This window comes from Eucalyptus grandis, chromosome 8 (genome assembly GCF_016545825.1).
Source record: "Eucalyptus grandis isolate ANBG69807.140 chromosome 8, ASM1654582v1, whole genome shotgun sequence".
NCBI classification, from domain to species: Eukaryota; Viridiplantae; Streptophyta; class Magnoliopsida; order Myrtales; family Myrtaceae; genus Eucalyptus; species Eucalyptus grandis.
In genome coordinates, this window is record NC_052619.1 from 3,697,613 (window position 1) to 3,766,038 (window position 68,426).

At 40.0% G+C, this 68,426-nt stretch overlaps 9 protein-coding genes across 12 annotated transcripts; 4 read left to right on the plus strand and 5 right to left on the minus strand.

Moving 5' to 3' along the window:
* The first annotated feature begins 5,349 nt into the window (after positions 1–5,349).
* LOC104456274 (39S ribosomal protein L22, mitochondrial) lies at positions 5,350–11,311 on the plus strand. Its single transcript, XM_018862049.2, has 7 exons — positions 5,350–5,618; positions 5,711–5,870; positions 6,026–6,108; positions 8,010–8,171; positions 9,671–9,781; positions 10,542–10,608; positions 10,690–11,311. The coding sequence occupies exons 2-7, from the start codon at positions 5,753–5,755 to the stop codon at positions 10,968–10,970; spliced, it is 822 nt and encodes a 273-aa protein (XP_018717594.2). The 5' UTR covers positions 5,350–5,618; positions 5,711–5,752; the 3' UTR covers positions 10,971–11,311.
* A 1,140-nt stretch (positions 11,312–12,451) lies between these two features.
* Positions 12,452–13,972, plus strand: LOC104416193 (stemmadenine O-acetyltransferase). Its single transcript, XM_010027618.3, has 2 exons — positions 12,452–13,176; positions 13,333–13,972. Exons 1-2 carry the CDS (start codon positions 12,452–12,454, stop codon positions 13,970–13,972), a joined length of 1,365 nt encoding a protein of 454 aa, XP_010025920.2.
* A 159-nt stretch (positions 13,973–14,131) lies between these two features.
* Positions 14,132–21,476, minus strand: LOC104456276 (uncharacterized protein At3g49140). 2 transcript variants are annotated; one of them, XM_010071035.3, is made up of 12 exons: positions 21,238–21,476; positions 20,779–20,899; positions 18,981–19,185; positions 18,791–18,893; positions 18,640–18,704; positions 17,740–17,853; positions 17,535–17,633; positions 16,537–16,690; positions 16,191–16,297; positions 15,820–15,987; positions 14,963–15,058; positions 14,132–14,597 (listed from the first exon to the last, which is right to left on the minus strand). In XM_010071035.3, the coding sequence occupies exons 1-12, from the start codon at positions 21,269–21,271 to the stop codon at positions 14,484–14,486; spliced, it is 1,380 nt and encodes a 459-aa protein (XP_010069337.1). In that variant the 5' UTR covers positions 21,272–21,476; the 3' UTR covers positions 14,132–14,483. The 2 variants fall into 2 exon arrangements, with proteins under 2 accessions (XP_010069337.1, XP_010069338.1); XM_010071036.3 differs by having other exon boundaries at positions 15,838–15,987; positions 21,238–21,474.
* Positions 21,477–25,111: 3,635 nt separating this feature from the next.
* Positions 25,112–26,326, minus strand: LOC104456277 (non-specific lipid transfer protein GPI-anchored 13). Its single transcript, XM_010071039.3, has 3 exons — positions 25,973–26,326; positions 25,694–25,777; positions 25,112–25,531 (listed from the first exon to the last, which is right to left on the minus strand). The coding sequence occupies exons 1-3, from the start codon at positions 26,301–26,303 to the stop codon at positions 25,428–25,430; spliced, it is 519 nt and encodes a 172-aa protein (XP_010069341.3). The 5' UTR covers positions 26,304–26,326; the 3' UTR covers positions 25,112–25,427.
* Positions 26,327–30,069: 3,743 nt separating this feature from the next.
* On the plus strand, positions 30,070–33,441 carry LOC104456278 (protein WHAT'S THIS FACTOR 9, mitochondrial). 2 transcript variants are annotated; one of them, XR_727317.3, is made up of 3 exons: positions 30,070–30,527; positions 31,378–32,903; positions 32,986–33,441. XR_727317.3 is itself a non-coding variant. In XM_018862075.2 (2 exons), exon 2 carries the CDS (start codon positions 31,487–31,489, stop codon positions 32,783–32,785), a length of 1,299 nt encoding a protein of 432 aa, XP_018717620.2. In that variant the 5' UTR covers positions 30,070–30,527; positions 31,378–31,486; the 3' UTR covers positions 32,786–33,441. The 2 variants fall into 2 exon arrangements, 1 of the variants encoding a protein (XP_018717620.2); XM_018862075.2 differs by having other exon boundaries at positions 31,378–33,441.
* A 2,776-nt stretch (positions 33,442–36,217) lies between these two features.
* Positions 36,218–43,076, plus strand: LOC104456279 (2,3-dimethylmalate lyase). The gene is made up of 8 exons (XM_010071041.3): positions 36,218–36,666; positions 37,399–37,610; positions 39,048–39,329; positions 40,078–40,200; positions 41,416–41,569; positions 41,979–42,187; positions 42,457–42,493; positions 42,592–43,076. Exons 1-8 carry the CDS (start codon positions 36,261–36,263, stop codon positions 42,708–42,710), a joined length of 1,542 nt encoding a protein of 513 aa, XP_010069343.2. The 5' UTR covers positions 36,218–36,260; the 3' UTR covers positions 42,711–43,076.
* A 909-nt stretch (positions 43,077–43,985) lies between these two features.
* Positions 43,986–51,745, minus strand: LOC104456280 (clathrin interactor EPSIN 2). 2 transcript variants are annotated; one of them, XM_010071042.3, is made up of 14 exons: positions 51,545–51,745; positions 50,583–50,735; positions 50,336–50,387; positions 49,976–50,055; positions 49,809–49,887; positions 49,540–49,623; positions 49,244–49,389; positions 48,253–48,609; positions 47,901–47,942; positions 47,695–47,790; positions 47,438–47,604; positions 46,679–46,878; positions 45,074–45,929; positions 43,986–44,973 (listed from the first exon to the last, which is right to left on the minus strand). In XM_010071042.3, exons 2-14 carry the CDS (start codon positions 50,615–50,617, stop codon positions 44,465–44,467), a joined length of 2,703 nt encoding a protein of 900 aa, XP_010069344.2. In that variant the 5' UTR covers positions 50,618–50,735; positions 51,545–51,745; the 3' UTR covers positions 43,986–44,464. The 2 variants fall into 2 exon arrangements, with proteins under 2 accessions (XP_010069344.2, XP_010069345.2); XM_010071043.3 differs by lacking the exon at positions 51,545–51,745 and adding an exon at positions 50,970–51,481.
* Positions 51,746–55,428: 3,683 nt separating this feature from the next.
* On the minus strand, positions 55,429–58,070 carry LOC104456281 (mitochondrial import inner membrane translocase subunit PAM16 like 2). Its single transcript, XM_010071044.3, has 4 exons — positions 57,728–58,070; positions 57,546–57,633; positions 55,932–56,065; positions 55,429–55,839 (listed from the first exon to the last, which is right to left on the minus strand). Exons 1-4 carry the CDS (start codon positions 57,728–57,730, stop codon positions 55,714–55,716), a joined length of 351 nt encoding a protein of 116 aa, XP_010069346.1. The 5' UTR covers positions 57,731–58,070; the 3' UTR covers positions 55,429–55,713.
* Positions 58,071–61,037: 2,967 nt separating this feature from the next.
* Positions 61,038–65,679, minus strand: LOC104456282 (extensin-2-like). The gene is made up of 4 exons (XM_039298901.1): positions 65,652–65,679; positions 64,552–65,583; positions 61,605–63,700; positions 61,038–61,506 (listed from the first exon to the last, which is right to left on the minus strand). Exons 1-3 carry the CDS (start codon positions 65,677–65,679, stop codon positions 61,641–61,643), a joined length of 3,120 nt encoding a protein of 1,039 aa, XP_039154835.1. The 3' UTR covers positions 61,038–61,506; positions 61,605–61,640.
* Positions 65,680–68,426: the final 2,747 nt, after the last annotated feature.

Sequence of the window (68,426 nt, forward strand, 5' to 3'; positions counted from 1 at the left end):
AGAAAAGCAAGAGTGCAAAAAAGAGCGAAATCCATGATCATGCAAAAGATCATTTGTTGAAAAACAAAAGAAATGTCTTGCAAGAGAAAACATGTATTGCAAGCAATATCATTAGAACAAAGAGCGAAGCTCTCATGTCTCAAGACAAATTACCCAAAGGACTCTCGAGATAGGTTAAATTTCAAGAGTCGAATTTTTGAGAAGTCATGTGATGGTAATGATGCCAAGATAATCACTCACTTTTTAACCTTTTGATATCTGAAAATTTTTCAAGCATTTCTAAGCCTTACCCGAACCAACATTACAACCCTTATCCGAAGTCTCTTCCGATTGGGATGGTTCAAGTTGAAATGAGAATATCACATTGGAGCTACCACTAGAAGGAGTGGAAGCAATCCTATCTTATCTTATCTTGAAGGTTCTTGACTTGTAAACCTGATGAAGATATTGATTGAATATTCATTTCTTGGCCTCAAAATACATACCCTTTGTGTAAGCCCATGACCAAGCTATCATTACGGGCCATTTAAAAGACCTTTTGATCAATGGATTGTATTCACTTTGAACGTTTCTGAAAGCCATAGACATAGGTTGAGTGAGACTTCTCTAGTGAGGATTAAACAGTTTTCTCATATCAATGGTTGGGAACAAAAGCCCTTTTTGAGAGTCAGTGTGAAAGACCTTTTTTGATTAGGATATTTCCACTTGGCATATTTGACTTAACTTTTAGATGGTTAATCAAATCTCATTTTGTTAAAATCTCCTCTGAAAGGATTTGATAATTGGCATTATTTTGCAAGATTGGCTCTCAAGTAATCTTGAAACTCTTTTTCAAAATATTTGTTTCTTAGTGAACCGGTTCTTGGTCATCCTAAACCATATCATTGTCTCTTAAGTTCTAGGTTATCTTAAAACCTTGTCCCCAAGTTCTAGGTCAACTTAAAACCTTGTCCCTAAGTTCTAGGTCATCTTAAAACCTTATCCCCAAGTTCTAGGTCAACTTAAAACCTTGTCCTCAAGTTCTAGGTCATCTTAAAACCTTGTCCCCAAGTTCTAGGTGATCTTAAAACCTTGTCTTCTAGGTTCGTGGGTCCATCCTTAAACCACACTAGGTTCGTGGGTCCATCCTTAAATCACTAGGTTCGTGGGTGCATCCTTAAACCACTAGGTTCGTGGGTCCATCCTTAAACCACACTAGGTTCGTGGGTCCATCCTTAAACCACTAGGTTCGTGGGTTCATCCTTAAACCACTAGGTTCGTGGGTCCATCCTTAAACCACTAGATTCGTGGGTCCATCCTTAAACCACTAGGTTCGTGGGTCCATCCTTAAACCACTAGGTTCGTGGGTTCAACCTTAAACCACTAGGTTCGTGGGTTCAACCTTAAACCACTAGGTTCGTGGGTCCATCCTTAAACCACACTAGGTTCGTGGGTCCATCCTTAAACCACACTAGGTTCGTGGGTTTATCCTTAAACCACTAGGTTCGTGGGTCCATCCTTAAACCACACTAGGTTCGTGGGTCCATCCTTAAACCACTAAGTTCCAAGTCATCCTTAAACCACACGGTGAGACCTTTCTCCCAGTCGAAACCCGTTTTTACATGGTGAGACCTTTCTCTCAGTCGAAACCCGTTTTTACACGGTGAGACCTTTCTCCCAGTCGAAACCCGTTTTTACACGGTGAGACATTTTCTCCCAATCGAAACCCATTTTTACACGGTGAGACTATCGCACCCAGTCGAAACCCGTTTTTACACGGTGAGACTATCGTACCCAGTCGAAACCCGTTTTTACACGGTGAGACTATCGCATCCAGTCGAAACCCGTTTTTACACGGTGAGACATTTCTCCCAGCTTAAACCACACTAGGTTCGTGGGTCTATCCTTAAACCACTAAGTTCCAAGTCATCCTTAAACCACACGGTGAGACCTTTCTCCCAGTTGAAACCCGTTTTTACACGGTTAGACATTTCTCCCAATCGAAACCCGTTTTTACACGGTGAGACTTTTCTCCCAATCTAAACCATACGGTTTGTAGGTTATCCTTAAGCCATTCCTTTTCCATTTAGTGATTTTATTGTCTTCATTCCATTCCACGAGAGAGAGAAACAAAGATAGAGCGAATAAACCCCGACAAGAGTTCAGATACCTTGATGAGAAAAGGTAAGTATCAGGTACGTCCCTAACCAACCATCATTGCTTTTGTCATTTTCTATTTTTCAAAGCCGAGTCGACTAAAAATTTCAGGTATCAATTTTGTCTTTGAGTGGAACCTCTTCGAGATCCCACCCAAAGAGGGGCAGCTGTTGACACCGAAATTTTCGTCGACATTTTAATCATCCATTTTGCAAAAATATAGAAAAATAAAGAGCCAAAAAAAAAGAAAAAAAAAGAAGAAGACAAAAAGAAAAAAAACAAAACAAAACAAAACAAGAAGAAAAAAAAATGAAGTGAAATGAAAAGAAAAAAAAAGAGAGAGAAAGAAATAAGGAAAACGAAAAAGGAAAAAAAAAAAGGAGAGAAAAGAAAAATAAAACGAGAGAAAAAAATAGAAAAGAGAAAAAGGAGGCCATTCACGGGGTTTTGGGGGTTTTCTTTTTTCGGGCTCTCTCTCTCCTCTTTGGGGGGCTCTCGCTGGCGCGGATTCTCTCTCTCTCGGAGACGCTCTCTCGCTCCCGCTCTCTCTTCATCACGATCTCTCTCTCTCGCTAAAAAAAAAGGAAACCGTTCGCGCGGATGCTCTCGAAGGGATTCTCTGGCTGAGGGGATTATCGCTCTCTCGACTCTCTCGACATCTCGGAGAGCGATCTAGGGTTTGACGGCTGGATCGATTCAAGGTGGAAATCGGTCTCTCTATTTAGCTTGAGGATCTCGACTTCCTCATCTGCACCTTCTCGAGCTCCGAAGCCGATTGGCAATGGTGGTAACGACGGCAGCGAGATCGGGTCGCGACACTCTTGTAAACTTCACTATAAGGTATTATAGTGTTAAACCAATACACTGAGGTTCACAAAATAAGATCAAATACAATTTCTAGCTCAAGAGACAATATTTGAGGTTTTCGTATATCTCAATCCTTAGCTTTCTCTTCACATTATCATTGCTCCTTTTATACTGAGGTCTTTGATAGAGCGGTAGGAGACCTTCAAGAACAAACATCTAGCTACTTGAGAGACCATGGCAATCATCAAGATTGTTCCCATAGTCGTTTCACTAATCATAGCAGATAACCCCGATTTATCGACTACCGTCTTGTCTCTGAGAGTCGTCAATTGTTTTTCTACCTTCTCACTCGGTTTTTCGACTATGGAATCCAAATTGCCATTACTATCGACTCGATATATTAATACCAATTTATCGCACATTATCATTAGTGTATATTGTAAGTGATGGGTTGACTATCTTCAATGATGATATTAATTATAGACACGTGATATTAGGATTGGTCATTATCAATACTATCTTGACCGGTCCTTCCAAATTACCATTACTATTACTTGTTCTACTACAAGTTAGAGACTAGTATCTCATCTTTACTGATACAAATGATCATCAATAATGATAACTTGTTTCACTATTTGTATTAATCATTGTAGCTATTAGTAAGAAGGATAGTTTGATGATCATCAAAATCTCATAGGAATGTTTTCCAACATGTCCCCCCTACACTGGAGTTGTTACTTGGCATTTTATCTAGATATTTTTGGGTTTATCGAATTTGAGAATGTCACCAAACACTAGGGGTGAGCGGTTTCAAGTTTCTTATAGGCTTTGCTTAGAATCTAGAACCTACTCTTAAATACAGGTTCCTCATTTTTTGGAACCTGTAACTTGGAACCTGGAACCTATCCTGTAGGTTCCAAGGTCTAACAACGCAATAATAATAAACAAACTTGTCATTCATCAAAGAAACTATAAAATGAACAAAATTATCAACAAAAGAAAATGAATTGTTAGCAAGGAATTCAATTAAATAAAAGTAAGGGTGAACGGTTCAAAGTTCCGTACAGGTTCCATCTGAAACTTGGAACCTACCTGTTGGAATAAGTTTCTTATTTTTTTTGGAACCTGAAACTTACCTTGCATACCCTAGAACTTGGAACCCATCCTATCATAGGTTCCAAGGTCTACCCAGGTCCCACTTATATTATTATTTGAATGATTATAATTCACTAATCATAACTTATATTTAAATATATGAAAAATATGAACATTAATAAAGTAAAAATCTTAGCCATAAAATAGAAACTCGGATTAGTATTTTTGGATTATACACTCATTATCGAACATCATGGAATATTGGAAAATTGCATGGAGACGTGGATCAAGAAAAATATTAAAACTTGTTCCCGGTTCTAGATTATAGGTTCTAGGTTCTAAGTTCCTCCAACTAAGAACCGAAACTTACTTATTAAAACAAGGTTCTCATTTTTTGGAACTTGAAACTTACCCTAAATATCTTGGAACTTGGAACCTACAGGTTCTTACCGGTCATGTTCTCGGGTCCCAAGGTGCCCTGGAACCATGCTCACCCCTACCAAATACCAAATCACCAAATGCAACTTAGGTGCAAAAAACTTGATCCGGCTTGAGAGAGTTCTAGTATTCAATTTTAGCACATTCTTTTTGCCAATAGAAAAAACTAATGGATCTCTACTCAAGTTGATATGAAAAACTTGTTGGTAATATTGGGCCTAATTCCTTAAAAATCCTTTAATTTCAAGTCAAGTCTCAATTTTGACTAGAATTTTTTTTTATTTAATGAAATCACCACCTTTCACTCTAACTCCAAATCGGCCCCTCTAAGCTTTCCATCCAAAATTATCATTAGTCAATCCGATCTAGGTTTTCCATGTTGCTTATTGACATGGATATTCATCACTATTCATTGACATTGTTCATTGTTGCCACCTCCAATGCCTTTCCTTGCAAAATCTTGAGTAGTGCCACCACGACAAGGCCACTTGCTCGGTCAGTCGCCACCTCCACCAAGTGATTACTTTCCCACAACCTTTTGACGACCTTCGGAGACAAATTTGAGGAATCGAACTCTCCACCTCCCCTTTTCCATGTGGGAAGTTCCATCTATTAGAATTCCAACGAGAGATCTATCGATCAAGCTTCAAGACTTATCTAATAATTTGGAGAAAAAAAATACCAGCAAAACAATGTAATCGATAGTTACATTTGATAAAATATAACGACATTTGTTTGCTGTAAATTCTATTATTAAAGTAAGTACTAACAATAAAAACTAAGTATTAACAAAAATAATTGAACTAAGTATTAACATCAGATAAAAAAAGAAGAAGAAAAAAGCATTGACAAAAAAGAAATTGTAAAAATACAATTCTAACCTCAGCCTCCCCACGTCTCACGCTCTCTTCTTCTCTCCCTCGGTCGCACATCCGCAGTCGCGCTCCTCGCCGCAGCAACCCTCGCCGCCATCGCCGGACCTCCCTCTGCGTCTCCGGAACCCGCTCGCCGCCCCGCCAGCAACCCAGCTCCGCCTCTCTCGCTCTTCTGCAGCTCGCCGGCTCCGATTCTGCCGCCGATCCTTGCCGCCGCCGCCGCCGCCGCCGCGGCGCGTAGCTCGCAGATTCGCCGTCGAAACCGAGGTGAGTACGGCGATGTCTGTCGCCTCCGTCGACGTCGCTCTTCCCGTACGATCTCGAACCGGCGACGCTTGCCTTACGTTTGATGTCTCCAGGATAAGAGTTTGTTTCGACTGCCGAATACGAAGCTTGGAGGGATGGCTTGGCGGACGCAGTTACGAACCTTGCTGTGCCGTGCCGGGAAAAGGCTGGAGATTGATGGCAATGCGGCCGCCGGCGTCTCTGGTTCCCGTCTGCTGTCTTCTTCCGCGTCTGGTTAGTCCATTTTCAGTCTTTCTCTGCTTGAATCTTGCTGCTAAAACCTTCGTGATGACCGTCGAAAGCTCGAAAGCTCCCGTAATATTGGGTTTTCTTGATGTCTAGTGAGTGGAATGCAAAAAAATTTGATAACTTTGGAGTTCTTTTGGCAGGTGGCGCCCCCAATTTGCGGAGACTCTGGGAATCTCCTTCTGCAAACGTCCTGAGGCCGCTATACCAATATCTTCAACTGTCGGTAATGCTGATTTTCTCCCATCGTCTGATGGTTTTTGGTCATTAGTTAGACGTACTGCTGCCTGGTCTCGTAAAGCCGAAGGCAGGGGCCGCAATGGGATGGTTCTGGGCTGACATTGTATGAGGGCCTGCTCTTGCACTGTGATTAGTTGTCATGACTTTGATGACCGTGAGATTGGTGACTGGTTATTAACACCAGCATTGCCTGGCTTCAGCGACTAGCATTCGACTTGAACCTTCCTCTGACCTAGATTTAAAATGTCTATGTGAGTCATGTGTAGCTGATAGATAGAGTAGAGGTGAGGGGAATATGTCTTGGGCATGACATTTTAAATTATTCAAGCCAGAGCTTTCGTAGGTGCAGACTAGTAGTCGCAATTCTAGGAATGGTTAATATATGGTCAAGACTTACATTGTTTGTAAGTTTAGTTATAGAAGGAATTGAAAGGGAAATTAGAAAAAGGAACCCAGAGAAAGAAAGAAGAATTTTTTGTGACTTTCCCCAATTTTTGTTTGCTTAATCTTGGTGGGGTAAAAGCTGTGGAGGGGAAAGTAGTAAATAGTAGTCTGAAGTGTCACTTGTCATATTTGTGGTTAGAAACAAAAGTAAACCTGAAATATGACTCGTCTTATTGACAGTGAGAAATAAAAGGCTACTTCAGGAATTACATGTTTCAACTTACGAGCCATTTGGATCTCCATCTGCTTCAATTAATTCTTCATGAGAGTTTTTTTTTTTTCTTTTTAAGGCTCAAAGGCTTTTACTTTTTCCTTATTTCCCCTTTTACCATGTTATCTTTCTTTCACTGCTTCCCAGACAATGGAAATATTTCTTATGTTTATTTTTCCTATCACTTTATCTTCTCCCCAACCAAATTAAGCATTAAAAACTAAGGTGATTATGCTGATGAGTTTGGCTCAAGTGGTTCGAAAGTTTGATTTGGAGCTTAAGCTTATTACTTACGATAATTTTAGTATATTTTATGTGTATTATAGGATTAGCAATAAGTTTGTACATGTATTATGGGACAACCTACAATATAGCAATTCGACACACTTGTTGCATTTCTGAAAGGTATAACTAAGCTGAACTGAATTAAGATCTAAATCTTTCAGATCTAAACGGTTGTGTTTTCTCCATCCTCCCAAGTTGAATGAGTACCCTTCCAAGAACTTGGTGGGCGTACAATCATTCTCACTATTATCGCTCTTCGAACTTACTGGAAGAATTTTTTTTTTTTGGCACAGTTATGGATGTAATGATGTATTTGTGCATCTGTTTAAGGAAGTTCACTGGCATTTGAGTGAAGCAATGGAGATTTTTACTTTGACAAAATGATGTTGGTTTTTTTTTTTTTTTGCTATAGACATTGGTAATTCATGCTAAGGTTAAGTCTACATTTTGTTTTTGAAGTATCGTTTGTTCCATTTGGTGATCTTGACTTTGTTTTTTTATGAAATCAAGCTCCACATGTAGGATTTGTGCAACAGGTCCTTCCTTCACTGACATTGTCAATGTGCTGACGTACATGCTGACATTGCAATTTTATTTTTAGTGGAAATTTATCAAATAAGAACCTAAGTATAAGAAGAAACAAAATGGCCAAAAAATAAAATAAAATGAGTAAGTTTGTGAAGAGGGAAGAAATTATTTAAGCAAAAGGTAACTAGTTGATATCTACCATGTAGTTTAAAACTGGGAGTAGAGGGTGCATTCCTGTGTGTAAGGTTGTTTGGTCACCGGTGTTGAGTATTCTGATGTAGGGGGCTACCCTTGACTTTGTTATCGGTTGATGGTACGAAGTATTAACTGTCATAAACAGCCAGCTTGATTCATAGCTTTTCTTTTCTGAAACATGATAATTTGGTGACTTTAATCAGGTTATCTCTTTTCTTTTGCAGGGGATTTCTAGTTCAAGAAAGCTCCTGGCTGATTCATCTGATGCAGCTCCTATTTCTTCTCCATTAACACCTACGTTGCAACTAAGCAGTGGAACGGTTGAAAGTCAGAAAGTGGTTTCTAAGCCTTCAAAAGTCCAAGCAGTATTGAAAGGCATAAAGCAGGTAACGTTGTAAGATTGTGTTCATTTTTATCTATGGTGTAGAAATTTGGGTTCTATCCATACTTGATCAAAAGTTTCTCTAATCTAGTCATCCAATAAGATTGATTGAGATCACATAAATGTGAAGATCCATATGGTGATCTTGAGTTTTCGTACGAAGGTTTGCTTTATTGAGTACTAGGACTACTAAGACTGGTTTAAAAGTTTGATGTACTAAGGGTTTGTTTGATAATCATTCTGTTTCCGAGAATAAATTTTACTTAGAAATAGTTTTTTCCAATTCTATCCCCTAGATGAGTTTCTTAGCATTTGAAAGTGTTCGGTAATTATACAAAATTTCTATTCTCGGAATAGAAAAAGAACATAATTACGTTTAATATGACCTTCAAATTTTTTTGTACCGTAGAATATTTTTTAATTTTTTAAATAATTTTATGAGATTTATTTCTTTTCTTTTCTTTCTTTCTTTTTTCCTTCTCTTCTTCTTCTTCCTCTAACCAGTTGCGAGCCTTGGCGATGGCCAGTGACTGGCTAGACGAGAGCCGATGACCTCGCCAACCTTGGGGGTGCCTTGCTGGTCCCTTGACCTTGCCCAGCCATGTCGAGGCTGAGCTCACCCAGCAGACCTTGTTTGGCCGGTCGCCAGCCATCTCTAAGGCCAGTAATCGGGTAGAGGAGGAGGAAGAAGAAAAGAAAAGAGAAAAAAAATTGGCTTGATTTTAGAATTGTTCCTAGAAATAAAGAAGTAACATTTCTTTTTTCATTTTTTGATTTAGTTCCAAATCTATTCTCGGAAACAAATTCTTTCCCAGGAGTAGAAAAATTAGTTGGCATTATCAAACAGAATTTTGTTCTTTTTTTGTTTCGGGGAACAAAAGAACAGAATTAGCCAATTACCAAATAGGCCCTAGGTGAAATAGTAGATTCTTGTTATTCGTTTAAATATGACCAATATGTCCATTGGTAGTCTGTCAGATTGTTTAACATATCAATTGGTAAATTGGTCTCACTATATCCAGCATTGCTCAAATCCTTTTATAAGGCAAATTGATAAGTTTTATGAGAAATCTGAGTACCCATTTTTAGTGTCTTGCAAGGCTACTAATTATAGCAGTTGATATTGTTTATGTACTTTCGTATATCTTTTCCTTGAAATAATTTGCTTAAGAAAAAGGACTTGTGCCATTGACTTGTTTGCTGCTTAAGTTTGGGTCTGCAAACACAGGATCTGGTGGGATGCTTCTTTTCTCTGGATAATCTGTGGTGCTGTGATAGAGCATCGGTGATGCATTTCTCAGTACCCGTAGTAATACTCATGTTTTACTCTCTTATCTCTTGAAAGTGCATGTTATGGTTTGATTGATTGATGAAAGCTCTTGCGCTATGATTTTTTAATTTGACAGTATGTCTTGCTACTATTTGGTACCTTTTGTGTTTATTGTTCCCTTGAATCAGACTCTCATGCTTACACTGTAATTTTAGCTTCTCTTCTGGTTTTAGAGTCCTAAGAAGGTCAATTTGGTTGCTGCTTTGGTTCGTGGAATGCGTGTTGAAGATGCACTGTTGCAATTGCAAGTGACCGTAAAGAGAGCTGCGAAAACCGTCTACCAGGTGATACAACTCTAGATGATGTGGCTTTTCATTTATCCTTTGAAAAATTTGAGAATCATTCTCGCCTTGCCGTTTGCAGAACTACTTTACATCTTTTACTTTCAAAGTCATTGCATTGCACCCTCAGGTTTATCATTAGCCTATTGGACATGTGACCAAATTCTCTCCCTCCTTTCTCCCTGAAAACACCTCCCTTGCTCGAAATAAATAAAAAAGCCCTAACTCTAGCAAAGCTTCTGCCACCGCTACCCAGTTTATTGTTTCTCTTCCTCCAATGTTGGTACTGCCCATTGCTACCACGATGGAGCTCTCTCTCTCTCTCTCTCTCTCTCTCTCTCTCTCTCTATATATATATATATATATATATATATGGAGGTGAAGCTGGCTGATAGTGACAAATTTGTCCAGCATAAGCTCGTGTTGCAACACTTTCAAAGTGATGTGCAATGATGCTAGAAATTGCGGCCAGACACGGCAACGGCGGTAGAAAGATTATAGTTTTGGTGATTTGAGAACTGACTCTCTCTCTTTTCTTTTTCTTTTTTTTTTCCCCATTAGGAAGGGTAATTAGGTCTTTTTGGCTTATGAAGTTTTGTCCTAAATGCAAAGTAGGGTTCTAGAAATAGGCGATACTGAGTGATACTCGTAGAAAAAGAGAGGATGGTTTTTGGCACATATATTTTTCCATTATTTCTTGTTATTTTTTTTGACTTACTTTTCATTTATTTATGCACTAATCTTGTTAATCCAAATTTTTCAGGTTATTCACTCTGCCAGAGCAAATGCGACACACAACCATGGATTAGATCCTGAAAAGCTTCTTCTTGGTAAATTATCGAATGAGAAATGCTTCAATCTGTTTAATTCTAACTTGGATTAGTTTTGACTTTCCTTTTTATCGGATGCAGCTGAAGCATTTGTAGGAAAGGGGTTTTACCAGAAGAGGATTAGCTACCATTCAAAAGGAAGGTGTGGAATCAAAGTGAGACCTGAGTGCCGCCTGACAATAGTAGTCAGGGAGATAACCGCCGAGGAAGAGGCTGAGATAGCAAAGCTGAGAGTAAGCAATTTCAAAAAGCTTACAAAGCGGGAAAGGCGGCTTGTTCCCCATAAGCTCATCGAGTCCACTCCAATCTGGAACCGTAAAGGCAAAGCTGGCAGGAATGAAGAGAGGGCAATGGCTGCATGATCCATTTTATCCTGGATCACTGCTCTTGTATGGTTACTTCTGATGAAGTTTTGAAACGTCCCTTTGTTAAGAATGTAGCCAGGTGCGAGCACGAAAACCTAGCAGTAGTTCCTAGTACATTTAGAGGTAAATCTAAATGAAGGTAAATCAACTGGTGACATTAATTGCCGTTGGAGGAAGGTAGGTTTTTTTTAATGTAAACACTAAATCTTAGATCTCACTTTTGATGGACCCGTTTTACCTATGGTTCTCTAAAACATAAATGGAGTCGAAGACTGATGGCCTGCTGAAAGTCATTAGCAGATTTTTCATTGAATTTGTTGCTATGAGCTAAGGGGTAACATCTTTGGATTCATTCTTCTCGGTCTAGAGTTAGTAATTGGCTGCGGGCTTGCATGATCCGGAACTTACCATCTTTCTGAGTCGTCATGCTGTATCATTCCCTACTCAATTGCTCGAGAGAAATTCAAGGTTTTCTGCATTTGCTGATAAACCTGTGCAAAATACGGTGGCCTGTGAGAACTAAAAATCATGTCTTCCACAGGTTTCTGGGCGCACGAGCCAATATATTACCTATTTCAAATGCTATGGCACCTCCACTTTAACTAGCATCCTGGTTTACGGTGGTCCCGACGCATTCACAAGTCCTCAGAATTGCTATTTCATTGGTACGGATAATTACGGTGAAGTCATGAAACTTGTTAACTTCCCGAAACTTGCAATTTGGATGCGCTTCAAGTCAAAGGTCGGTTCATAACCATAGTCGGATTCATTGACAAGACTCTGCATCTTGAACTTAACTCAATTTTGTGTCTTCATCTCCAAGAATCTCACTACGGAAGCAAAAGCATTTTGGTTGGTTCAGTGATCAATTTTTGTCTCCATCTCCGAGGATCTCACCACTGAAGCAAAAGCATCTTAAAATTAAACTAATCGGAAAGTCTAAAAGTCCACCTAGCCTAGGTTGTACCGACATCGGACACGGATATGCGACACATCATTTCTCAAAAATAAAAAATTTCGACACGTTGGGATACGTTGTATATTAATTACATATTTTATTTTTAATTAATTTGATTCAAATTTATAAATTAAAAAAGAACCTACAATAAATTTACACTAATCACTCAATGTACATACAATACTTTTATTTTTTGAAATTACTTTTTAATTTCATTTAATAATTTTTTCGATTAAATAAAAACCCCATCCCCAATTTTTTCACTTTCTTTTCCCTCCACCCGTGACGTCACTTCCCCCTCCCTTTTCTATTCTTCTATTTTCCTTCTCAAAACCCTAACCTAGCAGCGCCTCCTCCTCCTCCTCCTCCTCCTCCTTTGCCGACAAAAGTGGTCGACATGCGGTCAACGCGTGTCGGACAGGACACGACATGGAAGCACGCGTGACGTGTCCATGCAACATAGCCTAGCTATAAAAAGATTGCTGATCTTGCCACACGCATCAGTGCAGCAGCAGCAGCAATGGAGATGCGAGTTGAAGTGACCAGCAGAGAGACGATAAAGCCTTCATCACCAACGCCTCACCGCCTGAAGACCTTCAACTTGTGCCTCCTTGACCAAATGACCCGCATGTACTATGCCTCAGTTGTTTTCTTCTACCCAAGTGACCCAACTCGTGATCTCCCCGTGAAAATTGACCACATCTCTTGTACTCTCAAGAAGTCTCTCGCCGAGGCCCTGACCCGGTTTTACCCGCTCTCCGGGCGGCTCAGCAAGAACAACCTCTACATCGACTGCAACGATGCCGGGGTGCTGTATGTCGAGGCCCGCGTGGACTGTTCGCTCTCGGAGTTCGCCAAGAAACCCGAGATTAGGCTGCTAGACAAGTTCCTCCCGTTGCATGGGGTTTCCACCGGACCGGAAGAGGAAGCCTTTCTGTTCGGGATACAAGTGAACGTGCTTTCGTGTGGAGGGATCGTTATCGGGACTTCCAGCTCGCACAAGATCATGGACGCGACCACATTTATAGCTTTTTTCAGGACATGGACCGCCATAGCCACGGGACGTCCTGATCAAGCGATGCAGGCGGACTGCATGGCCGCATCAACCCTATTCCCGAGCAGCGACACGATGCCTAGCAATGCTGGACTGTGGCATGGGAACCCCTTTACCAAACCGGGAAAGAGCAGTCTGAGGAGATTCGTGTTCGACTCCGCTGCCCTATCGAGGTTAAAACTCGATGCTAGGTGAGTTCATTAACAGTCTGATTTAGCCTTTCGACCAAATCGAAAATCCTTGACATCTAGGGAGTCAGTTGACTAACCATTTCTTATTGCAGTTCGCTATGATTTTACTTTTATAGTTTAGTTTATTACATTTCACCAACTTCGCAAGCTTGCCAGGAGTGAATTCGTTCCAAACCCAACTCGAATCGAAGCGCTGACTGGATTCATCTGGAAACATGCAATAAGAGCTTCTAGGATGCTGTCCGGCATGCAGCCCCCATCGGCAGTGGTCCAATCGATGAACCTCCGCCACCGTGTGGAACCGCCTCTGCCCGAACAGTCGATCGGGAATATCGCTTGGAGGGCATTCGCGACCTACGAAAACACGAGGCCGGAAGTTGAACTGCGTGACTTGGTCGAGTCGGTGAGGAAATCGCTTGCTGAGATAAACGTCGACCACGTGAAGAAAATTCGAGGGGATGGTGCTTTTGAGGGAATCTCCAAGTGGCTAGAAGAGGCGGGCCGGATCTATACAAAGATGAGGCAAGAGTGTTACACTTTTGTGAGTTGGTACAGGATGGGATTCTACGACGTCGATTTCGGGTGGGGGAGGCCCGTATGGGTAAGTGTCCAGAACTTCGGGGACGACGCGTTCAAGAACGTGGTCATCATGATGGACACACCGTCCGGCAATGGAATAGAAGCATTGATCGCGTTGGAGGAGCAAGAGATGTCTATACTGGAGCAGGATCAGGAGTTCCTTGCATCCGCCAAGCCCCAACTCAGTATGGTTCTCCAGGGCCGCAGTAAACTCTGACCCTTTTCTGGCCATTACGTAATGACAGATTCACTTCATCAAACAAGGTAGAACTACTTGAGAAAACTTATGGAACGTGCACGCATGTTCGGAAAATAGGTGCACCATCATAATTGTCCCTCTTCTTTACCTCATAAAGGAGTACCCTAAGCATAGGAATAAGGCACAACCATCATCCGCCGATCTATATATGTACAAAAGTGAACAAAGCTCACATCACGCGCAGCCATCAATTTGATTTGAGATGACCGCTTTAACAAATCTCCGGCAGTTCCCTTATTTTGTATCTCTTAGTAGAAGATAGAAGATGACTACCAGGACTACTCAAATCTTCTCCTACATTCTCCCTATACGTTATTGAAAACTATTGCACAAAAATTAAACAAAGAAAGAACATTACCCATCGCCGAAAATATCAATAACAAAATTAAAAAAAGCCACGCTTATGGCTCACTTATTCCTAATAATTAATCCGAATATTCAAATCCCATTACAGAGAAAATCACTAGAGCTAGTAAGGATCGGGGTTCCTGTATCCATCGCCATGAGTTCTCAACTTCTTCCTCCGTGACCTCGGGAACAATAGTTGCTGGATCTGCTTTTCTGCTGCAGCTTCCGATGTGGCCTGAATGGAAATATGGTCTCTGAGCATCTCAAACAACCCGAGAAGGAGAGTGCAAAAGATAAAGAAGAGGATGAAAAAGAGTGCAACAGTTTCTTCATGAACTATCTCCTGGAATAATCCTGTCAATCTTGATGAAGCGAAGGAAAATTGGACCTTCGTTCATTAGTTAATGACATATGAGGCTTTTGCATCTCTCTCCCCTGCGCCTTGGCGCATTTGAGGATGCTCCTAGCTGCTCTATAAATTTTTTTAAACAGGGAAAACCCAAATGATTCTGACAGATAAAAAATGCCACTTTCCTTTACGGTAGAAAGAAAAGACAAATCAGAAGTCTTCGTTTTTAAAATGCATCAACCACTGCTCACCTGAATTTTGAAGGGAAAACGGTGTGTTCGTACTTCGGTTCCAGAATAAATTCTGACATCCATGCCCAGACTGTCAACTCCAATTATATTAGCTCCCTATATGAGCAGATATTTAATCAGAAAGTAAAGAGCCTGTAAATGAACAACAGTAATTGAAGTGCCAAAAGAACACAAGTTTGCAAGGCGCAATCGAAGCATACAAAACGGAATAAATAAGAACAGAGAACAACTTACAAAATCTACGAGAAGAAAACAATAAACGAATACCATATTGAGCTATTTTTTGCATGACGAATGCTAAATGCTTCTTCTGACTTAATACATTGGGGTAGAGAACACAACAAAATTTTTCTTTTGTTTTCCTGATGGATCCAAGGAAAGACAAGCATGAAATACTGGGGAGATGACATCACATAAAGTGATACTGAGTGTGGGATAGGAAAAAATCCAGTGGGAGATGACGCGTCAAACCAGGAAGCTCATAGTATCACCAAACATGCCTATACTATGAAAAAAATCTGCAGAAAATGTCAGAGGACAAAATAAATAATCTAGGGTGGCTATATCTTAATGGGTTGCTTCAAGGACATTACTGAGAGTTTGGTCTTCTACAGAACAAATGGGAACCACAATCTATAAATACTGATCATTCTAATATAGATATTATCAACTTGGGTGAAAAAGAAAAAGGTAAAATGAGTTACCAGGAAAGGCAAAAGGAAAAATGTGATGATGACATTACAGTTACTAAAGCAAAATATATAGAAAGCAAGATGCATGCGGTGTTCTGTTCCACAAGAAACTAACATGTGAAGGCAAATCCTAGCATAGGGAAGCTTCAAAGAGATTCAAATTACCGAGGCTGTCTCCTTTACCTCCACATGAAGCCCCTTCCTTTTGCAGAGAGCTTTCAGGGCAACATTGCACCTAATTCCTTTCTCGCTAAAGCGGTCTAGAATTGCTGATGTGGAGTGTACAAGGATATCCGGCTCAGCATCTAGAAAATCTTGCAAATGAATTTCACACTGAAAACAAGAAACTGCAGAGTTACTGGAAGGTTCAACACCTTTTATGTGACCTATTTGATTGTGTCATGTCAGAAGATGACATAACAATCTACGCTGCATAGATATACATGGAACTAGACAGCACACCAATCCCAAATCAACTGGAATCGTCTTGATGCAATGCAACAAAGAAAGATGGCCACCAAGAGAGTAAAACGTACCTGAGAACCATACACCGAGAACAGCTCTATTCTTATAATCTCTAACCTATATATTATTGAGTTACAGCCTTTCCTGTCGCTTGAAGCCAAGGTAACGACATCAGCATCTAAACAAGAAGACAAGTTTTAGTAGAAGGAACATCCCATTGAAGTACTAACAACTACTATGCACAAGATTTTCTTAAGCAATGTAAAAGTAATCCTAAAAGTAAATTATAGACTCCTCAATCCTCATACTTTTAACTCAGGGAAGAACCAATGGCAATAACTTATTCAATTGAGGACATGCAATCACATAGAAAATAGTGGGTTGGTCTATAACATTGATTCAGTTGTTTAACTACACCTTTCCAGTCCAAGTTGTGGTTATCGGCATCCTCACTTTGAAAGAGCTTTCTCAGATAAGATTCTTCATCAGAAAAAGCAGGTCTGAGACATCCCAAAATGGACAAGCCATTTGATGGAGTGTCCATCTTTTTGTCATACTCCGCATTGACCGCCTATAAAATGAAGTCAGAAAATTTTCTTTTAAAACAATAAAAAAATCACTTCTAGCAAATATCCAGACACCAAGCTACATATACACACTCTTCTGAGTGGAAAGAAGGGGTGGCTGGATTGAGCAAGCATTAAACAAAAACAGGACTGAATGTGAGAAAAGAAGGAACAGAGCAAGCAAGCACTCTAAGTCAAATCCTTGAGGCTTATTATTGATAGTCTCAGTTGCAAAACTGATTTAATAGGGACAAGTGAGCATTTCAATACAAACTTCCCAACTGATCTGGAAAGTTCCTGCAAGCTAAGGCATCATCCTCGACAGAGACTGCATCTTAGACCTTTACATATAAAACTCCTTGTACACCATCAAAATGCCATCTGATGCTGAAACGTACAGCAGTTCTTAATTTTCATCTGAGGGGTGTTTCTACCAATATCCTCATTGCAATACTTTTAGTCAACACTAAATATCTACACTTTCTAGTACTAATAAACGATAGAGATTATGGAACAAATGAGAGAAGTACGAAAGGTCATTGTGGAAATGCATGTTCCTTTGGTGTCATCTTTTTAAACAAGTACTTGACATAATTATAACAAGTAGTCTCTCAAATTAAAGCTACCATAAACCAGAGCTGAAAAATTCATGCTGTTAATGGAGCTGCAGAGAAGAGTCGAGCACAGAGGTGGATGCATTTCATGCATTAAGTTTTAAGAGGTTGCAGTTTTAACATTAATAATAAGTAGGAGTGAAGCTTCTCTTCAACATAGATTTTCTAAGTTAAAGTAATCTGCAACTATAGATAATTACATCCCCTAATTTACTGAAGAGAGAGTAGTAATCACCTTCGTCAAGCACTTGGCAAAATAAACCGGATGGACCAAGATAGATGGATCTGGCATCCCCCAATCTACTGCATTATCGAACACTTCAGTTTCCATTACCTGTTTTACCCAAAAATGCATGTGACTGGAGAATCATAGCATAGTTAAATCTAAAAGATATTTGACTCTTGCTTTCTCCATGTTAAGTAAGCACATTGCACTCCACCTCGAGATAATCGTCTTCATAGGATATCTCAGTCATACCAATATCTGACATATCGTACTCATCAGCCATCTTCTTGTTATCATACACTGGTATATCCATTCCAATGAATACATTCTGAAAAAAAAAATTTACCAACCAAAGATCAATTTAAGTTTGTGCAATAAATTGAAGGGAAAACTAGTAATCATAAAGATCACAAATATGCAATGAAGATAGAAATCTAATGTGGCAATTAAGTGAACGATTGGATCTACCATAAATGATACAGGACTCCCAGACTAACTGTCCATCAACTACCTCCAAAAGCATTTTAAGAGGAGGTGAGTACGGCCCTGCTCATCTCAAATAAGGTGAAGATTTTGGACATCCACCAATAGTAAATGATAAAACATGCTCCAACGTATCAAAAGTCATTAAGACCATTCCATACACAAGTAGAAATGACATTTTCAAGATGATTCTGAAGCCACTTCCCGCTTGTGCCTTATTTCTCTCCAATTAAAATGCGGAACTCATTGCCTTTTATAGACAATGAGCCCCTAGAACTCTTCAAGGCAATCATCCAGAAATTTCTCTTGCTTAACCTGGAACTATTGGCTGAAAAGGGATAAAATTTGTTGAGGGATAAGAACACTCCTGCAAGCTGAATACATCAATTAAGTCTGTTATGGTTTCAATTTTGCTGCCTAATATAGTACTTCTACAAACTTGCCACATACCCAAACTGTTGAAATTGTGAACACTTCTAAAACTTTGCCATTACAGGACAACGCTGGCATAACTTGCAAAGCAAAAGGAGAAACAATAGAACCCTAGATATGAAAATCCCTAACTGAGGCTTTTGAGTTGAAGACTTCCTAAATGCGATTGAAGCATTTCAGAAAGGAAGGAGAAACTCACCACAGGGCTAGTTGCACCACGATCTTCTAGGATGTTCTCGTCATCAAAAATTTCAAAAAATATATCTGGAGAGAACAGATTTTCCGTGAGACCATATTTACAACCAATTTGAAATTGGTAAAACAACAATCTAATGGTGAAAGAAGGGAACCTCCATAATCATCCACAACATACTGGAACTCTGCCCATGATATTTGTTCATGAGGCTCACGGTGTACAGGCCCGGGGAAAACTAGCAAAGCGTTACTGCAGGCCTGAAGAGGAAATATGTCAACATGTTAAATTGCTAATGAAAACCAGAATGGTTCTGGAATCTTGCACCACTCTATTATTATATTTACCTCAACAGTTGTCCTTGCAATTTCGGCTGAAGTAAGTTTAGTTTCGCGGGTTCTCTTGCAAGGTTTAACCTCTTCAAGAGGATGGTAACCCTGGTCGCTTGTGTAATTAGATGAATCAGGAAGAGAATCAGAGTAATCAGCAGCAACGGAAACCCTTGAAAGGCAGAGCTCATTCCCTATTGGCAGCCATTGGAAGGGTAGTGATCTGAAAAAAGAATAGTTGCATCTGAAAGTCAACATGAAATTCTCATGAAATAGTATAAGGATATTGACATAAAGGAACTATTTCCCTTCTAGTTCTGTGTACATGTACAGGTACATGTGAGAGAAGGTGAGAGAAAGAGAGAGAGCACCAAAGCATAAAAAAAGGCATGTCAACAACGAAAATTAGGGAACTAATATACACCATGACATTCTTATAAAAAATTCACATTAAGTACAATATATCTCACTTTCTTTAAGTCAATTTCGCCAAACAAAGTGGTAAATACATTCTGATAATGGTAATTGATAAGAAATGTGATCGTGAAAATAAGGATGTCTACTTTCATGGCCATGGTGACAATATTAAGTCCATGTGACACCAGGCCAAATAACTATTGCGTATCCTAAAAGATTAAGAGTACAATTTCTTGAATCCGGTCTCGGAGTTCAAGGCTCCATCATCCTTTTTACTAATTTATTAGCCTTATTATCAGCTCCATGAAATTTGATCAGCAAAAAACCCTGCCTTTTAGCTTTGGGCCACATTAAAGTAGATCAAAGAAGAGGAATAGCCCAATTCTGTTTGTAGCTTATGAAAGATGATCTTAATAACCATTTGCTAGCATTCTTTTGCCAGGACTTGAAGGGTTGGAAAGTAGAACTGAAAAGGTGGAATAAGGAGAAATCAGCAAAAAAATTGATGGAACTAAAGCACGAGTTAAGGGATGGAATGAAAATATCAGACTTGCTGGAGTTTCTCTTGCTCATGAGTAAAGGTGTATGATAATCTAAACTCCTAGAGCCGAACCATCTTTTGGAATTCAAGTCATTTACATGCATATGCAAGTTTCCACTATCCCAACACATGATTTTTCTTTCATATCCTTCTGGTTTAAGAGTACTTCAAATCTTAAAGGAACTTTTGGTACTACAATCCCATGGAAAATGTTCTAAAGAAGTACCTCATGCGACACAGTATAAAAAAAAGTTTAACCTAATTGATATTGACTGAAGTATACAAGAGAAGCAAGAACTTCCCAATTATTCTTGAAAGTAAACCAACCTCCCTGAGAAAAGAACATAACAACAATAACTCTGAAAAATCCTGCATTTCAGGTGAAAATGCCACAGGCTTTCACCGTTTTCTTGGTCATAGACCTCTAACTAGCCCTCGCAAAATTTTAAAGATGACTCCAATCAGCACAAATGGAGCTCTAAGCTCAAACTTAAAGGCTCCATAAATGATAGATTACGGGTGTACGATCAGCTTTATTATCAGCAGAATATTGAGCCAAACACGTTAACTATCCCAAGGATACCTCCCAAGGCTGCATCAATTCAAGGAAAAGAAAAGAAAACACCAATCCAAGAGCAGAATATTGAGTCAAACTACCAATTTTGCTCACCCTAGATCCTTTACAATTACCTCAACCTGAGAAGGCCTTACGTGTACGCCAAACTTAATTCTAAGCCAACAAACCAAAGGATTGCCACATGCAAATATCAAACTGGACGAACCATATACTCGTGCTCGAACAAATCTACACATGGGTCCTCCTACATAATCCACGAAATCCAAAGTCAAGCCACACACCTCATAGAAGGAAAATCCACAGCCCTTCGCCCGTCGAGGGAATGTTTCATCCAGCTGCCCATGCCCGCGATTCCACAAGATGTCGAGCATTCCGAATGGCACAGATTGTAGCGTGACGAACCTGATCACACGACCGCAAACAACAACAACAGAAAATCAGCAGAACGGCCACCAACCACCAAACCAAGCCACGGCACAAGCACAAAATCCTAAACCCTTCGAAACCCATTAGCCACCAAACGCGTCTAACCAACTCGGACAAGACACCGAGTCCTAGGTTCACCCTCCCCGCCAAGCTAAAAATGCAATCTTTCTCTCCCAATGAGCCTCCCCAAGAACGTGCAGACTCAAAAATCGATGCTTGATCTATCGAATGGACACAGGTGCATGCAAATTATCCAAAATTTTCCATTTTTACGGTTTATATCGAAGAAAAGCCAGGTGGGTCGTCGTAGTTACCGAAGGTGAGGGAGGAGGCAGCTGCAATCGACATGAGAGAAGCAGAGAACAACGAGGCCGAGATCAGCTTGACGAAGACGAAAGGAGGGAGGAAAGGGTCGTCGTGCGCGCGACTTGTCGCCTTGCGAGATGTGGCTGAAGACGGTCGTGCCGCAATCTGATTCGCTCCGCAAGTTAACGCCTGCGCTTGTGTTAGGTGTCAGACACGCACAGAGAGAGACAGAGAGAGAGTCTTGTGTGTTTTTCTGGACAAAAGTGAAAATCTGGTATAAATGAACAGCACAGATGGGTTCCCAAGTTGTCCTTTTTCTCAGAGAATCACAGCATATGCCTTTTCTTTTCCTTTTTTCTTTCAATTTTTTCACTCAAGTTATGACACAAAATTGCTGATTTCCTTGCCATTTGATATCATCTTGTATTGTAGTCCTCAATTTCATAATAATATGGCAATTTTCTTTTCCATATTTGCAAGTTATTTTGTATTTTCTCGACATTTTGATCCATGTTCAATGTCATTAGCGGCAACACAGCCTGGATGGATACATGATATCAATTTGAGGAAACATAAATCTAGAGCGGTATATATAAATTGGAGAACTAAATTAATGACGCTAAAAAAGGGAATGACCCTTTTTTGGATTAGGCCATTCATGTCTATCATAAACGTTCGGGCATGGATTTACTTTGCCGTAATTAGCTGGATGGTTATTGAACACGAAAACGACGTCGGGAGAGGGGGTCACACGCAATTTGAATTTGGGATTATGAAATGTTAAAGTATAATTAATACATCGATTGTTTTGTAAATAAGAAGGGAATTGCTAGGCTTACTAAGTTGGTTCTACAAAGTTGATTTGCCAAAGGTCACTCCAGCCTAACACGTTATTTAGCAAACTGATTTTGTAAATCACTCTTAATTAAAAGAATGAAAGCAATAGGAGTTGCTTTGGCAAATATCTTAACAATTGCAGCACCTTCAAAACTAAAACTATTTATGGCAATATTTTTTTGGGTCAAATATAGCAGTATTTAAGAAGCTATCCATTTTGAGGTTCCACATGTTGATGTTTAGAGTAGGAGAGAAAATAACAACAAAGTGTCTAAGGTGACTAAATCCAATCAGGATTATATCATATGTATTTATAGGAATGACTAATTATAGTAAGGGTACAAATAGATATTATTACATAAAGACCTCATAATACATCTTAATTATACATTAATACTCCCCTTGAGGTGTGACAATTGAGAGATTGGATCTTTTTTGCTTTTTTAAGGTCAAGAAAAGTTGGATCTCAACAGTGCATGGCGTGAACTAGGTAAGCTTTTGGTGAAAATGTTCGCCAACTAATTCGCCGTAGGCACATGGCGAACACATAGATAGCTGGAAATGACCTACTCTCGAACATAGTGAGAATCCAACTCAATATATTTGGTAAGAGCTGGGAACACAGGGTTGGGAGTAAGATATATGACATATGTCATTGCAATGAGAGGATTAAAAAGGGGCACTGTGAGCACATGAAGTAAATAACAAATTCAAATAATATTAGCAACACAATAAGCAACACAATGATATTAAGCCTTTGTACTAGAACAAAATATAGTAGGTTGCTTCTTGGCGCCCCATGAAACAAGATTGGCGCCTTAAAAAACACAAAAGCCCGAGGTGGACGTCGAGTATAGAAACACCAAGCCAATCTGCATTTGCATAAGCAATCAATGAAGTAGGAGAACACCATTTGGTGAGCTTCTATGGGTGGCTAAAAATTAGTATATACATTTGACAGCTTGGAGACAAGGAACTTTGGGTTAATGCATGGATCAGCTAACCAAGTTCACAACAAAATGAATATCAAGTCTAGTCATGAACACATATTGCAGAGCACCAACCATCTATTGATACAATGTTGGAGAAATGAGAAGCGCACCATCGTTAGTAGACAACATAATCATCAAGATCAAGGGAGTAGATACAGGCTTGACCTTGACAAGGTCAAATTTACGCAAAAGGCCCCCTAACTTGAGATAAAACATATCATTAGAGCGGAGATGAACCTCAATGCCAAGGAAATAGTGAAGCCATCCAAAATCCTTCATAACAAATTCTTGTGAGAATCGAGTAATCAAAGAATATAATAAATTAGTCGCATTATCTGTGATAAGTTTATCATCAACATATAATAGAACATGTAGACAACCCTGAGAAGAAACATGGATGAATAATAACGGATTGACATTACTCACCATGAAACCCAAAGATAATAAAAAAAACTGTTGAAGCAAAGAAACCATGCATGTGGAGCTTGCTTCAAACCATAAATGGCATTTTGGAAATTGCACATGTGATTGGGAACTTAGCATAAGAGAAACCAGAAGGTTGATGCATGTTAACTTCCTCACAAAAGTTGTCGTGCAAAAAGCATTATCAAGTTGACGTATAGCCCATATTGATGAAATTGCGATAGATAGAACAACCTGAATTGTAGTGCGTTTAACAATTGAGTTAATAGTCTTGTTATAGTTTAGTCTAGCCCATTGTTCAAATTCTTGTGCAACCAAGCGAGTCTTAGAGCGTTTGATAGTCTCATAGGATCTTTCCTTACCCTTAAAAACCCATTTACAACCGACTAAATTTTAAAAGGATTAGGTGGTACAAGATCTCAAATGTGATTAGTGAATAAGGCATTAAATTCATCTGCCATGGCCACTTTCCAATGTGGGTCAAGAATGTTCTTAAAGTAGAAGTCAGTGTCTCTTTGTGAATAGAGTGAGAGAGATTAAAAAATATTCCAAGTTTAAAAATTCTAGATATGGCACTAGTCTTCATGGGATGAGTAGGAAGAGAAGAAATGGAAGTGAAGGAGTTGGATAGAGATGTAGAGAGGATTTATGGGTCTAATGTGGGAGTAATTGGTTGGGAAAGGAGTCAAGTTGGAATGCAGTTAATGGGTTGAGAGAGGGACCGGTGGAGAAAAAAAAAAATTAAAAGTAGGTTGGGTAGGCCGAGAAGAGGAGATAGGCGAGTTAGGAGGTTGGGCTAGAGAAGTGGAGAAAGGCGAATGATAAGCTAGAGGGCCAAAGGAGGTAGAAGGAAGAATAGATTGATTGGAAGAAACAAAAATCAAAGGGTCGAATTGGAATGGTGAGTTATGGGACTAAGAATTGAAGGATTTTGTGAAAAGGGTAAAAAAAAATTAATCAAACCAAACAAGGCGATTGATAAAACCACGATTACTTGTCCTATTAAGGCAACGATAGCCTTTTTGATTTGACACATACCAAATAAATACATATGGCACAGAATGAGCTGCTCACTATGGGAGATGAGATGGAAGAAGAGAATAACAAATACACCTAAAAACTCGAAAGAACAAATAATCAAATTGGAACCCAAATAAACAGTGGAAAGAAGAAATAGTAGATAGGACAAAAGTAGGAAGTTGATTAATAACAAAATAGCAGTGAGAAGAGCATCAATCCAATATGATGAAGGCACATGAACATGGATTAATAAGGTTTGAGATATTTCGACTAAGTGTTGATTTTGTATTCTGATGTACCATTTTGAGATGGGTGTCTAGATAAGAAAAGTGTTTAATAATATGAATTTTGCTTTGGTATGTTGGGAATGAATTATCGGTATATTCGGAATGAATTACTGGTATATTCTCCTCCCCCATTAGTTTGTAAAAAATTGATTTTGGCATTGCACATATTTACGCTAAAACGATGGAAGCGATGAAAATGTGCAGGCACTCTAGATTTATTTTTTCATAGGAAAAAACCAAGTAAATTCAAATTATTCATTAATATTGATATTTAGAGTTGTAGAGAATATAACGATAAAGTGTTTATGGTGGCTCAATCACAGTTAGGATTGTATGATATGCATTTATTGGAGTGACTAACTACAGTAAGGATACAACTAGAAACATAATTACAGGAAAGGTCCCGTAATACATATAAATTATACATTGATACTAGAGCGTTAAAACGCGTATTATTTAAACATATAACTTTAGGGCACTCCATGGCGCAACACGGGTCCCTTCACAGCCTACGCACATGAAAAATAAGTAGCCACAAATTATTGATATATTGCTTCTAAGCTCAGTACTACCAACTCCATACCATGTCCATGATCATTTTACAAAGAAAGAGGGGAAGCTATGGCAAGTAAATACATCTCAGACCATGTCAACAAGAGTATTTAACAGGAGCCACAAGGCGACTCCGACACGCCAAGGTCCTTTTGCCAAACCGTTGCTTGAGACGAGGCTGGATCGATCTCCTGTATCGGTGACAACGAAGAAGAGATCAACTATCATCGACTACTGTTCTTTTTGTACTGTCAAGGAAATATAACTGGTAACTTAATTAGTTCTCGTTCATCTTGGGGGGAAGAAAAGGAAGAAGGGAGAGGAAGGAAGAGGAAAGAAGATGATTTGATCACCGTTGATGCTCCCGGCGTACGATGCGTTTGTGAATTGCTCGAAAACTTGAGCATCTGGGGAGTTCGGATCCAAATGCAGAAGAGCTGTATTCCAAAGGGAAGCGATGAGAGAGCATAAAAGCTATACACTTCTCTTATTTTGATGAACGTCAGAGTTTGTTTGTCTGTGTTTTGACCTTTAAGCTCCGGTAAGAAATGGCCAGCAAAATAGAAACAATTAACTTAGCTAGATAAGCTGACGATAATCTCACAGCTTCTACAGTAAGGGGACCCGCTTACCAGGGCAGTGAGAGGCATTGGACGGAGAGTGGCAAATAGAAGGGAGGGCGAGTGCGAGGGTGGCGTTGAGCTTGAAGCCGAGCCCCGGCTCGTCGCGGTCTCGGATCAGCATGCACAAGCACCGCCTCGTCTCGTCCAGGTCCTTCCTCAGATTTGCGCAGCATGGCACGGATGGAGCCTTGCTGTCGCCGCCGACGAAGGGTAGGCATGGCGAGAGATTGACCAGCTGGGCCTCGCACTCTTGCTTGTCTTGCGCCACGTCCGAGGTCACGCCATTCGCGAGCATCGTCGTGATCAAGAGCATCACTGTAAACCCAAGTGATGAGCTCATCTTCAAAAAGAGAGAGAGAGGGAGAGAGGTTATTCAGGAGAAAGATGGCTGGATTAAGAGATGATTAAGGATATAAATATGATTTTTCAGTCATTATAGAGTTTCATTCATCTCGGTGGCCATGCCTGTTATTGGTTTTGCGTGAACAGGGGTTTGCTTTCGCCAAATCACAGAGCCAAGATGATGGTAGGTGATAACTTCTGACGACGGGTAATTTGACTGCCGGACTCGATCTAAACCCTCAAGCCAAGATAAATTGTTGATTCATGCGTTCAGTCGATGTTGTCTACATCCTCAACTTTTTACATTGATAAGGCACCTTTTATTTCGCTAAAGAAATTTTTTTTCTTATTTTCCGGTGTTTGATTCGTTTAGGAAAATGAATAATAGAAAATATTTTCCTAATCAATGTAAAACTTAATTAAAAATCATTTTTCGAAATATGACTAAGTATTGACACTTGGACGCGTAATTCTATGCTTGAGCTCGGAAACCCTAATGTTGGTCTCATTGTCTAGGACCAGGCCTACGGTGCCCGAGGATGGGTCCATTGAGGTTGGGCTCGTGATTCCATTGCCCATGCCAGCGTTCGGGTCCATTGACATCAAGCTCTGGACCTTGGTGCCCTTGCCCGAGTCTATTGAGGCTAAGCTCAAAGCCTTGATGCCCTAGCACCTGGGTTTAAGTCCACAAAGACCGAGTATAGGATCTTGTTACCTAAGCTCGAATCCCTAACACTTGAGCCCAAGTCCATGAAGGTTGTGCCCAAGTTCCCCATGCCCAAGCTCCCATCCTCAACAATGAAGCTCAGGTCCACCATGGCCCTGTTCAAGTTCTTGGCACTTGAGCTTGGGTCCCTAGTGCTCAGGATAGGGTCAATCAAGGGCAAGGCCTACAACCCCAATACCCGCACTTAGGTCTATCAAGGTTGAGCCCAATACCCCAACGCTAGCACCCTGGTCCCTAGTGCTCATGCCCTAAGCCCTGGCGCTCAAGTTGGGATCCATCAAGGCTCCACTTGAAACTGTGGTACCCGTATCTGATTTCCTAGTTGCCCTTATGCAAGTTACTAGGGTCCAAATAATGTATATTTATTTAGGGAAATCAAAGATTTTGCACACCAAAGGACGAAAAAAAAATTCGGTTCATTTTCAAATTTCAACTAAATACTTGAAAATAACTTTCCAAAAAATATTTTTAAGAAATATTACATTTCTCGCAAAACAAACAAAGCATAAGTAAACTCGTTTTTTTGAATTTATAATATTGCAATTTCATAGAAGAGACAACTATAAGTTTCACCTGAAAATTTATTTATTTATTTATTTTTATTATTTTCGTGAAATAGATGGAAATGAAGTAGGTTTTTGGCGTGGCTATGTAAGATGGTATAGAAAAGAGCCGAAATCGATATCATGCATTCACTACGCCAGCGTAGTACTCTCTCGGGCGATACCGGTTGATCAAAAACCGATCAACTGTTGGATTACAATGCCATCCATTGTACGGTTCGCGCGTGTACTCTCCCAGAATGGTACACGTCTTTGTTCCAATCCTTTTCATCAAAATTTAAACGCAAGACTAAAAAATAAATAATAATAATAATAGAGCAATTGATAGATATTATAGAAAAGTTAGCCCCGTTTAAGGGAAGAAATTTAAAATGAATTTCCATTGTGATCCCTCAAATCTATGCATTTATATTATATGATTATCTTGGATTAGGTAAGAGTGACAATTCATTTCCACCAGTAAAGTTCAATGTCATGTGGACTAAACATATATTGTCAAAAAAATATTAATCCAAGCATGACATGTTCAATATTCTCATAAAAAAAATCAACGGGAATATGATGTTTTACTGAATAAGTTGACTCCAACTTAATCCACATAACTTGTGTTTAATTAACAAGGTTAAATTAGCTAAAATCGAGATACGGACACTTGAAGTGCCAAAACTTGGCACGGATGGACACTTAAGTATCAAAAGTTTGGAAAGTGACACTCAAATGTCAAAATTGAAGCAAAATGAATTACTTAAGTGCCACTTTGGCCAAAATCCAACCAAAATGTCTATGTGGCGATTTTTTGGTGAATAAAGTGTAAAACGATGTCGTTTTGCCGACGCGCTAAACAATACAAAAATGACGTTGTTTTGGTGTTGACATCGCAAAAAAAAATTAATTATATTAAATTTAAAACTAAACTTATTTTAAAATTTTAAAAATAAAATAAAAATATTAAAAAAACTATTTTTAAAAAACTAAAAACTAAAAATATTAAAAAACTAAAAATTTAAAAATAAACTTATTTAAAACATTTACAAATAAAATAAAAATATTAAAAAACTAAAAATTAAAAAAAAACTAAAATGTAAAAAAATATTAAAAATAAAAATTTAATTTACAACATCTAAAAATAAAATAAAAATATTTTAAAAACTAAAAATTTGAAAAGGGGGAGGGGGGTTGGGCTTTTAACGGAGTGACAACGGCGAGAGCTCAACCCTCGACCGCCTGCCCCTTTTTTTTTTTTTTTTTTAAAATTAAAATTTTTAATTTTTTAATTTTTTAAATTTTTAGTTTTTTAATATTTTTATTTTATTTTTAAATGTTTTTAAATAAATTTAGTTTTTAATTTAATTTTATTAATTTTTATATTAATTTTTTTTACCACGTCAACACCAAAACAACGTTGTTTTGGTATTGTCTAGCCACGTCAACGTGTAAAACGGCATCGTTTTGCACTTCCTTTACCAAAGCAAATCACCACGTCGGCATTTTGGCCGGAGTGGCACTTAAGTGATACATTTTACTCCGATCTTAGCACTTAAATGTCACTTTCCAAATTTTTTATACTTTAAGTGTCCATAGTTTTGGCACTAGAAGTGTACTTCTGCTAGCTAAAATCCAATTAAAACCACCCAAATAGCTTATTCGAGCTAGAATTCGACTTTCATGACTTCATTCATAGATCTTATGTGTACAAATAGAATAACATGATCAAAGTTAGTTTGAATATTTTTTTTCTTTCTATTTTCTCAGTTCTATTTTCCTTCATAAGCCGTTAATTGTAGATTTTGAACTATGGTATAATTTTAATTTTAAAAATTATCATGTCAGAATTCCTAGCATCACAATTAAGTGTCTTAAATACAAATGACGTGATTACACAAAATTATATGAATTAAAGGATTAAATGGCACAAATTAAAAACACGAGGGTTCAATTGCAAAGGCTACACGAACTATGGGACTAAAATTGAAGTTATTGACAATAGCCAATTGTAATAGGATACTTTTAACTTATATATAAACATACATGTGTAAAAGAACACTTTTTGAGAAAAAGTCAAAAAGAAAAAATGCAAACTATAATTACCGGGACACATTTATCCTTAATTTTTTTTGCGACATCAAAAACTCTTACCATGCCTATAACATATTTACTCTATAGTTTTTTCGTGACACATTATTCTCCGTCAATGTTAGGTTAGATGACTTTTCGGTCAAAATAACATCACTTTTATTTCATTTAAGTTATGTAAGCATAATATTAATATCGTTTACTTTTTGATATTTATGTAAGCACATTTTTAATGAATTCCATTGATAAAATTTTGACGGATGATAAATGTGCCACAAATTTATGATTTTATAAATCATAATTGGCATAGTTCATGATTTTTTTGTGGCATTTGCCCTATTTTTTTATATATATTTTTTCAATTTCGTTTTCTTTCCTTTTCAATATTCTCTCTTGTTTTTGAGATTTTCTCCTCCGTTTCTCCCGCAGTCTCGATTTCTTCCGCCATTCTCGACGGCCTCGCTTCCACGAGCTTCGCCGAACGTAACTCCGGCCAAGCTTCAGTCGCAAATACCGTCGGACGGCGCAACCACACCGCCGCCTCCTCCGCCGCTAACGGAGCCGGAGCTCACGTGACTCCGCCGTACCTCAGAGAGAGAACCGCCGCCACCGCAGCATCTCTCCTCCCGCTCTCCTCCCTCCGCCGCCGGCGCACCGCCTCTGTCCCTCGCCGGAGAGATCCCCGCGTGCGCAATCGACGGACGGAAGAGCCCCGCCGCTCCCCGCTGCTCAATTTCACCATCCCACCTCACACTCGCTGCTCCGCACAGCATTTCCTCAGGCTCCTACCCAAATTTCGCCTCTTGGTTGTTTACCCGGAACCCGCCGTTCGACGCCGACCATCGCCTGTGATGATCCGGTAGGACCCGAAACTCATATTTGCATCGGTTTGTTTTGGATTGTAACGTTGGGAATGCATTGCGGGTCACCCGTTTGATGAAATGCCTCTCTAAGCGTACGCTTCAGTGAGATCATGCAATATATACAAATACATAGGCGGCATTTCTTTTCTTTTCTTTTTTATCTTTGTCCCCTTAGTGCTTGGATCAGTTGCAGATTTTCAAATTTGAGGATGCTAGTTTATATATGGGAAGTGATTCTTCATGATTGATAAACGTTCGATGACTGGGGAAGGATTGGGATTAGCAAGATTTCTTTTTTATCATTGTTGACTACGTCAATGTGGAAATCTTCCACCTAGTTGAGTATTAATATAAGTCAATCAATTCGGTAAAAAAAAAAAAAAAATTAAATCATCGGTGTGTTTTTTTCTTCTTTTTTTCTGTGTTTCGTCTGGACACAGAGAGTTCCTTTGTGAAACTTGATATTGAATTATTGGTTTTCCCGGGGGTCCATTCTTTTTCTATATAGAGTTGACAAAATGCTTGCTGAATCTTGAATCTGATGATCAAATTGCGCTTGCTGTAGTGGGTGTTGATGCATACTTTCTTCCTGTTGAGTGTGCTGTTGATCTGGTGATGAGTCTAACGTCTGTTGTTGTTTGGGGACATTCAGCTTCTCATCCTCAGTCTCTCTGTACTGGCCCAAGGGACTTGCTCCCCTAGTGGATGAGGGAACTAACTGTCCTAAAACCTTCTTTTTTGGTGTCTTATCCTTGCTCAACTGGGTTTTCATTTTAATTCCCTTTTTACACATGTATAGTTAATAAGGACCCTTCTTTATGCCATTGCATCTTCCATCATTGACAGTTCTGCACAGCAGCACGTGGAAATGATGTTTATTGGATTGTCAAGACCGAAAAGAATCCAAGAAGGAACTAGCACCTGAGATTAATAGGAGTTGTCATCTAGATGAAGGATGTTGCTCTGGTTACTGGGAAGGACTGGAGAGTCTAATCTCTTCTTTAGCTGCCGGCTAGGTTTTAGGTATCAACAAAAGTGTAGCCTGGTGAATGTGAAATTGAAGTGGGCAAAAGATTGGGAGCTTGACACGGTTGTTTCAGGGGAGAGGGATCTCAAAGCAGTGAACTTCCTTATATCTCTTATTGCCTCTGCTCCACGGAGTTGCCTCCCTGTATACCACCTCTCTCGTTCTCGTGGACAACTTGGCCTTCCCCATGATCTCAAGCTCTCTACATTTATCAGGAGATACCCAAATATTTTTCACGAGTTTTATACTCCTGACAGTGGAGGGACTCCTGTTCCGTGGTTTCAGTTGACACCCAAAGCCCGTGGACTCCAGCAGGAGGAACTCAATGTTTTGCAACAGAACCATACGGATATCCAGAACAGGCTTTGCAAATTGCTTATGCTCACTAGAGATAGGATCCTTCCTTTGCAAACTATTGACCAGTTGAAATGGGATCTTGGATTGCCCTATAATTATCAAGAATTACTGATTTTAAAGAGTCCAGAATTGTTCTCTTTAATTAGGCTCCCTGATGATCGAACTGGTGTGAAACTTCTATTGTGGGACGATCACCTAGCTGTATCTGAATTGCAGAAGAATGCAGCTTTACTGCAGAAGGAAGAAGATTTAAAAGATGGCATCCTATCTTTTCCAGTTCGGTTCACAAGAGGCTTTGGGTTAAAGAAAAAATGCATGAGGTGGCTAGAAGAATGGCAGAGCCTTCCTTATACTTCTCCTTACTCGGATTCATCCCACTTGGATCCTCGTACCGACGTATCTGAGAAAAGGATTGTTGGAGTCTTCCATGAGCTTCTACACCTCACTGTCAAGAAGAAAACAGAGCGGAATAACGTAAGTAATCTTCGCAAGCCATTAAGTTTGCCCCAAAAGTTCACGAAGGTTTTCGAGCGCCACCCAGGAATCTTCTACATTTCAAAGAAGTCTGATACTCAGAATGTGATCCTTAGGGAGGCTTTTGAGGGAAAGCGTCTCTTGTACGAACACCCCATTGTACAATTCCGGGAAAAATTGACAAGCATGATGAGTGAAGGTTTTCTAGACAGAAGCAGGGGGAATTACAAAAGTTCTGTGGCTGGTGATCTGGCAGAAGATGCTGGCGCAGCAATCAGTGATGATCAACAAACTTCTGAACAAGAGACAGATGCGTTTATGTTTTCAGATTATGATTCAGATGGGACTTTGGATGATCCTTGTTGGAAAAAAAAAGGAAAATCCTCCCAGTGCTGAAGTGGCGTTTGAGGTCAAGGGAAGCAGCAATATTGGGGGTGAGACAGATGAGTTCTGCACTGTACAGATCTCACTTCTTGGTGACTGCTGATCTAAGGACATCCTATGTCAATTTGCTGTGAGTTTTTTCCTCGGCATGTCTATTTCTGAACGCCATTATTTGTTATTTAAGTTTTACTAGCTGTACATTTGATCTTCAGGTGAGAAGGGCCTGAATACTGGCAACTTCCGGGAGCCTGAGGAATCGGGAGGCAACCTTCTCGCAAGGTCTTGGCGATTACATTAATTTGCCAAAGCATATAAGCATCTGAATGGGGATCCATGAATGTAAGCCGAGATTTCAATGAATCTGCTCGAATCATCCTGGACATTCAAATTATGTCATCTGGTTTAGCATGAACAGCAGCCAAACGCAACTGAGCACGCTCTGGTTTCACACTGCTGCAATTCAAATCCATTTTGAGTTTGCTTTAGAATAGCAGCAGCTGTTTTCATTTCGAGGCAGTCACAATGATAATTTCGGCAATGTCGTGCCGCCTTTTGCTGTATGCACATTTGTGGTTCCTAACGAGTTCGTTAATCGGACCGACTTTGATGTTCTGTTCTATTGTGAGAAGGCAGTGCTAATATTAGTTGGGCTGTAGTGATGTGCTCATGTATCTCATAGGGGTGTGCAACGAAACCGCCCGAACCGGGACCGGACCGGCCGGTTTTGGGCGGTTCCCACTGTCGGCGGTCCGGTTCCCAATTCCTAATCTTAGAACCGGCGGCCGGTTGGTCCGGTTCCCGGTTCCAAGGTGGGAACCGGACTGACCGGACCGACCGGACGGGACCAATTTTTTTATATATAATTTATATACATAGAATATATAAACACATATAATATATGAATATTATTTGCAATTACAATTGCAATTGAGGTAACAATCTTCTATGTGGCCAAGAGACCACCAAAGCTTTGTTGTTACTCTTTATTTATAGAGAAAACTTACTTGTTAGTTTCATTTTCTACTCGATGTGAGACAAGGCTCTAGGAGTTCATCGTGCTCACACTCTCTCTCTTGCTCCCCTCACTTGCAAACAATAAGGCACTTCAAGCCTTAAAAAGTCTAATATCGACTAAACATTCAAAGCATAGAAGAGAGATTGTCTATAAAACCTAAACTAAGCACAACCTTTAATCAAATTGTTCTTGGCTTTTATGCTTAAAATTAAGCGTGAAACACATAAACTGTGATTGATATTCACGCAAGTGAAATGTGAATATTTTGCACGTGGTGCATGAAACCATGTGTGAGTAGTTTTATTAGAATGCCCGGGAACTGAATTGGATTGATCGGTCCGGAGCATGGTTTTTCTTTAGTGAAAAAGGAAAATACCGATTTTGTTGGACCGGACCGGACTGGACCGAACCGATGGTCGGGTCCGGTTCCCGGTCCTAGGACCAAACGGTCCGGTCCACAGTTCCCAAAATTGGGAACCGGTTGATGTGCTCATATATCTCAAGTCTCAAGGTCTCAAGTGATGTCGAGTAGTTCATGATTCGAATTGTGCATTTCGTGCATGTTGGGAGACTTCTTTAATAGTACTCAAAGGAAAAGTCGGCACGTGTCCTTTGTTGACCTGGCGGGCATTAGGAATCTTTCTCTCTCAGTTAATAGTTTCCCAAATCGTGTTTGTTTACACTCGAGCAAAAGCAAAAGGCACTTTTTCATCTTCCCACCAAACTCAAAATACTATTCAAATTTCACTAAATTCTGAAAAATATTATATACAAAGTCACGTTTCAACATTTACATATTTTGAAAGTTTCAAAGGTTTTGACATAAGAAATGCTACCGTGATAAGTTTCAGATTAAGCAAAAAATAAGTAAGTAAAAATCTATCTAGAGATGCCCAATATACTAAATAGATTAATTACAATCATGAAAACATTTTGGCTACGGAAAAAGCTTGGAAAGTTAAATCTCTCATCTCATATCCATTATTTTTGTAAAGAGATTAAAGCTGAGTTTTAGCTTGGGATATTTATATTTTTGGGAATAATTTACTGTTCATAAACAATTTTTTTCTATTTTCATTCATTGTACAAGTTTTTAGTAGAAGAATACGTTTTGTAACTGTAAAAAATTTCTATTAATGGAATAGAAATACATTCGGTATGCGCCCAAATTTTGTTTGACTTAGAGTTTCTTATAATTTTTACTAGTTAGCAAGGTCGTTGGCCTTGGGGAGCCTTGTGGGAAGAGAAATGTACATTTCTGTTTTGTTTTTATTTTAGAAAACAAAAAGATAGAATAGAAAAGAAATATTTTTGGAATAAAAATCTAGTGTTATCAAAGCACTCTTGATTTTATCTCGTCATTTCTGTTTTTTTCTTTCTTTAGAGCTGAAATTCCATAAAAAAAAAAAAAATGTATCACGAAAGGCCAAAATTCAGACGATATACATCAGGCAAAAAGGCATACTGATGAATACGGGGTACCGAGTTGGGTGGGTCTTCTAAAAGTAGGATGACTAGGTCGGCCGTGTTCTCACTTACGGAAAATGAGGAGGGGTCACAACTGATCTTCTCTTCGCTGTTGCGGGCTACCATATCTTTTATATCTAGAAGGAAAGGTCTTAAGGCGGCCCTTAGGGTGTGATGAGAAAACTAATGGTACACATGATAAAATTTCTTGAATGGAAATTGATTTTTTACTAGAAATTGAGAATCAATTTTAGCTTTTGATTTATTTTTAAATTTATTTTTACAATATAAATCGATTCTAAAAATAAATAAAAAATCAAATTGTGTAAGAAACAAACTTTTATTCCAAACCTGTTCCAGAAAAAAAAAATAAAAAAATAAAAAAATGAAAATTTTATCATACAAATCTTAAGACGCATAGCTCATTCCCGCATCGAACTGAAATTCCATTTTGGTAAAAGAACCTACGCTTTCTTAAGAGTGCTGAGCAAGATCTCAAAAGCTGCAGATCCATCACTCGACTGGGACAACACGCGTGTCCAACGAATGTCTTTGGCAATATGGCATGGATCAAACAAGTCTAAACCAAATGCCAAACACGTGTCAGAACCTCCCGTTATCGTTTCCTTTCTGGTACGTGTAGCGGATCTACCTTAATTCCGGTGCAAGCATGAGCTTGCAAAATGACCATTATGAAAATCTCCTCATTTTCTTTGAAAAAATAAAATAAAAATTGTCAATATATCATTCGAAAATAAATAATTTTATTTAAATCTGAAAAATTTGTGAACATATTATGTATGATTTTCCGCGTCAACATCCAAATAAATTAAAGGGCCTCAAGTATTTTGTAAGGTTTAAAATTAAAAAGGGGAAATTTCATTAAAAAAGTAAAAATACAAAATTTCGACAAAATGCCAACTAATATTGCAACTGTCCATGAGAAACAGCTTGCGAGCTCGCTTCACTATGCACTAGAGAGAGAGAGAGAGAGAGAGAGCAACGATGGTTTCTCCTTCAGTCGTCGGTTGCGGAGAAACCGCCTTCTCTCTCCTCCGCTCGCCGCCTCCGCCGCCGCCGCCGTCGCCGTCGCCGTCGCCGTCGCTGGCTTCTCTCTCTTCTCTTCGCTCTTCCGCCTCCGTAACCGGTTCGCCTCCCTCGCCCTCGCGCATTCACCTCGGACGATCGATCGAGCGCGGCGGTCTCCATCCTAAACCGCCGAGGAAACCGTTCCGCCCGGCGATCGCGTGCTCCGGCGACTACGCGAGCTGGAATCCGGCGGCGGAGTCCCCGGCCAGGGCGCTCCGGCGCGTCCTCGAGCTGCCGGGGATTCACCAGGGGCCGGCTTGCTTCGACGCCCTCAGCGCGAAGCTCGTGGAGAGAGCGGGGTTCGATTACTGCTTCACGAGCGGTGAGTTCGGGAGTTGCGTTTATTCGGTTCGTGATTGATTTTTGATCGGCGATGCTTGTTTGGAGGACTGTATGGCTGTTTCCATTGCGAATCGGTGCTTCCATTTCAAACAGTCGTAGTGACGATGGATTGAACTGATCTTTTAAGTTTCATGCATAGATAGACCGTTTTCCAAGTTCCATGCATCCTGCGTCTTAGGTGTACCTTATTTTGCACGGGTACACTATACAGCTGATCACCATATAGGCCAGAGTTGTTTTCAGTGAGCCACTAGACATTGCTTGTGAAGCGGCAGTCGGACCGCAAATTCACTAAGGATCGGTCTGTTTGCCAATCTCCTTAATGGTGGGAATGGTTGCAATAAGCCCTCCAGGGGGAAGAAGGAGATTTTGTGGTTTTCAAAAGAATTCCCAAGGAAATCATGATTCTGTTTCTCAGCAATTGAGTTGGTATAGTAAGTCAAAGTTGAAGGCGGACTTGAGTTAGAAGCATCCCTTACTGCTGAGAAGTTTCTTGAGCTCATTGTCATCACCTCACTACAGTGTCGCCTGTTCCTTAATGTAATTATGACGACAACATAATCCCATTCTTGATCATTGATATTTCTTGTTAAATTCTTACTCCAATGGGTGGACAGATGGAATTTGAGCTCTGTTTAGCTATCAGCTACCTCTTACAAAATTTATATGCTTATGTGATAAGGTTAACAGTTCTCTTATCCCTTTCTGGCAGGGTTCTCAATATCTGCTGCTCGATTGGGGTTGCCTGATACTGGTTTAATCTCCTATGGAGAAATGGTAGATCAAGGGCAACAGATTACTAGCGCTGTCTCTATTCCTGTCATAGGGGATGCTGATAATGGATATGGAAATGCAATGAATGTGAAGAGGACTGTGAAAGGATATATCAAAGCTGGCTTTGCTGGACTCCTTCTAGAAGATCAGGTAGTTACTCTAAAGCAGGTTGTAGAGTTTTGAGCATTCTTATCAAATACCAATCTGTATATCTTTCCTCTGATTTTGGTTTCAAGTGTTTTTACTATAATTGTGACTTGTTCAAGAGAAAATAAGTGTCATCTTAGATTTTTGTAGGAGCTCCTATCAACCTAGAAATGAGGCTTGAAGAATATTGATTTTTTAGGCAACTAATCGTGTTTGATTTTGATAATCAAGTGAGGATATTTCTGATTTTGTTGAAAATAAGTGGTGCAAAGCATGTGGCTGTGTAAAATCCCATGGATTGCACAAACACATCATATAGCCATTTGTGCATGAACAGATGGACAAATGTATTTCTTGGTGGAACAAGTCTTTAAATCTGCTGTGCTGATGTAGTAAAAGGTGAAGTTTCATTAACATAACCGAGATAAGTGCCCTCAGGACATGTTATGACTAAACATAAAGAATGCAGAAGGCATATGGCATAGTCGATTACAAGCATGCTGTACAATCTCATTGGCGAATAAATGGTGGTTTGATGCATGAAAATCCGAATGGGGTGTTTCATGAGATTCTGTCTGTAATGTTTTGTTGTACCTTGGGTAACCTTTCGCAGGTCTATCCATGTTGAAACTGACTACAATTTACCTGGAGTTCTTGGTACACATGCCTCTCTAGGAGCAATTTCATAGGCTGGGCAAAACTTCTTAATAACATCGTTGATAAAATTACAATGGTGGGATTTGTTCCATCTGATGATGCGGAGTTAACTGATAATTAAGTCAAATGCCTTTCTCAAGGCCATACGTTCATTTGTGCGTTGCATTTTTACCTTAATATTTATATCTATGATCTGAATCTAATTCTATATGTCCTACCAAATCATTTGAATCTCAATCTCAACTCTCAGCCCACTATACTAGGATTTTCTTTCATGAATCGTGTGTCCACTTTGCAACTATGCTTCATTCAAATTTTCCAAGCAGTTATTGGGATAACTGTGTTGATTTTAGTTGTACATTTGTTGTCGCTGCTTGTCTCCCTGTTTCATAATGCTGACTCTATTGTTGATTTTCTGACGCCAGAAAATATAAAACAATAGAAGAGGGACAATTTGTTAGGTCTACACGTGTAAAAGAATGACAATATTGTAATACTATTAGCTCTTTTTGTGTTCAAGTTATGTGTCTATATATGACTTTTGGTAAATTTGTAGTAGGTCAGACTATCATTTTTTATTAACCAGCATTTCCACAAATTAGTTGAACTACAGCTGCTAATCAATTATCTGTCAGGCATTATAGGTCTTCTGCTTTGATGCTTTTATCTTCCTCAGTCCTGGCTCATTCATGTACTTCTTTTCCATTTACTTCTTCACTGTTACATCAACTGATGTTTACTTCTGTATGAGACATGAAATACTTACAAAGTATTTATTACAAGGTATCTCCAAAAGCTTGCGGTCATACTCGTGATAGAAAAGTGGTGTCTAGAGAAGAAGCAGTGATGAGAATAAAAGCTGCTCTCGATGCGCGAAAGGAAAGTGGATCTGACATCGTTATTATTGCACGAACTGATTCTCGTCAAGCAATTTCTTTGGGTGAATCACTCTGGAGGTCTCGGGCTTTTGCTGATGCTGGAGCAGATGTTCTTTTCATTGATGCTCTAGCTTCAAAAGAAGAGATGAAGGCTTTCTGTGAAATTTCTCCGTCTGTCCCAAAAATGGTACAACTAGTCCCCATTAATATGATATTCAATAAGCTCTTTTTAAAGTTTGGACATTCATTATGCCTGTCTTTTTGTTGTGAACAATTAATCATATGTAACCTTAGAAATTGAACACCTATCAGCATCTGTATTTTCTTTTTCCCTGCTGGCACACGTAATAAAATTCATTATTCAATCAGATCACAATGCTTTAGGTCATGACTTTGATTGAAATGACAGGAGCTATGACTGGAGGGGAATTTACTAGCCAAGTGAGCTCCGGATCTTTTTCCTGGATATTCGAAATTTAAGAAGGAATGATAGCAGTTACCACTTACCATAAGTACACAAATGTACAAAAAGGAATTCCCTAGAAAATTGACTAACTGAAAAATAAACATAAAAGTCATTTTTGTTGCTTTTCCTTCAGTCAAACGTAGAGTTGTCATGAATCAAGGGGAAAAAAAAATTAGATTGCTTGAAAGTTAGCCTGCGTTGCTTTTCAGACGGTGCAGCCCTTGCACAATGAATGTCTCTTTGTTTATGCTTACACTTGGTTTTTAGTGGACGAAGTTAATTCTGGCATTTAATTTTGTTCTAAGAATGTAAAGTTACTTGTCCCATAGCCTGCTTCTTAATATGTTGGGTTATGCTCATTGTTCATGAGTCACAATGTGACCACACAAGATCAGTTGCTTGTTAAATCATTGTTCACCAGTCTGACGTAATTTGCAACGATTGACAAAGCTTTCTTTGATCTGCATAGGCTAATATGCTTGAAGGAGGTGGGAAAACACCGATACTCAATCCTCTTGAACTCGAGGAAATAGGATATAAACTCGTGGCTTATCCACTTTCCTTAATCAGAGTTTCAATAAGAGCAATGCAGGTAGCATGTTTTTACTTTTCCTTTTAACTGTTAAGTTTTATGAGAGATTTACCTTTCTGCAAAATCAAGCAGCATGTTGGGTGCAGGAATTTTGTGTGGAATATTTAATGTTGGATTTTTTTTTTTTTTGGTAAGGGTTATTTAATGTAGGATTAATATAATGAAAAATCCTAAATTGATAGGTCTGTGACAAATTTACCAAGAACCAATTTTTTTACCATGAAAAACCCTCCAAACCATATGGAAAATTTACCGCAAACTAATTTTTTTATCATCAAAACCCCCAAACTAGTATATTTGTGACAAGTTTACACTCAATTATTTTCTATTAAATTGGATTAAAACCACGAAAAACTATAAATTGGTACACCTATGACAAAGGAAGGGTAGAATCGCAAACTTGTCAACTGCCACGTGTCATTCACCTCAGCAATTTGACGGTTAAATTTAACGGAAATTAACAAAGGGTAAATTTATCACTGCTGTATTAGTTTGGAGTTTTTCTTGGTATTGACCCTTTAATGTATATTTTGACCCCCCGTCCCAAAAAAAAAAAAAAAACCTTTAAGGTATAGGTAGGTCATAGTATTCTGGCTTCTGAAACTACTATTTATCTTTTTCATGGCTGTTTAATTATTCAATTGAATACCTTGGCTTCATCTAAATGATTTTTTGGTTCTGTCCTCTACTAAGTGATCAAAAACTGATGGGCAGTAAACCCTTTTTAAGTTTTCAAAGGTTGTTCAAGCCTGGAGCTATTATTTTGTCTCAATTAATTGTGCAACAGGGATGGTCAGTATGCTTGTCCTTTTTTTTTTTTCCCTTTCTTTCCTTGGAAGGACCTATTTAATGCCGGTATCCCATAATAGTTAAAAACAATGTAATATGGAATTAAGTGGTGCAAAAGCATTGCTCATTTATGAGCTTAATTGAGTGGCATGTGGGGCTAATATTTTTAGGGCGGAGAAATCATAAAGGGAAAAAAAATGGATGCATTTGGTTTGTTCATAGCAATTCAGGTGAAACTGGTCATGCTAGATGTCACTTTAGTTCTCTTCTTAAATTGGAAGCATGTTGATGGTAGCTGTTTTGGGTACATTGACGTTTGCCATGGTCTGTTCTTCCATTTCTCTTGCTTCCACCCAGTTGCGTATCCTAATTGTATAACATAGAGGATTACTCTTTGTGCTTTCAACCATCTTTCTATTTCTTTAGGATTCTCTTGCAGCTATCAAAGGAGGACGTATACCACCTCCTGGAAGCATGCCATCTTTTGAGGATATGAAAGAAATCTTAGGTTTTAACACCTACTATGAAGAGGAGAAGCGTTATGCTACACCTACCACCAGTCAATTGCCTTCTCGCGGAGGTTGGTATTTAAACTTCCCTATGACCCATAGAAGTATGGCCGGTTAATTAAGTCCTTCGATTTCTTCTAAAAGTCAAGTCTGTTTTATGTTTGATACTAACTAGCAATCACCATTCCCTGCTCCATTGTAGAGGTTTACATTTATTTTTTGGATTAGCATTGTGAAGTTTAGCAGTTAGCCCCAATTACATATCTTTGGACCAGATTTTCCAAGTAGCCATAAAAAAGGCTCAATGTGTCTTTGTCGCTCAGAATGGGATTCAGCTTGGCTTAACTACTTTAGTTCTTGTTTTACGAAGATCTAAACCTGTTCAGGATTCCATAAATTCACTTACTCTTGTTGGCACCATTAACATGCTCGAAGTATCTACAATTTTTGCCCTCTTTATGACATGAAATCATCTGTCAGTGAGCACCGAGTACAGTACATCACAGAGGACTCAAGAAGATACAGAGCAAAGGAGTCAAGTACTGCAAGCTCCCATTGTTGAAGTGATAAATCCTACATATTATGGAACAGAAAGTTCAAGAGGTCCTTTCTCAGGTCTTTGGTCTCGGATTTTGAGAATAAAAATAACGGGAAGAGATGGTCTTGAGAGACTTGACCTCAGGATTCCGGTAAGTCATAAAATGGATTTCATCTTGCATGTCTGTGGTAGTAGCAGTACATCAATAGTTTCATTCTCGCTTGTGGTCTCCTACTCCAAGATATCATTTTGCTAAACCCCAGCCCAAAAACTCCTACCATGTTGCGTGCCAGTATTTTCCATATGAATATAATGCTTATAGCTGGCACAGTACATAAAATTATATTCTCCCCTTTGTGACCACATTATATATATAATGAAGGAATGTTATCTGTCTTTCCTTCCTTTTCTTCTCTGCAGGCTGGATTATTGGATAACATCACGAATATTGTCCCGGGTATTCTTTATGTTTCACGGCAATCTTGGCATTTCTGTATGTCCTGGACAAAGGTCCTGAGCAGATAAAGAGAATTGACTTCTTTTTCATCTTTGCAGCTATTGCCGGCGTAAATATTAAAGAATTGTTGGATGACGCAAGTGCAGAAGTTGGAGGGAAACTCTTGTTAGATTTTAAAGATACAATGGGCGACAGGATTCAAATATTTCTGGAGTAAGAGATAGCCGTCGCTTGGATTCTTCAGAACAATAGCCAGTCACAAGCAGATAACAGCGGCGCCGGAGGATTCTCTGTAGAAGAACACGATCCACAGTTAACAAAAAGGATCCTTTCAATATAATTGGTCAACTTCTTTTTTGGGCCCCTTTCCTTCTCTCTTGCCCCGGTAAGCCAGCGACTCACATATTACATGACAGCTAGGAATTTGACATTTTCAGACGTTACCGATTCTTCATGGGGGCAATTTGAACCCCATAAGAATCCTTCAGCATGTATACCTGCAACATGTGCTATTATCAATTGAAACCACAACTGAAATTGAGTCAAGAATGAATATAAAGAAAACCATTTGAATATCGTGTTACCCCAGTTTAGATGAATCGGGGATTAGTTAGTATTGGACAGACTTCGCAGTTCAATCTTTTTTATAACAAAGTTCATTCTGTATGAAAATTAATGATGCGCAACATAAAGCTAACTCTTTTTTTTTTCGCTTGACTAATTATTCTCTCGTGGTGAGAAGAGGGAACAAGCTTCCGTTTCTGTATACGCATCAATCAATCGGTCTGGATTGATATCAGCAATTCGTGAAGGTCATTATTAATATACGTCAGGGACCTGGAGATTGACCAAGTTGGCCGAGTCTCCTAGGAGCAGGTTGACTATGTCAGCCGTGCTCTCATTTAGGGGAAATGAGGGGGTTACCGAGTTGGCTGGGTCTTCTAAAAGTAGTTTGACTAGGTCGGCTGTGCTCTCACTTACGGAAAATGAGGAGGGGTCACAGACTAATCTCCTCTTCGCAGTTGCGGGCTACCATATCTTATATCTAGAAGGAATGGTCTTAAGGCGGCCCTTAGGGTGTGATGAGAAGATTAAGGCACCCAACCTCATCCCCCGCATCCAACTGAAATTCCAAGATCTGAAAAGCTGCAGACCCATCACTCGAATGGGACACCACGTGCGTCCTACGAATGTCTTATGCAATATAGCTGGATCAAACAAGTCTAAACCAAATACCAAACGGTGTAGGGGCATTGCAAGGGAGCAGCATTTTTCATCCACGATCTCTGGTCATCCAACACCATCATCGTAATCAATGTGGATTTAGGACGACACCATTCCAAATCCCCTTTCTGCTTCAACCCGACATCCTTTAGATTAAAACATCCTTGAAAAAGCAAAATGCGCATGATACTTTTCTTAATCAGTTCATCCAGACTCTTCAACGGTCTCATAAGGATCTTATTGATAGTTAATATTCTAGACTGCCACGTCAAAGCAAGAAGAGCACGACATCTCCAGTCCAACAAATCATAAGCAGAGCACAATTTTATACAAAAATCGAAGTACAGTACTTATTTTTCATGCTCAATCACACTAAGAATCTCAGGCAATTGATACAAAAAAAAGGGAAAGAAAAAAAATGAATAGCTGTAAAAGGTAGAGATCCTGATAGTCCCAGAAGCGTGTTCTATACCATTTGCTTAATATTGCAGCAGCTCCAATACAGAGGTACCTACCTCAACTCTATAGTCCAAGGAGCAATAGTCCCAGGCCATCCAAAATTACTTTGGAGCAGACAGAATATTACCCGTAATCATTACGAGAAACTATGCCTTTGTATCTTCAAGGAGACTTACCGTTGAGTAAGGACAAGAATAAAGCCTTTCGCTATGACAACATCCACACCTCACAAAATTATCATGTAATTATATTACTGCTTTCCCCCATTGGGGCACACTTCAATACCTTTCACCGATATCCACCACCATAGGGCTGTTGAGCATATGGATTTCCACCCATCATGGGGTTATAACCACCTGGCATCGATGATCCAGGAGGTAAGCCAGTAGGCCGTTGCATCGGAGCTCCTTGCCCAACTCCCATGTTCATCCCCATGCCCATGTTATACCCCCCATTCATACCCATTCCCATATTATTCATCCCCATTCCCATGCCCATAGGCTGATTCATGCCTCCATAACCACCCATAGGCTGATTCATGCCCATGCCGGACCCTTGACCACCACCCATTCCCATTCCCATTCCCATTCCCATGCCCATGCCAGAACCAGCCACAGGGTTAGGTGGAGGCCTAAGAGCACCAGCACCAGCACGACCAATTCCCGAACCTGATCCCATAGCTTTGCCCATGTTGATCGTTGATGTTACAGGAGCAGCAGACTGTTTTTCCATCCTCTTCTCCTTCCGATTTATTGCATCAAAATCAACTCCTATGTCTGCTAGTGGATTGGTCTTTGCTGCATTTAGAAACCCATAATGGCATCATCATCTCAGAGACATGCTAGCAGCATACTATTTAAAAACAGAAGGCAACGAAAATAGAATCTAAGTACTCACGGCCAGATATATTCAAGTTGACGAGCCCTCGGCTCAGTGTATCAGCCCATACGGTGGACTTAGTCTCGAACTTCTTGTCCTTTGATGGTTGAGGTACAATAGCAAGTGCACCAGTTGAGGATGAAAGAGGTGGCTGTGGTGGCTGTGAAGCCACCTGAGAATTTTGCCCCATTTGAGGAAGTAAGTTGCCAAGAACATCATTGTTCTGTTGGACAGCTCCTCCAAATGACGCCTGCTGCGGGGGCATATGAGAAGTTACAGTAGATGTACCTCCTGATGGTAAAAAGCTTCCATTGGTTGTGTGCGAGGGTAGCATATTCTGTGGAGCCATGTGTGGAGGTGGTGGTGGAGCAGCTCCTGCCTGTGTGTAGACATTCCCATTAGGAGCTGAAGTTCCCATGTGCTGTGGGAAGTTCCCATAGTTAAATTGCGGCACCGGTCCAGTTTGCATATGCTGAGGGACTTGTGAAGCTACTGGAGCCACGGGACCACTCTGTGAACCAAAGTTCCCGTACACACTAGTTTGCAAGTGTGCAGGATGACCACTTGGAGCAGAAAATGGTGGCTGTGGTGCAGCGACGGCTGAAGGTCCAGAGGGAGGAAGAATGTCCGCCAAAATATCAGTGTTTGGGTTAGGCTCAGAGTAAAATTGTGAATTCTGTGCGCTAGCTGGAGCATATGTTAAGCCAGACAATGAATCCCCAAAGTTTGAGCCAGCCATTTGAGGCATTTCAACATTTTGGTTCACATTTGGCTGCATAGTTGCTACAGGTGTGGCAGTTGGTTGTTGGACAGGGGCGCCGTCTCCAGATGGGGTAGCTTTAAAAGGTGAATCGCCAAAGGGATCATCAAATGACTGCATTCACAAAAACATTTTACAAGTTGTAAATTACCAGAACAAGAGGTGGACCCTAATCGAGGTCAGAAAGGACTATGAAAAGACATCAAGCCTGCAATTGAAGAGAGAAACTCAAGAATAAGCATGACTGAAAAAGTTTTGCCACAGATTTCTGCGTGAGGCTAATTTTCATTCTATTTTCACCACCAAAATTTAAAGTAAGCCTTAACTTGGGGCATAGGTGGGCAACAACTTGCAATTATGACCCCAAATCAAGTTTCGGTTCACTGCCTGGGTTTTAGATAGTAACATCACATACATGGGTTATATCTGGCATAAATCACACTCCCATTGGATGAGGCTGAGAATTAATACTTGAACTGCAGAAGCACGGCATAACTATGATATACACACGATGGAACAATTCAAAAGGTAGAGGGCCATTGAGCCATTGAAGATGCACATTAGCTACAAATAAGAATTTCAACAGTAAGTCCCTAGCAACATATGCAAATTATTTAAGGGGCTCATCATGTCTGGCAGCATTGAATCTCAACCTAGTTCATGTTTTTCATAAAAGCTTTCACCAAAAGAAATATTCACCACCATAAGCCCACAATGCTTTTAGAGATGAGGTACCAAGACCCCAGCATGCACATCCAGGGAAACCAATGAGAATTTATCATGCGCCGTCAGTTACACTACCATCATTAATTGAGAAGAAAAGAAGTTATTAAAGTTGCTCTGTTCAAGACATTAAATAGCACCTGGTTCATGACATTAGACGCTGATGGTGGAGCTGCGGCAAATGTGGGTCCAAAGTTAGTGTTCGCCGCAGCCTCGGCTTCAGGAGCAGAATTTCCAGTTGTTACTGGCATGATAGCTAAAGGGTTCGCAGAAAATGAATCTGACAAAGAGCCAAGCAAGTCTGTTTCTGCACTCATTGATGTAGAAGGGGCAGGGGCAGCTGATCAAAGGAAGTAACAAAAATGAGTTCCACTGTTTATGGGGCAAAAATTGATAAAGAGGCTCCACCTAAGCTCCTGAAAGACCAAACTCATATTGGCCTCAGGACATTATATCTAGATGCAAGGAGAAAAAAAAAAGGAACTAGTAACTTTGGACCAGGAATACTCACGCAATTTTCACTTAGCACTAACTAGCAGCCTCAGGAAAGAGAAGCAAATTGCTTTCGTTTTAACCATTTGCACCAGATATCATTAAGAATTAAGTTCCAGTAGATTCCAAAATCAGAACTTTGTGATTAAGAATGGTGAAGACTATAAGATTAATGCTAGAAAAAGGAAATCTAGAAACAACCATTCCATTTTACAAAAGAATCAGTGTTGAGGCAGGTAACTAAATTGCCATATGAAATGTCAACTTGTATATTAGCTCATAGATTATGCCACACATGTGCAACCAAATTTAGCATACATATACATATACACAATTTAGCATATGAGCACACAAGCCTCAGTAAGGAAAGAATCACATGTGATGTCATGAACTAAAATTATGTTTACCTGAAAGTGGACCACGTGGATCAAACTCATCAAAAGTCTCGAATTCCTGCTTTGCAGGAGATGCAGAAGGCACGGGAGCATTAGCTGGGGGGCTAGTGTTATCATTGACAGGGGCTACAGGGGGTGAAGAAGGTTTAGGAGCAGATGTTGCTGAAGTCTCTACATCCCTGCAGTCGATTAGAATGAAAAACAGACTGAACAAGAGCAAAATGGGAAACATTACAAACTGTCATATTCCTATAGTGAAAAAGAAGTACCTTTCATTGTGAACGGGACTTCGAGAGTCAACGACAGCTTCTTCATAACTAGGAGGTGCACCAATGTTTTGCTCAGAATATTTTCGATCAAGCCGCCTGTAGATGTAGCAACTCCATTTACAAATCCCAATGCAGGAACCCCCTCAAAAAGTATTTTGCTGACCATGCCATCATCAAAAAATCAAGCAAGAAGCAGCAGAGATTACCTCTCATCTTGAGAATTTTCATCAGCTCTGCCAGCACTGCCTCTGAAGCAGATGACCAAAAACGTTAACAATTTTATAACAATTAAAAAAATCATAAAGTGCATGCAGGAATTAAAGTTTACAAGGATATGCATAAGTTCTTAAGTCGCGATAGACGGCATCCTCTTGCAAATGTAGACATAAGATCCATACATATATGACCCAACTAATCCAAATAAAAGACTTATTAATTATTATTCTAGACGACAAAGCATATAGAATTCACACGAGAAGGGAAAGAATGTATTTTAACTAGTATGCTCAAATCAAAAGAGTCCAACCAATCTTCTTAAAAAAAAAAAAAACCACATACCGGGATGAGTATTGACCATCATCATCCACGGAACGGTCCCTATCTCTATCATGACTTCTACTTCTCGATGAGCCATATTGATAATCGTCAATGCTTCGACTTCTGCCTCGGTGATCATCATCCCTGTAACCATCTCTTCCATAACGCTCTTCATAGTCTCGGCCATAACGGTCTCCATCACGGCTATAGGAATCCCCATTTCTACTGTACCGATCCTCATCCTTGGAGCCCCAGTCTCTCTCTCTACCATAGCTATATTCATCCCTGCTCCCATATCGACCTTCATAGCGCTCATCATCATATCTATCACCCGAACCTGGTCTATACATTCCACCGGACGATGACACGCTTCGGAACCTGCTTTGAGACAGCAAATCAAACCACGTATATTTTTAAACCAGTGGAAGACATCCAACTGCATGCAGATTATCTTACAAGCTGACAACATTCTCTCTTCACAGAAGGGAGGACACATCGTTCTCCAAACATTAAAAAATCAACCTGGAAGCCTTCCACACTGCTTGGCACCCTTTTGTGCCTCATTCATGGATTGAGAAGAAGGTCAGGACTTGAATACAACCGAACAAAAACAGACTTAGATGCAGTAAGCAAAAAAAATTTGTAATTTTCCAAAGCCAACAAAAGGACAACCGACAACTGACTTTACCAAGTGATGAAAAAAAGGAACTAAATTGTGTCCAAACGATCCTATGAGATGGTGACCACTAAATTCTAAGCCAACAATCCTATAGGTTGTACCATAGCTATCCTATCCAATACCATACATCATCTATCCCATTCAATGGGAGAAAAATAAGAAAGAACTAGCCAATTTGAGCCACCAGATAACCCAGAAATAATATTATAGGGTCCAGAAAGGAAGACGAGTCACTCATCATCCGTAATCGAAGTGAAAAAGTATGATACATGGAAAGAGACATGCAAAGAAAGCAAGAATAATAAAGTTGACTCTTTTAGAGGGTGAACTCACTTGTCCCTGTTGGCAGCAGCCTTCTGTCTAACTTCAACAATCCGTTCCTTGTCATTCACCAGCATCACAAGACCCTGAGATTTCCTCCTAACATTGTTTCCCTGGTCCCTTCCACTAGAGTCGATGTATTGAAAATCGGACAATGTCTGGTAGGAGATCAATTAAAACACAACTATGTTATTACCAGCAAACAACTAGGCTATAACCACAACAAATAAAAAAGCAAAAGCAAAAGCAAAAAGAAGTACAATCAAGATCAACATAGCAATCCAAAGATAATTAGAATGGAAAATTACTGATATTTGGTAAGCATGTTCTCTAATCTCTTCTATGACGCGTTCAGATCCATGGGCAACCAGGTACTCCAGAACGGTCAATGCCTGCATAAAGAGAAACACTTGAGCAGTACAACAAAATAGAACACATAACTCTGACCATGTACTAAACACCACAATCCGTAATGTTATGCAGTAAGACAATGAATAGAGAAGACACTACCACTTCCAAGAAGCGCCTCAAATAATTAAAATAAAAGTTGAATTTATGCCCAAAGAAGGACAATGACCTTGTAGACATGCCGCCAATTCTTTCCAGTATCGTTGATCCGCTTCCATATTACCCCCATTATCATCTGGTACTCATGACTGTACAGTTCATACAGTCAAAAGTAAGTAAAATTGACTTGCCCAATGATGCAAAATCCAAGTAAAGGAGGACCAATGTGTAGTTTACTAGTTTCTGGAAGCCTGTGCAATATCTGCAAGAAGCGTTCCATGGGGACCCCATGGTTCATTACTCGTGGCATCAAGAACCTGGAAAACCAAAAGAGAAATCATTTAAGATATGTGGAAAGTCCTATTACTGCAGAATTAGAAGCAACACAAATTGATATATGCCCCAAACCACCTCAAATCTGAGAGCTCCTATCAACCACCATACCATGGATCTATGACACGAATCATTTATGCTTTAAATCTCTTCCAAGAATAAGTAACAATCGAGACAATACTCGCACTCAAACATTAATTAACAGAAAAATACTTAAAGATTAATTATCAACTTATTAACTGAACAAAAAAAAACAATCATTACCTTCTGTTCTATTCCAGGAACTTTAAGCACTTTCTTATTCACCTCCCTCTTACTGCAAAACAGGAAACTCAAATCAGTAGCAATTCCAAATTCAAAGTAACCAAGACTCCATAATACCAACATAGTCATGATTAATCTTGATTCTGTAGTTTTCTGGGTACTAAATTTAACTTAATTCATGGCAAAGGAAAAAAAGAAAGGAAGACTTTAAATAATGGAACTTTTCCCAGTAGTCACTATAACTTACATGTCCCTGACAGTTTGATCAAAGACCTTCTTCATTGCAGTGGATGTTTAAATCAAAAGACTTCTTCGGCAGAGAACACCTTCCTGAAAACTTAGATCTTATGCCCTCTTTGCCGGAGGACTGCTTCAAAAGATTAGAGTAATTCTCCAAAGCCTGATGATAGTGAAAAGTGCAAGTCAAAGAGCATGGCCAAGAAATTCAAACAAGCATAGAAACTTCACTAGTTCCAACATAGGCAATTGAAAACACAAGATCAAAAAAGGGTTATGTCTTGATGCCGAATTGAAATACTCTCTGCAATGCAGCACGAATCAATTGAATCAAAAAAAAAAAAAATTCCCAATTCCCAAATGCCATAGACTTATTGAAACACAGATTGGCAACTACCGAGTAGTGTGTTATTGATCCGCAGATTACAACTCATTGACTCCCCCAGCACTGGTCCTCAAAGGTACGAAAAGCTCAACTCTACCTTCATTTTCCTTGCAAACAACATTAGATCAGCTCCTACAAAACATCAAATTCCCGACGCGAGCTCAACATCTCAATCTCCTCCGTAATTCTAACAGATCCATCACCACCCAAAAGCGCAAAACTTTCCAATCATTCCCCATTCACACGACCGCAACAGATCACCGACAATCCCAAAGCCCCAAACTTTACAATCATTTCCCGCTCATAACAACCACCCGCGCAAGATGCCCAAATTTAGGAATCCACAAAACAGAGAATTCGCCATCAGATCGAGAAGCGAGATCGACGAAACGCATGCCGGAGCAAGGAAGATCCAGCCAGCCTAGGCATCGACGGCAATGCAACGGGACCGAGCTGAATCGAGGGGGAAAGGGACGATTTTGAGGGCGACCCACGACGGAGTAGCTCGCCAGAAACCCAGATCCACCCACCCCGGGCGAGAGGGGAGGGAAGAGAGAACAGAGGGAGGGGGAGGATCGTGTCGTTACCTCGGCGATCGGGGGTGTGCCGGCGACTGCTGACGGCCAACCGAAAATGACCCGCACCCAGAAAGAGAGAGAAAGAGAGAGAAAGGGAGAAGGAATCGGCAGGGAAGGAGGGAGAGGGATTTGCAATCCTTAAGGGTCGGTGTTGGGGCGTCTCTCTCTCTCTCTCTCTCTCCCCTTTGAGAAGCAGAGAGAGAGAGATGGACACAGCGCACCTTCCACGCAGAAAACAAAGGGGGAGGTGAATTTTCCCCTTTTTTCTTCTTTATTTTTTTTTTTTTTTTTTTTTACTTTCTTCTCTTTTCTTTTCTTTTCTTTTCTTTTCTTCCTTCTTTTTTGTTTTTACATTTGTTAATGTTTTCTGCTTTTCTATTATTTTCCTCTCTTTGGTGCTTCTTGCTTTTCTTCCAAAGACACATTAATTTGTTAGCTGTCTCCGAAGCATAGGTGATAAAAGAAAACACAAATCAAAGGAAAATTTACGTCATAACCTGTGGACACGGTTATCGACTTTATCGTTAGAATAGAATGATGTGTTTCGAAAGTACTTTATATTTTTCAAATTAAATTATGGTATAATTTCATGATTGACAAATATACGCAGTAGGCTTTATGAAGACCTTGAAAAGTATTTATAATCATAGATTTAATGGTAATTTCTCATTATGTAGAACTTTGAATTGTTCAATGAATATTTCATGTAAATATGAATTTTTCTGGCCCGCAATGAACGGAGACATTGATAAGCTGCCGGAAGAAAAGGCTGCTGCATCATGTTTTCTGGAACGTTGGACTTGTCAATCGTTAAAACTCACCAACCTTGTTTTTGGGGTTATTTATTTTTATATCCTAAAATTAGTATTGCTTTGTTTTTTTGGTGAGCCAACATGCTTAGCTGGTCCACAAAGTGGAAGGATTCTCAAATCAGAAGTGCACGGATTAAGAATAATAATTTTTTAATGTCCAATACAACTTTTATTATTTATGGATGATGATTGGTGAGGTAAGGGATTGACCTTAAAGATGGACTTCACCGATCCAGCTCACGCACCGCAATTTTAAGCTTTTGCTCAAAAAGAAAAAAAAAAAAAAAACCATTTTCTATTCTACAACGTTAATACTTTTAATTTGCTTCATGGATATTTACGGATTAATGCGTTTGTTCTTTTGCGATTTAGATGAACCTAAACTGATGAGACATTTTTGTTATATATTACATGACTTATAGTGTTCACCTAATTTGAAGAAAGAATGCCACATTTTTCTCATCTTGATTCCTACGGTTTTGTTATAAATACAAATAAACAGGGTATCCGATATGATTATAGAAATTTCAAAGAAAATTCCATCTTCATGTTTGTGGTGCATAATAAAATAGCTTGAAGATGCATCTCTAGCAATAAAATCAATATGTATGTTTTCTGTTTAATGTAATGTAAATATAATTTTTTACCAATTGGAAAATGTAAAAAATCGTTTTCGCATTAATTAAATGATAACTTGACAAAGGTGGGGCTATTCCCATCCCTAAATGGTTAAAAATCCATTATTACTAGAATTATCCTTACTCACCATTTGACATTTAAAGTGGTGAATCCCAAACATTGACTTTTTTCAATTTTTTCAGTTTTTCTATCACTATGTAGGATTTTTTTGCCATTATTATCAGTACCACGGATATGTAAATTTTTAAAATAGATGTTAACGGGCGTGTTAAATGCACTATGTTTTTTCTTTTCTTAAATTCTACTTTTTATATATAGGAAATTTGTCCAACAAAAGATTTTTCAATAAATCTAATATTTTTTCACGTTGCCGGGCAAATTAATATATTAATTATCAAATTGAATCCAGAAAAATTTTAAGAGGAAGAACTTTATAACAGGGTCAAATACTTTTAAACTTTTATTTCCATCATGCTATAGGTTCCTCGTGACTAGATGAAACAAAAGAAACCGTCTTTGAAAATTTGCCATAACAAAATTCAGCAATGTAAAAATGTAAAATACGAGATTCAATTAGACCAGAGTTTTGCATAAAAAAAGCAAAAATCGAAAAGAAAAATTATATTATATTCATTTTGAATTGACAATAATTAATATTCATCATAAGAGCATATATGAAAAATGTCTCAATGTGCATAACTGTTTTCATAATTGCTTTTAGTGTGTTTTTTGGATACTCCTATAATCTTACATGCCACATGTTAGAAGTATAATTGAGGGTAAAAGAATTCATCAACTATTTGATATTGATAATGAAAAGACTTGATATTCCTTTACTAGACTAATCAATAATATGTAACATATTGTTAGAAAGTTCAACCAAAAAGTTTAAGCTTATAAATAGAGAAATACCACATGAATATAAATAGCATTTATGATCCATTGTCAATCGATATGGGATAATATTTCAACACTCTCTAATGTGAAATTATGACTATGCACATTCACGTGAAATTTTTTACCACTTACCTTCGTGATAGGATAACTAGCTTTAATATCATATTAAAAAATCCAACCCAAAAGTTTAAGTTTACAGGTGAAGGGAAACTACATAAATATAAAGAATATTTATGACCCGTTGTCAATCAATGTGATAATACTTCAACATATATTTATCACAAAAGTGAGCATTGAAGCTAGAGATAACGGAAAATTGACTGGTCACAATAAAACCAGTGGTGAAGAAGAGGTGCATTTGTATCTTCTATATAATAATGAGTTTAAATTTGAAGAAAATCCATTATAGGAAAAATAACTAAATTGAAGGAAATTGGGCAAAAACGAAGGCCATCTAGATTAATTTTGTCTAACTAGTGAAAAAGGGATGGATTTAGTTATTTCAGGTGAAAATGGGTCACCGTTTGACAGAAAGTACAGCCAGGCAAGGCAACAACAGAGAAGTCAAGACATGGGGCTTTGAAAGTTTCAACAAAAGGTTGCCAATCTGGCCATATAAAAAACAGAAGGTGGTCGGATTCCGGTCAAAGCAGAATTCTCCAAGAATATGCTGTATCTGCGCAGGGGTAAGAAGGGACTCTGCACAACTGGAAGCAGATTGTATCCCCCTGTCAAAGTATTCAATCTCTTTTGAAGGTGATTTGCCAATCTGATGATCTGTTCATATCATTAAGCAAATTCTTCAAAAAGAAGAAGAAGAAAGAACTAACCTCAACAACAGAAATCCCTTTAAAATTTCATGAAAGTCTGACTACCGTTAAGCGAATAACAAAAGTATATTACTAGAAATATGGTTTGTCCGTTGGAAACAGCCTGTGAAATCACTACGTTATTTCGTAAATCTCCCATCAATTCTGAACTCAAACTACTATTCTCTGTATTACAACAGGATCTCATTAATATTAATACGTTATTTCGTAAATCTCCCATCAATTCTGAACTCAAACTACTATTCTCTGTATTACGACAGGATCTCATTAATATTAATGTGTTTCAAGGCACTTGTTAAGTATATTTGAAAAAAAATATATATATTGATTTTCGATGCATATTGATTACCTATAACATGGAAAACGGTTCATTGCAAACTTCCCTTTTATCCGCATGCACTCGTTGATAAAATTGTTACAACTGCTTGAATCCATTTCCTACCATCTTTCAGACCACCATGTGAATTCATATTGCCTTTGTCGGAATTGATTTACATGTTTTCACTGCCCCTTCGCATCCGTCAATTGATGATTAGAGTTTACACGGCGAGCGCATGAAAATCATTTTAATTCAAGGGTAATTTCGTCGAATTTGGAGTTTCTTTTGTCACGTTGAATGGAACATTGTTGACTCAGGGGTAAGGGAATTGAAGCAGGAAAGGTCATCATCAACTAAACCAGAAAGATCAATCTCAGCCACAAGTGAGCCGGAAAATAGACATTCACCCAAAGAGGGAGAAACGGATAAATTTTCTAAGTCATTGTCATTACTTTGTACAGAACTTATTCATATCTTTGCTGATTTATTATCAGACAACGTAACTTTGCCGGCCAACCGCTACACAGATCAGCAATAAGATTACATTATTCAGCATTAGGGATGAACTCAAGACAAAAATACATACAGTGCAAATATGTTGACACATTCCACCTTTGAGGCACCCAACAAATACGCTTCATGGAAGTACAAAATACGAGAATATGCACAAGCTCTGGACCATCAACTTGGGTTACTTTGGCCTTTGCCTTGATATACAGACTCTAAACATTCTTTAGCCCGGTGAACCTTAGACTGAATGTAAAAGCTCCCGTTCTTCGCATTCCTCTCGAACAAAGCATCATATTTCTGCTAGGCCATAAGAGATTTTCTCAGAACAGACGGATATAAGCATACGGGCATCATACAAAAAGCTTTTTATGATGCAAAATTTTGCATACCTTCAATATATCTTCCCAGGCAGTCTCCTCGGTCACCCCAAGAATCTGCCTTGCTTCTTGCTCTGTCATTGCCTTGCTAGCTCGGCGAACGGTGTTCTGTAGCGTTTCTTGGGCAACACCAGTTTTTGAGGCATCTGGAACAAAGAGAGAGAAGTCCTCCGATTACTTTTTATCCCATATAAGGCTATACCATTAAAGCACATCATGCTTTGTTCTCAACAATAGATCTGAAGTACACACTATATCCCATGAACACAAAACATTTTTGCAGAACTAAGCAGCCTCACTAATTTCAGCAGAAGAGATGAAAAACCCTGATCAATCAGGTTAAGGGCGATCAACGCGACAAACCCTAATTTGAGTGTTTAGGTCAAGGATTATTAATTTGACATCTTTCAAGTTAATTGACCAGTGAGGCAGAACTAGAAGGCAACTCATTTTCAGTGGCGTCCAAGAACAGCAGGTGAAGTAAGAAGTAAGTTCAAATTCTGAACTTCTAAATCCCCTTTTCTTTTCCCATTTCCTCTAAATCCTTTCTTGACAATTGACTCATCTAATTTGATCCGTGGAAAATGGTCCTTCCAATTATTCGGAACCAATTGCACAAAGAATTAGTAGGAGTTTGAAAACTCACTACAAGTTAGATGCTGGCAAAGGGACAATTGGTTACTGCCCCAACGGAAATGAACTGTGCTAATCAAGTATCTGAAAACACTCAAAAGGCAAATCCTAGCCGTAAGCTAAAATCACAGGGGCCGAAATTTGAGGTAGAGGTCTTAAGTTTGATGGGATGACAAAAGCAAGGACATTAGATCAAACTTTAGAGGGTCATAAGTCAATTAACATCAGGTTGGAGAGTTAAAAAATAAATGTTGATGGCTACAATCAATCTAACTGTCTAATTGGTAAGTGAGTTTCACCTACATTAGCTACAATCCAATTACATAGCATCTGGAAGACTAGAAGTACTAAATTGCATCAAAAAGCCCTATAGCCTCTGCTACGCATGGTTAGGTAGCTGTACTTTACTTAAAAGAACTCAACTTTCTTGACTGAACAAGTCGCAACAATTTGGGCATGATCACACACATTCAAAAAGCCAATTTTCGGCACTTAAACATCGTTCCTGACCACACCCTGATAACGTTTTCCTTGTGACATTTTCTCATCGATATCATAATACCATCTACATCCCACGCTTCCTTTTTGTCGCTAGAACGCAACAACATGCGCATTAACAAGAAAAACGCTTCTCTGAAGAAAATCCTACATTAACAGGAAAAACAGAAAACCATTTTGGGTTTTGAAAATAAATCATCCAAGACCCATTGCCACCAACCAACACCTAGCAATTAAAGACCATTTCCTTTGCTCAAACCCTCATGAGTCCATTAGATTGCCTCACACCTACCACAACTGATAAATTCCATTCAAGAGACACCACCCAAAAATCGATAGCAATCCCAGATGGGTCTAGCTACATTTTCTTTCACCACCCATTACTGCTAACGCAATTCATTAATCAGGGTACGTTCACCCAATGAAAAGGTGCAAAACGAAAACAATCCCAACGCCAGAATTGGCAAAAGAAAGAGGGGAAAAAACGAAACTTACTGGCAAGGGCTTGACGATACGCCTGAACAAGAGCTCGAGCCATAATACCACCGCCCATCACGATCAGGTTCGCCAGAATTTTCGCCGCCTGCACACGCACGATCAATCGATCAATCAATATCGACCGAACAGAGGCCGAAGACGGACAGATTCGACATTCCAGCAGCGTCACCGGAACTCACCATCTCCTTCCTTCGATGGGTTGCGACGATCTGCGCCGGACCTGTCGAAAGTTACGACCTTTCGATTCGCGGATGGAAGGAGAAGCGAGCCGACCGCCGGTAAACCCTAGAATCTCAGATGGAAGCTTCCAGAATCGGAGGATTTCTCAGGAGGAGGATGTAATAAACTAGGAATCTTTCTGTCCAAGGAAGAAGACATTCAAACCGGAGTTCGGGCGGCGGGAGCGGATCCCGGGCGGCCCAATCGCCCATCACGGCCCAGCCCAAGGCTCCTGATTCCGGCCCAGTATCTCATGAGCCTTTCTTGATTTTGAAGCCCAGCTTAGGAAACGGAGGGGGCGTGTTGTCCCGTGTGCCGTGCGCGAGCGAATGGATAAGTCTAGACAAGCAATTTCCTTCTCGATCTAGATTGGTTCCATTTAGTTGTAAATTGCATAGAAAATTATGGACTAAATTTTAGCCCTTAAACAAAAAAATATTATTTAAAACTGCATATGATTATTATGAGCATTTGCATTAGTAGTTAAGGATGTGCATGACAAAATTTTTTACCAGAAATTGAGAAGTTAAAAGTTTTAGTTTCTGATTTCTTTTTCAAATTAATTTCTGAAATAAAAGTCTGTTCCAGAAATAGAAAAATCAAATTGCGTTACCAAACGAATTTCTATTTCAAATATGTTCCGAAGGAACATAGAAACAGAGAACTAGAGATGTATAAATTTTATTATACGCAACCTAATAGGCTCATATAGTTGTATTTGGATCAGACGGGCGATAGATGAACTTGGGTAAATGGTTCTGAGCTTTACTTGAGTTAAGCCTTTGGTAATGAAAATATGACCTAGCCCATTAATTCTCATGGCCTTAAATTCGTTGGGATGCTTGCCAAATTGAGAGATTGCTTTGTGTTAGGAAAGGGAATCGTAGTCACCTATTCAGTGGTGCAAGATTTGTCCGAGGATGTACTAAGCAAGATTGTGGCCGAATATTTCAATCCTCAAAAGGAATGTTTGGTCAATAATCACAGGCATATCAATAGCATATATTAGATGAAAAAACTAGCTGCCAAATAAAAAGAAGAGGGATTCGGTCAGCAAGAGAAGAGAATATTTGATTGAAAGGAAAAAAAAAAGGAAGGAAAATATGCACTCATCCACCAAGGAGTCGGTGAGTGGAGGAGTACAAATCCTCTGCACTTTGTGCGCTTACGAGCTTCACCTTGTCGGAGGTTTTCTGGCCATCGTGAGCTTCCTGTAGCGGTTTCCGACGACTTCGTTGCACCAGATCGATGCTCGCTATGGTGACCGGCAGTCCGCAATTCCCCACCAAATCACTCTCATCTATTTGTTAGGTCTAGATGAATCACTTAGAAGGGAGTGAATAGGTGACAGTGTGGAATAAAAATAATTTAAATGATTTTGCAACAGAACAACTTTCTACCAAAACCCAAATAACTCTCAGATCTTATCAATGTGCAAATAATCCTTAAAACATATAAAACAAAGAGAGTAAGGAATGGAAAATTGCACACAAACAATTATAGTAGTTTGGCTTCAGTAAACCTATGTCCACTCTCCTACTCTAACAGCCAGCCATTACTCAAGTTCATGAAAAAAGTTCCTCATGCGCTCTCAACCTCTGAAAGATTATAGAGTGTAGCTCTTAGAGACGAATGTTATTGAAGATCACTTAAAGCTTCGGAATCATAGACTTCAGATTTTTAGCTCTATATATTTCTTTCAACATCTCGACCTTCTTATATAATCCTTTGTATTCAAGCTGACTATTGGACATTTCCTTAAAGGATTGCTCTCCCATTGGATTTGAATGTTGTCAAAAGATCTACTAACTTCAAGATTGTCGAGATTGAAATCTTTCGTCGATTCTGTCCCCCATGATAGAATTTCTTTAAGAAGAGTGCTTCATTTGGAAAGAATATTTCGCTTTTTGTAGATCGATTTATCCAAGATTCGCTAAAATCCATCTTAAGAGATTGAATTTGATATTCCTTCCTTCTTGCATAGGTCTTTTAATTATAGCAAGAAATCCACCAATTTTTTGGCTGCTGTAGATCCACATCTCACCTTTCGACCTTCCTTGAGTAGATGAATGGCTTCAAGATTTCTTCCATACTTCAACAACTTTCGATCTCCTAGCTACAGTCCTCTAGCACATTTGGAAAGAAAGGAACAATGCCATTTTTCACCAATAAAAATTGACCCATGAAAATCATCAGCTTAGCCAAGGTGAAGAATCTCTATCAGGGGAACTCAAAGAAGAAAGTGCATGATGACGAAGGCTCCTTACCTCAGATTTGGAAAAACCCGACAGCAAATGTCCTCAAAATGTGCCGGAACAAAGATGGACAATTAGTGGACGGTTTTGCAAGATGGGTGAGGTCAGCTTGGGCTGAATAGACGGAGACTATTGCAATGGTTGAAACCCTAAAGTAGCTTCGCGCACGTTTTGAGTAGAAACTTCAAGTGGAGTTAGACAGTTTACTTTTGGCCAAAACATTTGAAGAAGAGACCTCCCGTTCATGGGATTTAGAGAATCTGATCAACGAGACCAAAAATCTGATGATGGGCTTCAAACACCTAAACCTGTCCCATTGTAGTAGGGAATGCAACTAGGTTGCGGACTGACTCGCAAAGACTTATTGTAATGGATCACTCCCTTTCAATTAGTTGTCCAGCCCCTTGGAATCCTTATTAGCTTTACTTTGTTCAGATTCAAGTCTTTTTGTACTCATACTTTTGAGCTATCTAAGTCCATTTTGAAAAAAGAAAAGAAAAGAAAAAACTCAATCTTGCCCTCGTTGCTTTTGAAAGCAAATAAAAATAGGAGTTTGGGAGTAGGGAAGAAGACAAAAGCAGGCAGTGGAGAAGTAATAATAAAAAGGTGAAGAGAAGTGGTGGAATTTGTCTCTTCTTGTTGTGTGAAACCTTGATTGCAAGTTCCCAAAGAAGAGACCACGTGGAATTGAAGACGAGGAGATCGAGACATTGTGGTTCAATCAAAACTAATAATCTCTTCGGCACAAAATTTTAACCCGACATTCATCAAATAATGCTCATGTTTCGCGGGGCAGTATATCAGTAGTTACAATTAGTTGATGATTGAGGTAGAGGGTTTCCTTCATAGTACTGAATATACTGAGCAATTGCTCTGGTACATGTGTTGACTATATAAAGCATACAGTAGTGGTTTTTTCTTTGTTTTTTTTTTTTCCCTGTTCTTCGGCTATGTTAGGTGAATAATTTGGTTTTGAGTCGAAAGGGCATCGAGATAGGTATGAGATCGTTTAAAATTGAGGGAAATGGGTTTCTCTTTATTTCTTAAGTAGTTGTTGCACAAAGCACGAGAGGGTCCAGAAAACAATTGACCTTGAATAAAGAGAAGCCTGCCAAACAAGCCCGTACGTACAGACTATACAACATTAAATTAGGTAGGATCTAAACAAGAATCAGACAAGAATTAAAGGAAAAGAAAAGAAAATGCCAAATGGGGCTTCCTTGTACTATCTCTGCCTCTCCAATCTCGTCCTGTTTCTTTTCCTCTGTATCAGAAAGCCTTTTGAAGCCATTTCCCACTTGAATATAACAACAGCGCAACTTGGAACATGGACACCAAGAAAGTGGAGGAAACCTGGTCTGATCGATGAAGGTTGTGTCTTGATGAAGCGTCCAGAGCCTTATTCGACGAAGCAGGATTGGAAGATTGAAGTCTAATTCTCCTATTTTCGAAGCCCCCCTTTATTATAATCTGCAAAATAACATCTGCAACACCAAAATTAGATCAAATTAGTGAGTGTTATTAGGAACACGTGTAAGAAAAATTGCTAATTGCACAAGTTTCTTAAAGATTGTGGACATACATGATTGGAGTTGGTATGTGACTAAGCCTTTTGAGCTTAGTAAATTGGAGGCGGTGGCGACGCGTAGATGTACGCTGGGGGAGGAGGTGACTTCACTGGTGGTGGCGGCGATGTGTAGTGGTAGGGAGGAGGAGGGGACGGTGAAGGGGGAGGTGGGGACTTGTAGAGATAAGGAGGAGGTGGAGACGGTGACGGTGGTGGTGGAGATATGTAGTGGTATGGCGGTGGTGGAGATTTCACCGGTGGTGGAGGGGATGTGTAGTGGTAGGGGGGAGGTGGAGATGGTGATGGTGGTGGTGGGGATGTGTAGTGGTATGGCGGTGGTGGAGACTTGACTGGTGGTGGAGGTGAGGTGTAGTGGTAGGGCGGAGGAGGAGATGGTGATGGGGGAGGTGGTGACTTGTAGACATAGGGAGGAGGTGGAGATGGTGATGGTGGTGGTGGTGAAATGTAATGGTATGGTGGTGGCGGAGATTTCACCGGCGGCGGTGGGGAATTGTAGTAGTACGGTGGAGGTGGAGATTTCACCGGTGGCGGTGGGGACTTGTAGTAGTAGGGTGGTGGTGGAGATGGGGATGGAGGAGGTGGTGACTTGTAGTAATAAGGTGGTGGAGGAGATGGGGAAGGAGGTGGTGGGGATTTGTAATAGTAAGGTGGAGGCGGGGATGGTGAAGGTGGAGGTGGGGACTTGTAGTAGTATGGTGGTGGTGGAGACTTCACAGGTGGAGGCGGGGATTTGTAATAATATGGTGGTGGTGGCGATGGCGATGGAGGAGGTGGCGACTTGTAGTAATAAGGTGGTGGAGGGGATGGGGATGGTGGTGGTGGAGACTTGTAGATGTAGGGCGGCGGTGGAGGGGACTTGTAGATGTATGGTGGAGGAGGAGGCGACTTGTAGATGTAAGTCGGCGGCGGGGGTGGAGGAGACTTGTAAATGTAGGGTGGCGGTGGAGGCGACTTGTAGATGTAAGTCGGGGGCGGGGGTGGAGGGGACTTGTAGACGTATGGTGGAGGAGGAGGCGACTTGTAGATGTAAGTTGGCGGCGGGGGTGGAGGAGACTTGTAAATGTACGGTGGCGGTGGAGGCGACTTGTAGATGTAAGTCGGTGGCGGGGGTGGAGGAGATTTGTAGATGTATGGTGGAGGAGGAGGTGACTTGTAGATGTAAGTTGGTGGTGGTGGTGGAGGAGACTTGTACATGTAGGGCGGTGGCGGAGGCGACTTGTAGACGTATGGCGGAGGAGGAGGCGACTTGTAGATGTAGGGGGGTGGTGGAGGTGACTTATAAACATAAGGAGACGAGGGTGGCGGTGGAGACTTGTAGACGTATGGCGGAGGAGGAGGTGACTTGTAGATGTAAGTCGGTGGTGGTGGTGGAGGAGACTTGTAGATGTAGGGTGGTGGTGGAGGTGACTTATAAACATACGGAGACGAGGGTGGCGGTGGAGACTTGTAGACGTATGGCGGAGGAGGAGGCGACTTGTAGATGTAAGTCGGTGGTGGTGGTGGAGGAGACTTGTACATGTAGGGTGGTGGTGGAGGTGACTTATAAACATAAGGAGATGAGGGAGGCGGTGGAGACTTGTAGACGTATGGTGGTGGAGGAGGCGATTTGTAGATGTAAGTCGGTGGTGGCGGTGGAGGAGACTTGTAAACATATGGCGGCGGCGGTGGAGACTTGTACACATAAGTAGGTGGAGGTGGGGGTGGGGACTTGTAGATATATGGTGGTGGCGGGGGAGATTTGTAGATATAAGGAGCTGGCGTGGGCTCGGGCTTGGGCTTGGGCTTCTCACACTCCTTGTAAGGAGTTTTCGGGGCGTATGCGAAGGGCTTAGCATAGAGCACAACTTCATAATCGGACTTGGACTTTAGCCCAAGCTTCGCCCCCTTCTTGCCCCAGTGCAAGTTGGTGGGGATGTTGCACGGTGAGTCCTTGGGCGGCGCATGGAGCTTTGCCTTGCACGCCTTGGCCTTGCCATCCTTACCATAGTCGAACCCGTCGACCGTGATGCTGTACTTGCCGTTGATCTTGGTCTTGCCGTAAGCCTTGATCTCCTTCTCGCCGGCCTTGCAGGTCACTTCCACGACAGCACCTGTTCCAAATGACACAAACAAATTATAATTAATATAAGATAAGATAAAACGTAAGAAACAACCAATGATGTACGAGTCAAATACAGTACAATGCTCCGAACGGTCATCACCTACTCCGAATAATCCAAACCAATCTTGTCTTTGCCGTATTGATTACTACTTCTCATTTTTTACACCGAAGAAAGGACAACTATCCCAGGACAAAATATAGGATGAGTAGTTACAGGAATATATAATAGAATAATACTTTTCTGCATAAATCAGAAGCCGCTGACCTATTATGCTCTCGCAGAGAATATCTTGGTTCTCTGTATTGCGATGCATGTGCCTAAACGTGGTAGATTACAATGTTCTGACTAGGTTTGTGAGCCCTTTTAATTTATGATAATTAAAGTGACTATTATATAGGGAAATTTTAGAATAACTGAGCATCTTAAAAGGAGAAATGGGATTCTGCAATTATTGCTAAAGCCGGAAAAAGTAGATGTATAATCTGAAAATAAAGAGAAAAATGTTGAATTTCCACGATGAGTTGGACTCCATTGTTACTTTAACTACTTCAATAATCTCTTAAGAGCTGTGGAAATTAGAAACCCATGTGAGGATCCGAGATCCTGACTCTTCTTGCACGAATGCAATTAGGGTTCAGTAAAAGTCACGTGATTTGACCAATCACTAAGGCCGTACAATTATTACCGACCCTACTCTATAGAAATTAATGTCGTTACATAGAAAGTAACAAATGTCTTTTCGCTATTCCCAGTACGATTTGTTTAGATCATAATAATTATTAAAAACTGGTGAATTATGATAAAATTATGAAGTTGGTCAGAGGGAACGGATTGGGTACCTTTGAGGTGCTTCTTGTCGTGGGATTTCACAGGGTATCCCCAGTCGTAGCATCTGTAGCAGTAGACCTTTCCGACCACCTTGACGACCTTGTGGTGGGGATGCGGGTGAGGGTGCGGCGATGGCGGCGGCGGCGAGGTGTAGTAGTAAGGAGGAGGAAGAGACTTCGGAGGTGGCGGTGGCGATGTGTAGTAGTACGGAGTCGGTGGAGGAGGCGGAGACTTGTAGTAGTACGGCGGAGGAGAATGCGCCGGCGGTGGCGGAGATTTATAGTAGTAAGGTGGCGGAGGAGATGGGGAGGGTGGTGGTGGTGATTTGTAATAGTATGGTGGTGGAGGTGAGTGTTTCGGTGGCGGTGGTGAGGTGTAGTGGTATGGTGGCGGAGGAGATGGTGAGGGCGGCGGCGGCGATTTGTAGTAGTACGGCGGGGGAGGAGATTTCTTTGGCGGTGGTGGTGATGTGTAGTGGTAAGGTGGAGGAGGAGATGGAGATGGAGGGGGTGGAGATTTGTAGTAGTATGGTGGTGGCGGAGATGGGGAAGGCGGCGGCGGCGACTTGTAATAGTAAGGCGGAGGAGGAGATTTCTTTGGTGGCGGTGGAGACTTGTAGTAATACGGTGGTGGTGGCGAGGGTGAGGGCGGGGGTGGGGATTTATAGTAATAAGGTGGCGGCGGGGAAGGGGAGGGTGGTGGAGGAGACTTGTACAAGTATGGGGGCGGTGGAGATGGTGAAGGTGGCGGAGGAGACTTGTAAACATACGGTGGGGGCGGAGACGGGGATGGTGGAGGCGGAGACTTATAGACGTACGGTGGTGGTGGAGATGGTGAAGGTGGCGGGGGACTCTTGTACACATACGGTGGTGGTGGGGACGGCGACGGCGGTGGAGGAGACTTGTAAACGTACGGTGGCGGGGAGACGGGGATGGCGGAGGCGGCGATTTGTAAACATAAGGAGGGGGTGGGGAAGGGGAAGGTGGCGGGGGTGACTTGTACACGTACGGCGGCGGCGGAGACGGGGAGGGCGGGGGCGGGGACTTATACTCGTAAGGCGGAGGAGGGGAAGAGTACACGTACCCATCAGCGGAGGCGGAGCCCACATTGCTCGAGACGACGAGCACGGCCAGCGCCATGGCCAATGCCGGCCAAAGGCGACCCCGATCGGGGCCGCCACCGGGGCTCATCATCGGTGGTCACCCGGGAAGGTCGCTGCCTCCGGTCAATGCCTAGTGAATTCCGGCGTTCTCACCAACGAAAAATGTTGGGAGAACGGAGAGAAAGATGGAGGGGTTTGGTTGTGGAGGGGAGTGATGGCTTTAGGACTTCTGTGCGGACTGACTATAAATAGCTGATCAAGCGGTCGTTGGAGGGGAGCTGTCATAAGGGACAATTTCAAATTTCGATTAAAATAATAATCTTTTCTTCTCTAATCAAATGCATCAAAATGGGGTTTCTCTAGCTGGCAGTGATAAGTTATTGTAAGGAACTGCTTGGATCGTATTTGATTAATTAAATTCATCTTCAGGGCACGTTCGTATCAGCTACCGCATTGGACCATATGGCAGACATAGATTAGTTTTCTCATCCATCTTTGGACCATCTTTCGTCGCAAAAGAAAGAAAAAGCTAAAAATTAAACAAAACCCGAGCCATCGTTTCTGAATTTGCTATGAGTGCCTAGTACGCTTGATTTGATACTTGAAACATGTCTTAATTTCCTAAATGATGCATGATCGGGTTCTTAAGAAATAAACAATTGCACGTCCGTCTCCACTACCTCTTCACTGACGAAGACTTCCCAAATTTTTTTTCTAGGGTTTTGTATTTGTGAATTTCAAGAGCATGTGATTTCTCAATAATGAGAATGGCATGTGCTGGGGAGCTCAATTAATGGCAAAGTTGCAGCCTTTTCAGGAATATCGAGGTACACATAAAGTTGACAAAAATTAGAAAACAGGAGATGAAGGTTCTTTTTCGTTGGGACCCCAGTTGGTTGTCTAAAGGAGAAGTAATATCCTTGGACCCAACCCCACCCCAAAAAAAATTTCCACTGCTGTACATAAATTTCAGTAATTGGTAATTTATATTTTATCCAAGTTTAGGGTCTGATCATTTGTGTTAAACCTGCTATCAATGATGCATCAATTGGGTCATCAATAGGTTTGTATACAGCACTAATGTGCACTAATGTTAATCACCATGTTTCTCATATACTAACCACATACAAATCACAATCTCCCCATGGTGTCTCCCCTCCACAATCGATAATTAGAATAATCAAAATAATGATTAGATAATAAATTTATAAAAAGAGAAATTCTTCCATGGTCATTCTGATTATGCCAATTCATGCCATGGAAATTGCATCCCAAGGCATGGCATTAATAAAAAAATTTAAAATGGCACGCACCAAAAACCTTTTTTTCCTTCTCACTCTCGAGCCTCTTCTTTAATCCTGGAGGCCTGGGTTGGAGGATAATGCAGAGCGGTTGGTGCTACATGAAAATTTAGTAATCCTAAGAATAAAATAATTATTTATTTATTTATTTGTTTATTTTGGTTTTTTTTTTTTTTTGGGGGCAAAAATTAGGAATATTGGGTCAGTGAAAACTGGAACAAAGGGATAAAAAGAGGGAGTGAGAAGGTTCCTAGTCATTTTCCAAAGCTTGAGATTTTGAGAAATTATGGGTCAAATTTGGAAGGCAAATATGAAGAACGAAGCAGGCCATAAAGAAGGCGATACTAATTTTTTTTATGGTCAGCACTGGACCACAGCTTCCTATTCACTTTCTTCTTTTTTCTTCTTTTTTGAATTCCAACCTTTCTTTTTCCTTTTTTAATCAATAAAAAAAAAGGAACTTTTTTTGGGGCTGCTCTAATTTTAGAAATCTTGATATCGAAAAAGCTCCTTCTATCTTCACCTGCCCCTATAACTATACCCTCACTTTTCTTTTTCCTTTCCTTCACTCTGCAAAAGCCAGACATGTGAAGTTTCAAATCGCTTTTCTTCAATTTCTTTTAATTTGTTTTCTGGATTTGTCTTCTTAAAAGGGGTGTTCAGAATATTTTTCAGTCATGCAAGATTACAAATTTAGGCCCATTTAATAATTATTAATAAAAAAGACAGAACAGGAGTTGCAGAAAATTTTGGGCCAAGTAAGGGGGATTTTGCACGACATTCACTCTTTTACTGCAACTTCTAGAAGGGACCATGAAAATGATGGCATTATCTTTTCTTTTATGAAAGCAACTTTTCCTTTTTTCTCTGTTAATCGTGAGAACAGCTGTTTTAGCTAGAAATTCCACCGAGTCCCCTGCTCTTTTGACCTGACAGAAATTAGAAAAAAAACAATCTGGAAGTAATTAATTAAGGCTTAAGTAGGATTAGTAGCTTAATAAGAATATGCTTGTTTTTTACTTTCCTCTCTCCTGGTGGCTCCGCCTGCCGGTGCCGATAAGAAAAGTGTTAGGTACGGATTTCTTCCTCTTAAAGCTTTAATGTTTGTGCAGTTTGATATTCTGAATTTAGTAAAAAAGTTGTGCAATCCAGGGCTTTTATTTACCCGCTGTGACTGATAACTCAAATTCAGATTTCTTTTTTCTTGTTTTTCCTGTTTGTTTTTTGCTTGTTTGGTGCCAAACTAGTGGCCTGACGAGTAATGTCACATATGATAGAGTTAGAGCAATTGATCGAAAAATTTGATTGCATAAATTGAAAAGGTTAGAGGACTTATTGCAAAAAAGAAAAATCAGAGGATCAAAATGCACAAATGTTGAAACGTATTGGACTAACTTTGTACTTTATAATATCAACTACTATTTTCACTAGATGCAAATGTGCACCTGCTTTATTAGCTAAAGTACCTATATAGAGAAATTTT

Excerpts from the sequence above, each read along its gene's own strand:
- LOC104456274 (XM_018862049.2), top strand. The coding sequence starts at position 5,753 with ATGGCTTGGCGGACGCAGTTACGAACCTTGCTGTGCCGTGCCGGGAAA. Across the intron at positions 5,871-6,025 it reads GCTGTCTTCTTCCGCGTCTG|GTGGCGCCCCCAATTTGCGG; the intron begins GTTAGTCCATTT and ends TTCTTTTGGCAG. Across the intron at positions 10,609-10,689 it reads TCCTGAAAAGCTTCTTCTTG|CTGAAGCATTTGTAGGAAAG; the intron begins GTAAATTATCGA and ends TATCGGATGCAG.
- LOC104416193 (XM_010027618.3), top strand. The coding sequence starts at position 12,452 with ATGGAGATGCGAGTTGAAGTGACCAGCAGAGAGACGATAAAGCCTTCA. Across the intron at positions 13,177-13,332 it reads AGGTTAAAACTCGATGCTAG|GAGTGAATTCGTTCCAAACC; the intron begins GTGAGTTCATTA and ends CAAGCTTGCCAG.
- LOC104456276 (XM_010071035.3), bottom strand. The coding sequence starts at position 21,271 with ATGTCGATTGCAGCTGCCTCCTCCCTCACCTTCG. Across the intron at positions 18,894-18,980 it reads TTGCAAGGACAACTGTTGAG|GCCTGCAGTAACGCTTTGCT; the intron begins GTAAATATAATA and ends TTTCCTCTTCAG. Across the intron at positions 16,691-17,534 it reads TTGCCAAGTGCTTGACGAAG|GCGGTCAATGCGGAGTATGA; the intron begins GTGATTACTACT and ends TTCATTTTATAG.
- LOC104456277 (XM_010071039.3), bottom strand. The coding sequence starts at position 26,303 with ATGAGCTCATCACTTGGGTTTACAGTGATGCTCTTGATCACGACGATG. Across the intron at positions 25,778-25,972 it reads CAATGCCTCTCACTGCCCTG|CTCTTCTGCATTTGGATCCG; the intron begins GTAAGCGGGTCC and ends TTTGGAATACAG. Across the intron at positions 25,532-25,693 it reads GTACGCCGGGAGCATCAACG|GAGATCGATCCAGCCTCGTC; the intron begins GTGATCAAATCA and ends TCACCGATACAG.
- LOC104456278 (XM_018862075.2), top strand. The coding sequence starts at position 31,487 with ATGTTGCTCTGGTTACTGGGAAGGACTGGAGAGTCTAATCTCTTCTTT.
- LOC104456279 (XM_010071041.3), top strand. The coding sequence starts at position 36,261 with ATGGTTTCTCCTTCAGTCGTCGGTTGCGGAGAAACCGCCTTCTCTCTC. Across the intron at positions 41,570-41,978 it reads TCAATTGCCTTCTCGCGGAG|TGAGCACCGAGTACAGTACA; the intron begins GTTGGTATTTAA and ends ATCATCTGTCAG. Across the intron at positions 42,494-42,591 it reads CATCACGAATATTGTCCCGG|CTATTGCCGGCGTAAATATT; the intron begins GTATTCTTTATG and ends TCATCTTTGCAG.
- LOC104456280 (XM_010071042.3), bottom strand. The coding sequence starts at position 50,617 with ATGAAGAAGGTCTTTGATCAAACTGTCAGGGACAT. Across the intron at positions 49,390-49,539 it reads AACATGCTTACCAAATATCA|ACATTGTCCGATTTTCAATA; the intron begins GTAATTTTCCAT and ends ATCTCCTACCAG. Across the intron at positions 47,791-47,900 it reads GAAAATTCTCAAGATGAGAG|GCGGCTTGATCGAAAATATT; the intron begins GTAATCTCTGCT and ends CTACATCTACAG.
- LOC104456281 (XM_010071044.3), bottom strand. Across the intron at positions 56,066-57,545 it reads GTATCGTCAAGCCCTTGCCA|ATGCCTCAAAAACTGGTGTT; the intron begins GTAAGTTTCGTT and ends TCTTTGTTCCAG. Across the intron at positions 55,840-55,931 it reads CCTGGGAAGATATATTGAAG|AAATATGATGCTTTGTTCGA; the intron begins GTATGCAAAATT and ends ATGGCCTAGCAG.
- LOC104456282 (XM_039298901.1), bottom strand. The coding sequence starts at position 65,679 with ATGGCGCTGGCCGTGCTCGTCGTCTCGA. Across the intron at positions 65,584-65,651 it reads GGCCGTGCTCGTCGTCTCGA|TCCCCGCCCCCGCCCTCCCC; the intron begins GCAATGTGGGCT and ends TACGAGTATAAG. Across the intron at positions 63,701-64,551 it reads CGACAAGAAGCACCTCAAAG|GTGCTGTCGTGGAAGTGACC; the intron begins GTACCCAATCCG and ends CATTTGGAACAG.